This window comes from Electrophorus electricus, chromosome 3 (genome assembly GCF_041902795.1).
Source record: "Electrophorus electricus isolate QZ-2024a chromosome 3, ASM4190279v1, whole genome shotgun sequence".
Classification (NCBI taxonomy): Eukaryota; Metazoa; Chordata; class Actinopteri; order Gymnotiformes; family Gymnotidae; genus Electrophorus; species Electrophorus electricus.
The window spans coordinates 31315432-31387520 of NC_137499.1; the positions used below are offsets into that span (position 1 = coordinate 31315432).

General features: G+C 40.6%; 3 protein-coding genes across 13 annotated transcripts in view; 2 read left to right on the forward strand and 1 right to left on the reverse strand.

Annotated features, from left to right (window-relative positions):
• Positions 1-15210: 15210 nt before the first annotated feature.
• On the forward strand, positions 15211-19174 carry nfil3-6 (nuclear factor, interleukin 3 regulated, member 6). Of its 5 annotated transcripts, none has more exons than XM_027006632.3 (2): positions 15211-15230; positions 16644-19174. In XM_027006632.3, the coding sequence occupies exon 2, from the start codon at positions 16724-16726 to the stop codon at positions 17924-17926; it is 1203 nt and encodes a 400-aa protein (XP_026862433.2). In that variant the 5' UTR covers positions 15211-15230; positions 16644-16723; the 3' UTR covers positions 17927-19174. The 5 variants fall into 5 exon arrangements, with proteins under 5 accessions (XP_026862433.2, XP_026862428.2, XP_026862430.2 ...); XM_027006627.3 differs by having other exon boundaries at positions 15230-15370; XM_027006629.3 differs by lacking the exon at positions 15211-15230 and adding an exon at positions 15240-15370 and having other exon boundaries at positions 16647-19174.
• A 3496-nt stretch (positions 19175-22670) lies between these two features.
• Positions 22671-33897, forward strand: nfil3-2 (nuclear factor, interleukin 3 regulated, member 2). The gene is made up of 2 exons (XM_027006610.3): positions 22671-23009; positions 29423-33897. The coding sequence occupies exon 2, from the start codon at positions 30133-30135 to the stop codon at positions 31864-31866; it is 1734 nt and encodes a 577-aa protein (XP_026862411.2). The 5' UTR covers positions 22671-23009; positions 29423-30132; the 3' UTR covers positions 31867-33897.
• A 28160-nt stretch (positions 33898-62057) lies between these two features.
• The window catches only part of rgl3b (ral guanine nucleotide dissociation stimulator-like 3b), a 13158-nt gene continuing 3126 nt past the window's right edge, over positions 62058-72089 (reverse strand). For 2 of the 7 annotated variants that reach the window (XM_081711084.1, XM_081711085.1), the window contains exons 2-18: positions 71533-71819; positions 70551-70595; positions 69917-70086; positions 69635-69780; positions 69315-69542; positions 68964-69067; positions 68685-68769; positions 67722-67793; positions 67336-67356; positions 67092-67178; positions 66794-66826; positions 66309-66430; positions 65986-66084; positions 65734-65857; positions 64423-64683; positions 63284-63398; positions 62058-63021 (exon numbers count right to left, since the gene is read on the reverse strand). In XM_081711084.1, coding sequence (XP_081567210.1) covers positions 62864-63021; positions 63284-63398; positions 64423-64683; positions 65734-65857; positions 65986-66084; positions 66309-66430; positions 66794-66826; positions 67092-67178; positions 67336-67356; positions 67722-67793; positions 68685-68769; positions 68964-69067; positions 69315-69542; positions 69635-69780; positions 69917-70086; positions 70551-70595; positions 71533-71819 — 2157 coding nt within the window. In that variant the 3' untranslated portion in view covers positions 62058-62863. The remainder of the gene's footprint in view (positions 63022-63283; positions 63399-64422; positions 64684-65733; positions 65858-65985; positions 66085-66308; positions 66431-66793; positions 66827-67091; positions 67179-67335; positions 67357-67721; positions 67794-68684; positions 68770-68963; positions 69068-69314; positions 69543-69634; positions 69781-69916; positions 70087-70550; positions 70596-71532; positions 71820-72089) is intronic. The other 5 variants (XM_081711086.1, XM_081711087.1, XM_081711088.1 and 2 more) reach the window with 4 other exon arrangements.

Sequence of the window (72089 nt, forward strand, 5' to 3'; positions counted from 1 at the left end):
GAAAGGAAATTTCAAAAACAAGTTATTTTTATCCAGTAAACTACATTACATTTATCTGACGATGTTACCTTCTGATTACAAGTCAGCAACCTTCCAATTACAAGTCAAGTACCTTAACCACTGAGCCACCACTGCCCAGTCCATGAACAGATACAACAAATCAATAGGCAAGAATCAGAGTGTATTTACTGCCACTCAGACATGTCATAACTGGCTAGACTGAGCCAAATAAACTGATTTCTATTCAAAGTGGCACTTAATTGTGTCACTTAATTGTCTCCTGCTGTCACTGAGATTAGGAATCCAAGCTGGCCCATATCTGAGTGATGACATTCCTTGAAAATTATTTTTAAAAATCATATTAGTATTAAGGACATGTATGACTCCGATGTTGTAGAATCACATATGATGCAGAAGTTAGAGTAGTGAGCTGGAGAGAAGTGAGTTGATTAGAGCGCCTTTCCCAGATCAGCAGTAAACAGCAGACCAACCACCAAGACACACAAAGTGTAATAATTGGTGTGCCACAGCTACATCAATAAATAAATGGTTACACACTTTCTTATCAAATAACATACTACAAGTGTAATAATATTTACCCATTTAAAAATGTCAGATAACCTACTGATAAATAAAGCTATAAATATACAAAATTAACATTCTTTTCCAGTGTTAATTTTTTGCAGCTGTGTTGACTCCTACTAATAATGCAAACTAGGCAGCCAAGACAGCTACAGGTACATACCTAGACAATACATGATTCTTGCAGTAGTGTACTTATTGAATATGTGGCAGGTTCGCTGGTACCCAGTCACTATGGCCACCAAACAGAAAAACATTTGAGTAATGTACCAAGAGGTCAGGCCTATGGAGTGCTACATAACAGTTATGAGATAACGCAGCCTTATCCTCTGGATGGCTTTCAATCTTGCAGAGGTTAGGAAAAAGCCTTCCTTGGCTCAGCTCAATGTATTCATACATCTAGACCATGAGGGGACAATATGGAAGATGCTAATTTCAGAAATGGTGGAGATGGCAAGAACAGAAAAAAAATATGTGTGAGATGTTGAACTTCATGGATTGAGAAGGTCAGCATCATTCAAAGAAGATGACGGAATGAGAGCAACAGTGTATTATCAAGAAAATAAATCACTATGCTGTATTTAGATGTAGATTTCACTGCTGCCCAGAGGATTAAGAGGGGGAAAGAAGACTGTGTATGCCAAAATGGAGATAGGACTGTTATTTATATGAAGGTAGATGTTTTTGCTTGAGGAAATTAAAGTTTATATGGTATTTAAGGAACTAAAATGCAACCCCTGGAACCGTGTGTGTTAAGTCTCACTGAAAAATATAAAAGGAAATCTAAATTAAAGTTGAATGATGAAAAAGTGGAAGTCAACCACTGCAACATTCAAAGCCAGAGAGTGCATTCAGGAATGCATATTAATGTTCAGATAAAGCTCAAACTGAACATGAGTAATGTTAATGGTGCAATAACACAAAATATCCATCAGGGGGGGCTATTTCTTTACCTTTTGCACTACATCAGCAGAGAGATGCAACAGTATCAGATAGTCCATCAAGATCAGGAAATGTAACCATGGTGATGGCCAGTGACACAGAAAATGTTAATACTGGGATGCCAGCTGTAGAGGCTTGGTGGAGGCTGAACAAGGAAAAAGAAGGAAACGTGACTCTCGGAGCCACAGAAAACAAAGACTGTAAAGAGGATCTGCACTCAAAAGAAGCAGAGAGACACTCATTGAAATTGCTCACAAGCTACCAGAGCATGTAAACAGGCCAAAATAGAAAAGGAAGTAAGTGATGATGACCAAAGTGATAGTGGGATCTTAGTTGACTTTTCCCAAAGTGGAATGAGTGAGCTTCACACATCATACTCTCAGAACATCAGTGCCATGGATGACACTCCTATACAGAGAGAGATCAGGAAATGTATAGAACGTGAGAAGAGCTTACATCGATCTAGGGGGCTTGATTAACACAACAGGAGATCTCAGGAAATGGTAGCAATCCAAGTGAAGAAGTCTTTGGAGACCCACGTCAGTCATCTGGAATAAACTTGGGCTTTGATGCTGAGAAATGGCTTGCTGAGAGAAAAATGCTATGGGATATAAGCCATGAGGCAAACAGAGGACTAGCCTCTCTAAGCCTGAAGAAGGATCCAGGCCATGTACAACGGCTAAAGGAAAGAAAGGTGCTATTGGAGGTTTTCAAGGAATGCAAGGATATGGATACACACAACACATTCAGGAGCAGGAAACCTTGCAGTAACCTTTTCATGGCCAAGGACGCTGAAAGCCTGGGTGTGCCAGTGGACAGCTTACCCTTTCTGTCAGTGTATGAACGTACCCGTAACATAGAACTGTTAAAAAGCTACCAATTTAAACAGGACAGAGCTGACATCTATGGCGATAAATCTGATGAAGCTAATGACATTAGTAATCAAATTGCAAGTCCTATGGAATGTCAAAATTAGACTTTAGATGTAGACACCCATGTATTCTCCCATGGAAGCCTTTCAGAATCAAAATGTACTTAGCGTAAGTTCCTTGCTGCAGGATATAGCAACAGTGTCTTCTTCTATGGACAATGAGGAGCATGAAAAAGATTCAGTCTTTAAAAGAAGGAATCCATTTTTTTCAGCTGTGTCCTGTTCTGACATGGAGTCCCAACATGGAGAAGGAGATCAGAGAGGCTATGGACAGGGAGCAAGAATTTAAACGACTGAGGAATAGTTTCTATGGTGACCAGCGGAGAGGTCTGGGAGATCAACAGGAAGCAAATACACAGTTTAGCGGAACAGACTAGGAGACCAGCAGAAAGAAATACACATCTACAGTGTCCAGTAAAGGTGCCTAATTACTACATGGTTCTTCCTATTTAGTGCAATGAATACACTTACCACCCAAATTATGACCACATTAGCATTGTTAACTAGGCCATTGTTGAGAATGGTCTGCTCCCCAATAGCTGGTCAGTGATGGTCATGTGGTCAATATGAGCAGTTAGAATTGGCTGACTGTAATTGTACACCTATAAAAATCCTCCTAGAAGATACATGCACCCTGAAAAGTTCCTTGTGATTGTAGATGCAATGGCCCTTCTCAGCATAGCAGTGACGCAGACATGGTAGTGGATGTTGTGCTGGTATGGATGTATTCGTCACTGGTATAGGTGCATGCGTCACCCAAAAATATTTAGCCAAGAGAAACTAAATATCAGTGAAGTATTGGAGGATAGCTAACACAAATTTTGCTTGGCAATATATGGGCTATATTTTCTTAACTTTACCCCTACCTTCTGTTCCTAATAATAATGTTACTTATAAAGTGTGTGGTAAGCACTTTAGAATAAGATTTATAAGATGGTTACAAAGTCTTAAAGAGAACTATTAATTCAAATTATATTATTTCCAGATTGTATCTAATTTGCTTATTAATAGTTATACATGTCTTATAGATACATAGTACATAATGTGTTTTAATATAGACAAGAACTTGTATTAGCTTGTATGTTTTTCGTCACTAGCTGATTCTGGGAGTAAACACCACATCTTTGATATTTATTCCATCTTTGAATTATTAGTCTGGTATTTAATTGTTTTAATAATAGTGTAAGAAAGAAAAATCTACTTGAGTACAGTACTGCGATAACTAATCACTTGTGTAAAGTACCAAGAACCTTCGTTATGTCCTATAAGTATAGTTTACCACTAGTGTAGGCCTTAAATTTGTTTTACTACTAAATTTACATTTATATGAGATACAACTACTGTCTCAAAGGTTCTTTGACTTTATCCTTGAAAATGACACCCACTCATCATGAGAGAGTGCAACAAGTTGAATTAACTCAAAGTAAATCTGATGCGTGTAGCTACAGGGAGCCAATGAAGGGAGCGCAGCAGTGGAGTAACGTGTGAACTTCCGAAGTGGAGTAACGTATGAACTTCCGAAGTTCACACGTTACTCCACTGCTGCGCTCCCTTCATTGGCTCCCTGTAGCTGCACGCATCAGATTTAAAACCTTGATGCTTGCCTACAAATCCAAAAATGAACCAGCCCCTTCATACATGAGGTCAATGGTCAAAGCCCGAGCTGTACCTCGAGTACTTTGAACCTCAAGTACAGCTCGGCTTGAAATACCTTGCTTCAGGTCTCATGGACGACAAGCATCGAGACTATTTTCTGTCCTGGCTCCAAGATGGTGGAATGAACTCCCGCTTGTTGTCCGGACAGCAAAGTCCCTTGCAGTCTTCCAACGCAGACTGAAGACCCATCTGTTAATTTAGTACTTATTGTAGGGCACTATTTATGCTTTTTAACAAACTCTAGCACTTATTGTTTATAGCACATATCATTGTTTAAGATAGACCTTATGTATTTTGCACTTCTAGGTATCAGCATTCATCCTTGTATTCTACAGTATTCTAGTTCATTGGTATGTTTAATTCTAACCTACTATACTGTACTTGGATATATTCTATGAGTAAATGACAAAGCACTTTTGTAAGTTGCTCTGGATAAGAGCGTTTGCTAAATGCCGTAAATGTAAAAGTAAATGTAAATGAATGGAACAGTTGGTAGATGCGCCAAGAGGAGATCAGCAGACTGTCATCTGGGGGTAAATGCCAGAGAATAACATGACATGGCAGTAGGCAATGAGGATGTATGTGGTTGGTCTTCCACCCTGCTCTTTGATCCACTTTAGCAAAGGAGGTTGACTCTCCAGCAGGCTGTGACTTGCTGTCCTTTTCCAATAAAGGTAGTGCCACAAAGCAACAGTCAGCAACTGGAGAGCAATCTGGGTGGGTAATTGCAATGGCGCAGAGCCATGAGGTCTCGCTGGAAAAGTGGATGGAAAAGTGGCTGTACATGTATACTATGATGAGCTCGGGAAGCAAGGGTTGAGGGAGAACTGATTGACTTCCTTCATGCAGTGGTTTAGGACATCTGCAGGGCAATATGATCCATGGCAGCCATTTCAATTGTTAACAATATTTCTGGAAGGTAATCAAATACTTATGTGAGAGGAGATATTTGTTTCTTATGTGTGAAACTGCAAATACAGGTGTGCAAGTAGTTGTAGGCCAGAATCAGTATGGAGGAAATAAGGAGCATGGAGAGAAAAGAAAAGAATGGACTGCAGGAATCTGCTACAGTATTTTTTTCAGGATAATTGTCCTTTTGTTGTTGATAAAATGAACCAGCTTCTCTTAGTCCTGATAAAAAGTGACTAGATGGCTGCCCCTTTGGGCCTGCCCTGTCTGCCTTCATTTCTCTGCTTCCATCCCTACAGGAAGAAGACTGACCAAATCACATTTGAAAATGAGAAGAAGGCCATATTTCTACTGAATCTTAATGAGAAAAACAGAAAGCAATGATCTCAAGATGAGAGCATTAGAGATACCAGGAAGCCAAAATAATGGGCCACTCCCTCACCAAAATATGCCCTAATCACCTCTAATCTTCTCCAGAATCTGTTCCTGTTTGTCTGGATGAAGAGTTTGAGTCTACCCCAGCTGGCTCTCCAAGTCTTCCTCTGGCAGTCCAGCTAAGACCAATCATTTAGTGGGTAAGAGTCTGCATTGATGCCATGTCTGTGAAGGCTATCAATGATTGGTTTTCCAGGAAGCAGTGAAACCATATCAACCTCCTTCTTTTCCTGGCCCAAAACAACTGGCCCAGAATCCTTTGCACCAGAGTGATTACTTCAGCCTAGGAGAGCATGTTGCAAAGTCCTTCATCTTCACCTGGATTTGATGGAGTTGGAGTCCCTTCTTGTGGACCACCTAGGCTAGGTTGCAGCCCACAATTAGTTAGCAGAAAGGTTTGCAAAAGAAAATGGTCTCATCTGCCTCCAGGAGCCGACACTCCAAAGTTGCACTGATCACCAACACAGCACCTCCAGCCCTTGACTTACCAATAACCCATCCCAGTAAGTTGGCTCTGCCAAGAGACTCTGCCTCCAAGATCTTACCAAGAAGCCAGTCAACTGTTTCTGCTGCTCTGTCAAGATTTAACATTAGAAGCAGCAGTGGGGAAATGTTGCGAAGGTAAAATTGATACCGCCATGGTGACATTGCATAGTACTTTCCTCCTGTAGAGGCTTCTGGAAATAAGTTATCCCTCACACCACTCATGGCCTTATGATGTTTCTTTGTTCTTTGGTTGCACAGCCTGTCATGTAATGTATGGAGAGTAATGGAGGTTCTGCATAAGGTACTTGCCGGTCGCCTACACCTCGTCCTTCCTATATGTGAGCCTTTATTAAGTAAATACTCTTTGACAGAGTTGTTTGGTGGCTCTGAGGTGCACAGAGGGGAACACATGGACATCAACCTCACTCTATTATGACACCATCTTAGATCTTACATCCAGCAGAATTTCATATAATGACATTGCAGGCAAATAGAAAAGCACTTTTGAAATCATTTCTTACTTTAAAACACGTTTAAAATAAAATTAAATAATTGCCACACCCTCCACTCTGGATGCGCCTGCCAGGGAATACTTTTCCCAGAAACCTCTGGGGCACTCCCTAATTACACCTGTTTCTATTTACCCAGATTATTGTTAGTATATTAAGCCTCTTGATCTGTCTTATATTTGCAAAGTGTCATTTTGCCTAGCATACATGTCTAAGCCTGTTGTGTGTACTCTTCCCTTTGTTCATTTACTGGTTATGACCTTAAGCATGTTATTTTTGGCTCCTGTCTTTTTGTCCATCATGATTTGGATTGTTCTAATTAAGCTTGATTCCTCACCCTACTTTACTGGTTGTTAATATCTTTGGACTCTGTTCCAATAAAGCCTTCAAATTCTGTGTGTTTTACTCTCATCTTGCCCGTATCTCAATATAACAATAATAATTGACAACTACTCAGTAAATGTAGATCTTTTTAAGCCAAGTTTTAAATTAGAATTTGAATTATACTTTTTCATATAAATATGTTTAGGCTTCCTAAAATGCATGACACAATGAAATACATAATTCCCCCAAAATTTGCACATTGCTGCAACCTTTGCCACACTTATTCTTTTCAGGGTAAGAAATTGTGATTGTAATCCTGCATTTGACCAGAAAGGGGCACCAGTTTCCTAGGGCATGCTGACAAACACTGCACTTTACTGTAGCTCTTCAAAGTCAGAGCAAGGGCAATGTGGATTGTGAGCAAATAATGAAAATGGGCCGTTTACCATGAGAGTCCCATGTGTCACATCTGGAGGGAACATTTTCATGGTTGAACAGTCACTAAGTACACACGTTTAACAGTTTAAAATGAGCAGCCCTCCAGCTTCTTGTGGCTGCTCCCCCCACCAATTAAGGAATTATTGCATAGTGACCCTAATGAGGCAGCCCCCAAGGCAGTTTATTTAACAACCAGCACTATTATAAACTTCACTCTCGTTTTCTCAATGCTTATAAAGAGTCATATAGATAGACTATAAAATCATGCTTAGAGTCATGGAAGAAACTTTCTGAAATATTGAAAACAAGCATCAGTTTCAATGGCTGACAAAAATTAAAAGGAAAAAAGCTACTCACCATTAGCTCATGCATTATTTTAGTTGAGTGGACTAAGTGAAGAAAACCTCTAAGGCAATGTATTCTAGGGCTTTGGCTCAGCATGCAACATTTTAAAGACAAATATATGCAGTAAATTACAGTATTAGCTATTTTTACCATTTCTGATTTAAACAAATAATTATGTGGAAAGTTTTTTTGGGAATTAGGGAAAAAATGCATTACGTCTCCATGTATTTTATATTTCTTACATTTCTTGAAAGCCACAGGCCAGTTAAGTCATTTCTAAACCATATCTAAAGCTGGACCAATATTCTCTTTATCACACAAATAAAGCTTTTATTTGTATTTATTCCATTGTATATAACTCTGTATATTCTGACACACATACACAGGCACAGTGATCAGACCCACAGTGGTGGGGGGGGGGGGTGCAGAGATGAGTCATTTAGATGTAAAGCCCTGAAGTGGCTGAGCTTGTTCCTGCTAGAGAGCTTTTCCCTCATCCTGACTCTAATGTGTGACTGAATGACTAATAACCTCACAGGGCCTAAACAAACAAATGTTAAAATAGGACCTAACCAAACAAAGTGCATCAGAATTGCTCCCAAAACCCATAAATGCTGGCCACAGGATTACCTTATGAACTTGTTTTCCCCTGTTTTGAGCAAGCAACATAAGTACCACATTAGGTAGCTTGTAGTTCTACAGACTCTGGGGGGTTTAAAACCAGAAGAAGACTTTGAATGTCCAGAGACTGAAATAATATTTCCAGGTGAAGCTATGAAACACCTCACTCTCTGAGTTATAGCTTATGCAATATCTATAATCATGTAAGAGCATGATAAATAATGGGTAATATACAATAAAAACACAGGGTGGTGTTGTGTAAGCACTGAGAGAGGAATGAATCTGCTGTCATAAATATTTTCCCCACAGATTTACAGCATGTATTGCAGTCCAAGGTCCTTTTACGTACATAAACATACACACAGGTGGAGGTCACCTGTGACTGGTTCTGTGCAGGACTTGCTTATCTGAATCCTGTTGAGCTCATAATTTTGATTTAGTTTTTTATTGTTTGCTTGTATGCTTATTTGTTTTTCTGTACAAACCTGCATGCAAAAACTACTAGAAATTCTAAGTTCACGCATGCGTAAAAAATCTAATTGAACAGTCATATTCTGTATGTTCAGAAATTTGGCATAAACGTGAAACCAAATGCAGCCCCACTTATCCCACTAAGACACCAGTCTGCAAGAGCCTTCAGAGGGTTCTGGCTGGGCTGCTGGGTGAAAGGTAATGCAATTATGTGTTAAACAAAGGCAAAAGCTCTCAACTCTAAAAGCACAACATAATGTACAGTACTGTAATTACAGGTGCAGTGAGGACAACAGTTCGGTGAGGTTGCTCTGTGTTAAACAAAAAATTGTATGCCATGTTCAATTTGTTAGCGCATAGCAAATGACCACTATTTCTGTTATTGTCCTACACATTTTTTATAACTGTGATAGGCTATGTTAGTTAAATTCTAAATGCTTCCGATTTTACACATTTCCCTCTCTCTCTGAACAGGGTACAACACCTCTCAGACATTTCTAGGTCTAAATATAAGAATCTTTTTAATGAATTTCTGAATATGCAGCATCTGAATACACAGCATGAATCGGTGGATCAGCAGGGCTGAAGGACTATGTAAACAGCTCTCACATGACCTCTAGGTAGTGTCCTTGTTCCACCTGCCCCCCTCCCTCATCTCCCTCTCCACTTCCACTCCTCCTCCCACTCGTGCAACAAAAACAATTTGCTTCCTTGAACAACTGGTGGAAGAGTCCAGGGCAACTGCGATCAGGCTCCAAGTCCGAGTTAAGCTGTACTGCCACAAGCTCAGGAGATCACAGCCCCAAGGACCTTGCTCCAAATTAAAGCAGTTATGTAAAACCTCCTGTCTCTCGTCCAAGAGCTGTCTTCTTTCACTCGTCATTTAGTGGGATGGAGGCACAAATCCAATTGCCTTTATACAGAGCTGAATTTTCTTCCAATACAGCAGGTTTGGTTTATTTTCAATGTTACTTTTTCCTGTAGTTTTTTATTAATGTTACTATACATATTCCTGTATTCCACATTTGCTATTTAATGTAGATTTTGTTTGGCTACTGTATATTTTGTTTGGTGAGACTTATGAAAAGCTCTTATGAAAAAATATCAAAGATCAAAGAACAAGTTGGCCCTATCCAGTGTTTGAATGCCACGCTTTATTCAAGGTTGTATGAGAAAAAAAACAGAGGGCCAAGAATTTATATTTATTACATCCTAATTCTATGGCTGATCACATCGTGAGAAAAGGACACTTTGTATTAGCTATGAAAATGGGGGTAACGAGATAAAATTGATGCTAAAATTAACACATCTTATATTCTACAAATTCACATCTCAGACCAGTACTCACATGAGAGAGCAGAGGAGGCTGGGTAGATATCAGCCTCTCCAAGCAGGGAGCAGACTGAGACTACTACAGGTCTGTCAGAGCATGTGCTGCAAGTTTACTGAATGCTGAAATGTTTGGTTGACTGACTGGATCAGGCTTCGGGGTCCCTGCAGATTCCATGTTTGGGACGACAATGTGTGTGCACATGTGAGCATGCATAAATATGCACTCAGATTTCCACGTGAGCAAAAAGAGGAACGGAAATTTCACATGGCTATAATTGGAACCATACAGATGTGCACATTCAAATTTACATATATCACAGGCAAAGCTGTTTATCTATCATTCTGGTCTGCAGAATACCCACACTCACTCACGCACACCAGTGTATCCAGTGTGTCTCAGCACTCATGAATGGCTGATCCTGTTTGTGGGATGAGGTGATGCATGTCAGGCCTGCCCTTCCACTGGCCCTGAATCAGGACAATGGAAGCTAAGACAGCTTCCCCTCGGCCGAGATGGTGTGAACACACACAGAGCCAATATGCTGCCAGGACACAGGCCAGTCAGTTCAGAGGGGTGTAAGACACATTCATAACCACATGAAACAGCCCCTCTGGGGCAGCTGACATTGTGCTAAAACTGCATGAAGTAGGCAATGCTCTTCTAGTAAGATCCAGACAAACCTGCAACCCTATTTAATTTACCTTAGATTCTTCAAAATGCCTTCCAATTAGTGAACAGCTCAGAACATTTTGCATTGATTTGTTTAGATGACTTGGATGGCTGTGTTCCAATCCCCCCCCCCCCCCCTTCACAGTCCTTTTTCTGTGCCAGTATTACAGCATTTTAGAAAAATCTAAAACCTCTTTCTCTGTCTCAGTTAAACACTATCTTTTCCCCTCTCTCCCTCTCTCTCTGCCTATATCTTTCTGTCCACTGCTGAGAGAGAATGATGGACTGAGATAAAATCAGCACGATGAGGTGGTCCTGGAAAAGAACACACTGTTCCCTGTGGTTTCTGAGAGCTCAGAGGACATTGAATAGAGAGAGAGAAGAACTCACTCATTAGGGTAGATAAATATGTTTAATTCTGCTAAACAGAATTATTAACACAGCATATGTAGTAAAGTGACTGACTCTCTCTCTGTCTGTCTGTCTGTCTATCACTCAATTGTTTCCCACTTCTTATTCCCATCATCATAGAACCAATTATTTTTATATCATGCACAATGTCTTTATTCACAATAGAGTTCAAAGTAGTCTGTTGTAAGGAGTATAAAATAGTAGCCAGCGTATGGAACATATATAGATTGATGTAAGCCCCTAATCAAACTGATTTTAATCCATTTGAGTAATTCAACATGAACAGACTTGGCAGGAATTCCAGCAAATTACTTTCACCAGAAGTCTGCTGTTGGCTGGCTGATAGCTAAAAGCATATTCACAGCTTATCTGTTTGCCATGAGTTTTTGAGAAAGGGTTTCTCTGATTTCCAAAATGTTACATCCAGTACAAACGTTCATAAAAAGCTGTAAACACACATTTTTCCTGCCAGAAGCAGTAATTATAGTTTTTCCACAAAGTGTTTTTATACACACTGCCAAAATGAACTTGCTTGAGATGGTGTTCACTGGGCTGCCTGAATGATTGCATGTATATGTGTCAAATTGTTCTACATTTAAGGGTTTTCTGAACAAATACAAATCATCCACACACCATGTTGCATGCACACACGTACATGTGTAGACACACAAACAGTTCCTTTATAATATGAGTCCCCTTGTCATCCCTCAGTAATATTTTAAATCATTATCTTGACAACTTACACTGAAAATAATTGTAGCCTTGTTTTTAAAACCCATGATGGGGAATTACAATCTTCAGATGAAACCCAAATTGCTGTTCCAGTTACATCAGAAATGAGCAGAGCACAGTGAAAGCCATGCATGCTTGGACAAGAGAAGCAGGCTCTCTAGCAGTTGCACTGATTATAAAGTGATTACACAAGTTACACAGCTGGAGTTATGTAACATTAGGCGTATTACCTCTTTCTCCAATTTGTTTCTCTCTCTCATAGATGCTTTTATTCTCTTTCTCTCTCTCTCTCTCTCTCTCTCTTTCTCTCTCTCTCTCTCTCACCCCCCCAACACACACACTCACACCCACACACACACTCCTGTCTCACTAAATTACGAGTGATCTCCTTTACATGACTGAAATATTCTAATCATGCCCTGCTTTGCCATAATCAGATCAGGGTTTGTCTGTATTATCACAGACTACTGTGTGTGGACAAAAGAGCACATTGCTCAGACTCACATAATCCATATATTATTTATTTTGCATGACACAAATGCTAACTGGATTTCCACTGTAATTTCACCAGTAATACTACAAAAAGTTTGTAATATACACACAGTACAGCTCTTTGTTATACGTTTGCCTCTGCAACAGCTCTAACTGACAACACTGGTGGCCTTCATACCAGAGACTCTAGATAAATCTCACATTTATGTGGTTCAAAGAAATTCTCTTGAACACATATATGGTAATACTGATGTCTCCTTTTGAGTTGTTTATGATTATTTCATAATACTCCACCCCCCTAGCAACTGGCAGCAGTTGCCGTAGCAACGTGTTGACGTATTTTAGGATCCAGGAATAGAATGATGAGGAAGGAAGAGGTGTCCTAGGTCTTCTGTTCCCAACAGCTGCAAACATTTTTTTTAATTGCCCATGTGCATCCACACTAATCAGGACTCTTGCTACAGACCATAAAGAAGGGTTTGTACACAGTAGCGCACTTATCTGGACTGTGTGAGGGGTGGGTGGATGATAATGGGCATAATCACTGAGCCAAGAATAGGACAGTATGTTTTATAATTGTATTACATGTCCATGAAGTGTGAGACCTAACAGCCATGAAACAGATCATGAAACATTTTTGTGTGCTCTAACATAATGCAAAGCGCAGGATTTGTATAAAAGTAACAATTAAGTGCAAATATTAGAATTGATGTAAGTATTGTGTGTGTGCGTGTGTCTTTGTGAGGACAAGAACTGAGGGTGCTGTTATGCAAGCTGAACACAAGTTATCCTAAGTGAGTCATGTTCTATTTATAGTCAAAGATATATGTCTCAAAGATCATGGAGAATGCTATAAAAGCATATAGCTACAGCTCCCTATAAATACAGCCAGTCAATCTGTGACACCCCCTCAGAATGACCAGTTAAACTTGTTTAAAGGATTTTATTTTTACAAATTATAGTGGGCGAGACAAAACAGGGGGAGGTGGATTTTACTGATATTTTAAATTTTTCTTATTTTCATTCATCATAAATGCATGGTAGATGAAAACTGCCTGGCTCCCACTCAATATTTACAGTGCAAAGAAACAAAAAATAGCTTCACCTTAAAGGGATACATTGGTTATTTCTCATTCAGTGGTGTTCAAACTTTTTAAAAGAAGCTATATAGCTTTAACTGTGGTTCTTTTTTCTTTTTCCTATATACAAACTATATGTGCTGAACAATACAGTTTGTTGTGTACCCTGGTCGTATGACTGTTCTGCTGACAAAAAAAAACAAAAAACAGTGGAGAAGGGAAAACAAACTGGCAGAGAATGAACACATAATGCAACTGTACTGGGAGTGCATGTGGATTTACAGGGCCACATTTGTGTTGCTATGTGTGTGGAGGGGGAGAATCCCCCAATTAATATGTGAAAATAAAATGCTGTAAATGAAAATGATAAAGATGTGGGGAAGAGCACTGGAGAGGGTTAATAGAGGGCAAAGGGTGACAGACTATTCAGGCCTAGAAGCCACTCAAATGCGAACACATAGCAAAGTGTGCTGCCAGATGGAAACAACCAAAACAATAAATAAATAAGGAAATGTGGACAAAGTGAATTTTTGGAACCAGTCAGTATAAACATTTGTAGACATTTTTGCGAATGTCTTTTTGATCATGTCTGGTAAAGAGCTCTAAAACATAACACAAACTTTCTTAGCAGATACCTTCTTGCATGCAACTTTAAATGAGATTTCAGAGATTAAGTCAGCACATGATGCCAAGTGACAATTTATCTCCTGTTTACATTGCTTGCTATTGGGTACACCGAAGTTAACAGTAAAACACAAGGAAGGGAATTAAGGGAGCTTTTACACATGTTGATCTAAAAATGCTTTAAGTTATCTTGATAAGAGACATTGACGATGTATAAAAGGTTTTGAGGTTTTATTGTGTTTGAGACCTCTTAGACTGGAAGGCCATATTTTCAGCAGAGCATATACAGGCTCTTTGACAGACTTTATTAAAGCATTATGAAGCATGAACAAATGACTAGCTACAGCAAGACTGGTGCTTGTCTATGTCATTTAGTCATGATGTATCTTCTGTATTTTCTGTTCACAAAATAATGGACAGGTAATGGAAGTACTATGTCACAATTTTCAAAGTACAGTGCAAAAACTCCCAAACAGGGTAAGCCATGGTCAGACTGCTTACCCTGAAACAGAAAGTGATAGGACATAACAATAACTGCAACCATGTATGCCTGACCATGGGGGTCTAAAATATTATCAAACAATCATAGTCTGAGAAAGCAGGTGCATTAGCTGGCATGGAAACACAGGGTGGCCATTTAGGGTCACAAGACATTATTTAAAATAAATCTTCTGAGAAAAATGTATTTGGTGGAGCTTTGAGAGGGAGGACACAAAGCAATCAAAGCAATAACCCTAACCCACGGAGAGCTGTCACTGCCCACCGCAGAACTGGTACGTTTTCTGCAAAATTACAATACTGATAGCAGCAGCAGCAGCATCAGTGCGGACATCACTGAACAGAGCAGATGCATTGCTCCCCCATGTAGACATAAGAGTTATAAGTGAAGCTCTTTTTTTAAAAATAATTATTTAGTTATATTTATCCTTTAAATAGGTCTGGTGAGTTTAAAGTTTAGTATTCATATTTAGTACGTCTGAATAATTTTTAACTATGCAGTATCACTGGGTAACATACATTACAAATGAGAAGTAGTTCGCGTCACCGGATCTGTGAAACAGGTTTCTAAAAATAGTTCTCGAACCTATTGAGGATAGTCGTGCCTTATGAGGACGCGAACAGGAAGAAGGGAGGGCCGATTGAGCAATATTACTTAATGCTTTCGAAAAGAATGTTGTGAGCTAGAGAAAACGATCTCAGCGGTGAGCAACAAACTGACGGGGAGGGTCCTAAGTACTGAGGTAGGCGGCTCTATCAACGGCTCTCAAATGGAGCCATGTGGTTCAGACGGGGTTAGCGGGCGTCCTCGTCTGAACTCCACCGGGGACCGTACAAATAGGGGTTGCGGCATTTGAAGTGGAGCAGAGACGAACGATGAAAGGTGACGGTTCAGCAGATATTATTCATGACAGTTTAGCTCGGGAAACATATTTATCGTAAATCTGAAGATAAGCTGCACTGCTACAGCAGCCTTTACCGAGCGCAAACTGTTTTATTTGACTGAGACAGACTTTACCCCGAAGCATTTGGATAGGAATTACGCGATCATTTTAACGGTAACGGCGCATACACATTCCGAATACTCAGGATTTGATGTTGTTTTTCATATTTAGGTTTCGCAAAAAAGTTTTAGTAGATTTCTTTTGGCTCTTTGAAAACTTGTACGTATATTGCATACCCTATACGCAAAATGTCTTAAATAGATTTTTTATTTACACTTTTATCACTTGTTCGCTACTCGTAGCAGAGAGTATTGTTGTCTCGTGGATGACGGAAATAAAGTGATCCCACCAAGGAGCGCAGCGTTTTCGGTGTGTTATACCGTAAGCAGCCGTTCCAGTTAACAGGTTAAAACAGTATGCAAGTATAGGCGATTATTTTTGTAGAGCAATGCGATCGTCTGACGCCGAGATAGGATTCCGCAGTGAGTGGTCCTTGTTTAAGAATGCTAAAAGGCGTCTTAACAAGGACAATATAAAGCATTTTCTTTTTACTGAGGATTTTAGCACCCAAGGTTCAGCCCAAAGTTACAACGCTAATAATGGAAAATGAACTATTTTGGCTATAAATAAATAAGTAAACGTATGTACATTTGAATGAATAACCCATTACATCGGTTAATTTAAACTGGTTGTGCATCTTCAGTGTGTATATTTAAGAGGAGCGCCTTTATTTGTTAATATTGCGTACTAACGAACATACCTTGAATAAATCCATTCATTAGGTCAGAAAATATGAATCGATCAGATTCACATAAATGTTCGGACTTAACTAGGTCATCTGTAGAGTCCTCTGAGGAAACATTTATGATCCAGACAGGATTAACGTCATGCATTCGACCTGAGCACACGATATTTAGGTTGGATTACTGAGTCCACACTGAATCGTAAATATCTGTCAAACAAATAATTATTAAAGAAAACAATTATCCAAATAATTTAAAAGATAAGCCTGAAATACTTAAGAAATGAAACAGTGTGAAAGTGGCTAATATTTTCTTTCAACCATAATTAACCATAAATTGTCTTTTAGATAGGTCTGTTACGCTGTGTACATAAATGTTCTCTGCTTTACTGGAAAGATGTACTGGAGTTGCGTAACATTGTGTTGTGACGGATCTTACGTAACGACTCAAGTTTTTTTCTCTTTACCAGCAGGTGGGGCTGTTGTAATTCCAACAAGCTTGACGCTGACCAGTATTTTCCAACAGGACCAAACATATAGTGAGACACAGATGTTGAAAAGCAAGATGTTTGAAGAGGGATCTCATGAACAAAGTTCTGTAGTCCTGCCAGCTATGGACCCCACTATAGCCACAGGCGCACTGGGACTGGACGTTGAGTCCTCAGGCAGTGCCATGTCCTTCACGGAAGAGGCGGCCTCCATCCTGACATCGAGCAACCTGCTGGCGCGCTCGTTGCTGGGCCATCCATCAACGCTGAAGCACAAGGAGGTGGCCTTGAGTGCCAGTACGCTGCGGCGCAAGCGTGAGTTCATTCCCCAGGAGAAAAAGGACGAGGGCTACTGGGACAAGCGCAAGAAGAACAACGAGGCAGCGAAACGTTCGCGTGAGAAGCGCCGTGTTAATGACATGGTGCTGGAGAACCGCATGCTGAACCTGCTGGAGGAGAACGCCCGGCTGCGGGCTGAGCTGCTGGCGCTCAAGTTCCGCTTTGGCCTGGTCAAGGACCCATCGAACACGCCCATCCTGCCACTAGCAGCGGCCACAAGCTCGCATTACTACCTGCCGCGTGATGACGGTCTTCGCACCGTTGGCCCTATGCCACAGCACCTGAGCTCTGCCCAGGCTATGCCCCATGCAGGGCAGGGAATCAGGGATGCCGGCAGCACGTCAGAGGACTCGGGCTTCTCCACACCAGGAAGCTCCAGTGTGGGAAGCCCTGTGTTCTTTGAGGATCGGCTGAGTGAACATGGCAAGCTGTCTCCGAGTCAGGCTGACGAGCTGGTTTATGAGGGACACCCCTCTCCAGGGCCTGATGCCCTCGGGCCACTAGGATTGGTGGGGCCCATCTCTGTGGCACACAGCCGAGGGGAGTCTGTGGAAGGCGTGAGGAGCCTCCCGCACAAGCTGCGCTTCAAGTGTCCAGGCAGCAGTGATGCAGAGAACCCCAGTGGCAGGCGGAGCCCAGGGCAGCCCCTGGGAGTACGGGAGGGCCCCCGGAACCATGTATCCTTAGGCACAGGCGAAGGGGCTAGACACTGGATGCAGCAGGAAGGAGACGATGCACGAAGGATGCCTGTGCATCATCATTGCAACCTGGCTGGCAGTTATGGTGGAGGTCAGCTGCTCGTGACCCCCAGTGACGCAAGCTACCACACAGAGAACAGCATTCTCAAATCCCAGCTCAGCTCACTCAGTGAGGAGGTGGCCCAGCTCAAGAAGCTCTTCTCTGAGCAGCTCTCCAAAATAAACTGAAATGTACCTAAGAAAGTTTTGGAGAGCTCAGAACTCCAGGTCATGCTCAACAAGGGAAGCTCAGTCTGATCAGAGCCAAACCTGTCCAAGCAGTTGCAGTACTGGGAGCACAGTGACTGAAGGAACAGCCAAAATCTTTTAATTCTGCACCAAAAGGCATGTTTGAAGTTCAGTTTTGTGTAAAAGGACACCTCTGCAGCTCCAGTGGTAATCCAGCAAATACATGTGTGCTACCGCGGCTCTGTCACTCTGCTTTCATAGTCACTCTGTTTTTCTAGCTCCATACCAGGCAGAGAGGGAGTGGAGGTGGGATTAGGAGGAGGCACAGGATGGATGCCACTACCTCTGCATACTGGACTTGAAAATCAGACCAGCCCAGCAACGTAGACCAGGCTCAATGGCTCCAAAGCCTGTCAAACAGTGAGCTAAATGCTGCTGTAATAGCACATGCACTGCAGTCCTTCACCCCAGGATGGTTGTGCTTCCTTTACCACAAGCCCCAGTAAAGACAGGTAACATAAAAGGTTTATCAAAGACCATGTGGCCATACAGCCTGCCTGGCTAGGGAGGCAGACACTGTGACTGAACCCAGAAGTTGCTCTTAGTCTGTCACTGAAGCCAGAGGTTTCATTAGGACAGGAGGGCACTACTTCTGGCCATTATGCATCCAAACCAACCGAATTTTAAAATCTATTTTCAACACACTATTCCTCTGCTGCATGCCATCTCTACCAGTAAATAACAAGATTTATGGGTCAGATAGTGCTTAGGTGGTGATGATGATTGTGTTTACATGTAAATGTTCCGCTGCTGCCTGACAACGTAGCTAGACACCTGCTGTGCGGATTTGACTGAGAGAAACAGCATTGTGCTGTACGCTAAATGGCCAATTTAAAAAAATGTCTCCTTCAAGCTCACAAATAACAGGCCGAGCAAAAACCAGAGAGTTTTATTATATGTGTTTACATCATTTGATGTGTATGGCAAGACTCAACAAATTAATTGTGGTTGGAATGTATGTGTTTGCACAACTTCACAATACCATAGCTCGACACATCATCACTGAAATAATGAGCTTGTTTTTCTCCATAGCAGCCTGTTATTGCCATGTGAGATAAAGACGCAGCATACAAGAAAAACACTGTAATTTGTATTTTTGTGGTAAAACTTGTGATGCCTTGTATATGTCTCAGTTTGTATATTGTGTGTACACATTTTTATATATGTGAATAAATATTTGACAACATACTTTTGCTTTGTGTTATATTTTCCAACACATCAGATTAGGTGTAGGTCAAATTAGAATTCATTTTACTCATATTATTGCATAAAGTATATTTACACTGTAGTGTGATATCAGAATAGGGGAATGTATATACAGCATTTATCCAAAGCAACTTACAGTAATGTCTCAGTACATTGAGCAAATGAGGGTTCATGGCCTTGCTAAAGGGCCCAACATTGGCAAATTTGAAGCAGTGGGGCTTGAACTGGAAACCTGAGTACTAGTCAAGCACCTTAACCACTGAGCCACCACTGCATAGTGAAAAGTGGAGAGTAATGGGATATATGTAACTGAATATTCAATATGTACCATATTAAAAAAATGTTAAATAGATAATATGTCTTAATGCTATTTGAATTAGACTACTAGTATGAATGTAAAAACAAAAATACTCCTATTTTTCTCTCTCCCTGTGTATGTGCTCTCTCTTTCCCTTTCTCTCTCTCAATCCCTTTCTTCCTCTGTGTCTGCTCCTCAGAGCTCCAGTTCTCTAGCCTGTCTGGCATGGAGGGCTTGGCAAAGGTATGCCACTGGTGGTGAGAGCGAGCTCCACCTGTGCCTGGCCCCCACTTAACAGGAGGAGAAATGAGCAGGACTGCAGGGCTGGCTCTCCAACTGCCCGTAATCCAAATCACACAGCCTTCTGGAAACCACAGGAGAAGAACAGCAATTACAGTTATTCCTGGCAGTTTCTGGTAAATGGATGGTAAGGCCTAGACAGGTTTGAGGCTGGTCCACGAGTGATGTTATGGCAAAATTTTATGGTTTGCTGAGCCAAAGGCAATTGAATGAGACTAATAAGACTAAATAAGATGGCTTGCATTTGCTGACATTTGTATGGCTTTCTTATGTCCTACAATCACTGTGTGCAGCATAGTTTTTTTAATAGAAAGATTCTATCCTCAGGAATTCTGAGGTGGGTACTCTATATATGGCAATTTATAATCACAAGTTTCTATTTACAGTTATGGATTTGGAATAAAGAATCTGTTGAAATAAATAATTTGTTGGTCTATGGTAAAAGCTGGTTATGTTGATTATGTATGTAAAAGGAAAGCAGGACGGCACACTCTACAACAAAACCAAACCAACCATATATAATACAGAAACTGAAAAACAGTAGCCAGAGGTGATTAGCAGTATGTAACTAAATAAAAACATAAATTCCTTACATAAATGTATTACATTCTTTACATAGTCATATCTTTGTACATATGTAAACAATGAGAATCCCTATACATACATCAATAAAAGCTGATAATGTTATGAAAAGACCTTAACATACCAAATATACCCATGGAACATGTTCTGACCTTATGATTCTGCAATATTATCGCTATCCTCAAGAGGGCAGCAAATAAGCATCTATTTAACTTCTGCGTAGTTTATTGATATAATGGCAAAATGATATAATTCAGAGATTAGGTTTTATCATACATTTTAGCGCCATTTTGTGAACATACGTCATTAGTTTATGAACATACGTGTATATATAAAGACAGTTTCTGAAATTTTTCACCAGCTCAGTGAAACCTCCACTAATGCGAGGTTTTGACTCTTTTATTTATAAACAGTACTGAAAATAATTACATCTTAATATTTTTCCGGGTAAACATTCATGGATGTTCATGCAGTTTTAACTATAAATTTATATCAGGTAAATACCTGGGAACCTCTCCTTTACCTTTAGAGGAAATGAAAAATGGGAGTCATCATTTTGTTGTAAAACCGCAAAGGACATTTACGTGTTTTTGCTGACTTTTGCTCTAATGAAACACCATTAATCAAAAAAGTTTAAAATAAAGAACAAATGTGAATGTCACAGCACGCCACTATATTTCCACAACCATTCAGATCGCAGCATGCCTTACCATTTCTGTCTTCCCATCAAAAGAACAGATTTTAAGACAAAGTCCGAAACTGGGTGAATGAATACTCTTGTGTTTCTGTGGAAGAATATGAAACCCCATGGGGTCTGAAGCAGCCTCATTCCAAAATGAGTGTTCATCAAAGACATTGGATCAGTGCTCTTAAGATACTACAAATCTGTTAGCTTTTCCATTTAAGGGATACCCCGGCCTCTGTGCAAATTAGGCATTCCTGGGGTGTCAAGCAATTAATAGCTGTAGGGTTGTCTTAATAGCTGTAGGGTTGCCACCGCACAGTCCTGAGCCTCCTCACCCCTTCTGCCCCCTTACCCCGCTCCCCTGCCCCTCTGCCATTCGACAGGAGGCAGAGTCTGTTGCTAGGCAGGCAGTGCGACAGTTGCCATGGGAACCGCTCACCGATAAGAGGGTGGAGTCGGGTGGGGTACACGTGGGTGTGGGAGTGGCCGAGGAGGAAAGGGAGGAGGAGGAGAGGCGGCCCATTCAAGGCCGTCCCTACTCTGCCACGCTCGTCAACGCTACCGTTGCCGAACAAAAGGAAAGAGAGATCAGTCAAAACAAAGGAGAACTGAAAGATGCGGGGGAGATGGGGTTCACTTTCATGGCTGCTGTTCAAAAAGATTGTAGACACCATATTTCTATGTGGAAGAACAGTGATTTTTAACACCAAATAGAAAGGTTAAGAGGATTCACTTATATGAAAGCATTGAATACAGCCATATAATATAATGACCATGGACTTGACAGTGCTGCAGTACCCATAAAATACATTCAAAAATATTTGCAGTGGGGTGGCTTTATGTTATTTAACATGATCCATTACTTAGTCATTTTGATGACAAAAACTTGTTACTCACAACAATGGAAAGGTTCGTTAGGACAGATTTAATTATTTTGTGTTTGGCTTAGAGGAATAATTAAGGCCTTGTTGGTGCACGTTATACAATTTGTCATAGAAAAGCACATGTTTATTTTAGTCCATGTTTACTACATTAGCGTAATAAGACAATTAAATACATTATTTGATTCATTTTGGCTATCCGCATACATTAAGCTACGGTGTGACTGAACTTGGAACAAAATTATGCAATATTGTACCACAGCTATTAGCTACATGTTTTTGTCCACTATCATGTATCTTAACATTTGAGGAGACAATTACGCAATGCAGTCGAGTCAATGGGTAAACAGGAACTTAGCCCTTAAAGAGAACGGGTCCTGCCAGATCAAACTGTTTGAGGTTGGTTAGCGACATGAATTTTCCTTTTTGGCCAAGAGATGGTATATAACGCTTTATTCGCAAATATATATCTCAATATCATGAATGTTAGAAGATGTGTGGTTCGCTAACCATGCGCTTTCCAAACGGTTTATTTTTATATCCTATACTGAGGGGTTGTTTCTAAAAATGTCTCCGCGCTGTTTTTTCTAGGTTTCGAAATTTCGCACACCCTCTCCCGCCAGTAACCTTTTTATGTTTATGTTCGTCTTACATCTGAGCACGTCTGGCTTAATGCCTAGTCCCTCCCTTCTCTCTGGTAGCTGCAACAGGGTTCGAGGGATGAAATAAAAGAGAGAGAGAGAGAGAGAGAGAGAGAGAGAGAGAGAGAGAGAGAGAGAGTGTGTGTGTGTTATGCAACTAGTTATGCAACTGTGACCTACTAACATATATTTCGAGACAGGCAGCGAGGGAGGGACGATACTGGAGCACCTCAACAACATAGCACGAGGAACCAAAATACGAGACACTGAATCCATGCCCGCATACAAGCAGCAAGCACGGAGCTAGAACTGTGCGGGAATCACTTTGAATTTCTTATCAAATTGTGCAAGACCAATAACGGCTAGAATACAGGCGCAACCAACGGACGAGCTGTGGCGATTAATTTGGATAGCTGCAGGAGCCTCAATGGTAATTATTTTTAACATACAATGTAGATTATGTGACAAATAATTTTTTGCTTAATTATGTAAATACACACATTGTGATCGGTCAGCTGTAATCCTTGATTTCAACGCCGGTTAGTGACGGGTACAATGCTATATATCCAGATCGGGGGGGAAAATCGAAACATTAATAAAGATAGCCTACTAAATAATACTGTTTCTTGCTTTGTGGTAGACAGCGGCGTATGCCACTGTTACACGGGTAGTTATTTCTGGGCTTTTGTTTCATGCTATCTGCTTACGGCCGTTCATTAGAAATTCAGTTCTTGCGCTCCGTGCATTTTCTCAATGTCAAGGCGAGGCTATCACCCTGGCTCCATATTCCTGAGCGGGACTACTAGTAACAACACGAGCCTAGAAACTGGGTGCACGAAATAGTGATGTGTTAGTGGATCATACAGCACATGTGATTAACTATCCTATACTCCTTGAGATTTACCGTGCCTAATATATTTACAGAGTAGGCATAATTTGTGAATATACTTCCTACAAAACAGTTTCATAACTGAAACGACAATAAAATATAATAAGTAATTTTTGTTCTAATATACGAAATAAAACGAAAGGCATTTTCTGGCCAGACGGTTACACATTAATGCGCTGTTTAGAGGAAGAGAATCCAGTTTGGTGCACAGACACACTTTTTGCCTTCACATGTGGCCAGTTATGGAAAGGTTAACGCGGGTGTTGATGTGTGACGAGTCACCCGTTTAACCCTTTCTTTATGTAGCCAAGGAGAAATTCTAAACAAATGCTTCATTGGTATGGCGGGATTGTCGATTAAAGAAGTTATTTATTGAAACCTTTGAAATAAGATACGAGAATTAGCTGTCTTTCAACAGCTCTTAAGTTAAAAGTAGACTATGCTTGGTGCTTGGGACCAGTAGTTATAACCTAAATTACATAAATGTTATTTTATATTAAGATGTAAAACATTCGACTAGGAATTATGCACTGTTATACTATTACAAAGCACCTGCATGTTCTTAAGATCCTATTAGACTGTTCAGTTGCCCTGCGGTTCTTTGTGGATGCCTTATAAAGAAGACGCGATTGCCTGCAAAAGTGGTTTACTCAACCACTCAGTAAACAACCGAATGAATATTAGGGAGAAATTATGCATGCTAACTCTGAACGTCTGATATGCGTATTAGTCAATCCGGTTTTACCCGGTCTTTGAGTTCCTGCAGTCTGAGCGGCACATTTATAATCAGAGCTCTCCCACTACTTATAACACTATAACATGTTCAAAAGTATATTAGGAACAGCAGAAAATTATATATAAATGGTTTATATAGGAAGCTCTGTAATCTTTACTGCATTTTACTGCGATTAGTGGTTAGACTATTTTCAATAACGTTACCATAGATATAATCCAATCTGTAAGGTAATAGTAATGATGGTGATTTGTCTAGTTATGTACTTGCTTTTATTGCTTTGTGACCAAAATAACTAGTCTACTTCAGTCACGTCTGGTACAGCATTGTATTTTCTTGGAGAAGGACGTGGAATAAATATCACACAATCTGATCGGTTTTGTGTAGGCTATATGACTTAGTCCTGTGTAGGTGACGATAACATTGAAATGGGAAGCCTAATGCTGTTATTTCCTTTTCATTCAGTAGGCCTAATACCTTATTTAAACGCGTAAACAGAGAAACAGGAAAAGCATGGCTTTTTAAAGTTGCAGGTTGGCGTGACAGGTTACCAAAACCTAATCTAAATCGTTACGTCAGCGAAGTAAGGGTGGTTACACTATGAATAACAACCTAGTTATGCAATTTGATACTTTTGTTTTACAAAACTAAACGTGGCGTTTATTTTTTCATGTTTTGAATAAACTAAATATCATAGGTGGGGTAAAGATGATGCAATCGGCGGAAACCCCGAGTTTTCTGATATACCAGGCTGAAGAGGGTACCGTGGGGCTAGCGTTCACTCTGCTTGTGCTGATTATGAATGTAGGTCATTTTAGGAAGAGGGGGGAAACATGCTTAACTCCGAAACAGATCAAACCATAATGTAACTGCCATAAATGAATGGCCTCTGCTATAGGTTATCAAAGGAGGCTGAACAATGGCGATCCCTTTTTATTAAACGTTTTATATAAACCGATTAGACTGAATAACAGTCATATAATTATATCATAGCTATAATCGACGTGGGGCTTTTTAAAAATAATCTTAGACTTGGAACATGTTCAGTCATGATGAGAGAAGAAACAAACGTATAGTTGTGTGCCCCTACTTGACCTTGGCGGTGATGAACTTGGCTTTATTGACCTCGTGCTATCTAAGCTCGGGCCTGACTTTCTCAGGATTTCTTGGAACAAACGTGAGTACAAATGCGGACGCGCGTCCTTATTGTGCTGATGTAGTAAATGGTGAGGGCCAAAATAGCGAATTTTGTAGGGCAAAAGAGCGCATGTGACTGGAAAACACATGAATAGGGTTAGATCGCTTATTTGTGTAAAGGTGGTGTATGTGTGTTTATAGAAGGTCTGGAAGTCCGCCCGGTTGTCCGCCCATTTTCTTGGGAAGATAAGCCAAGGAGTAGAATTCAGAGAGAAAAGAAAGCCCCACGTGCCAAACATTATTCGACCCCAGGGGTCAATAGCTTGGCTGAAACACTATACCACTGCCGCCCTTCGCTATTTCCATGGCTTAAAACAACTCCAAAGTAACACGTGCTGAATTATAGTTTCCATGCCTCGCCCAACCTCGGACTTAAGCAGTTTCCCCTAGTGGCTGTATATATGACATTGTTTTCCTTCTGTTGAACACATTTACAGACGTGCTTGAGGTGGTTTGAGTTTTCATAATTAATATGACTATGAATTTTCTATGAATAACTCAAATTCTTTTTCTTCCTATTAGTATAATTCAAATTGGGCTGATTAAATTAAAATGTAAAACAAAATGTTTCTCCGGACTACTCTTTGTTAGGTTCTGTACGATTATAATGCAGTCAGAGTAATTGCTGTAGCTTGCAGTTCTGAGATGATGCAAGAGAGAGGAACATCAGCCTGATGTACATCAATGGCATTAATGTCTTCCTGGACTTCGTAACTACTGGTACATTTTTATTGGTAATTGATTTAAATAATCAGTTGATTTCAATAGTCTTACCTGTTTGATGTTTCAATTTAGGCTGCTTGATATTGTGGACTACTTGGAGAATCTCTGGTTAGCTGCTTATCTATAAGCATACATCCATAATGTTCATGTCCAGTTATATGTGCAGGAGTCTCCTACAATGTTCAGAGGGCAGGATTTTTAATGTAGTTATTATGCTATTTATTATTTATTATCTGTTACTATTGTTTAATGGTGTAACAATGCCCATTTTCAGATTTGATAGTTTTAGATTCTCAGGTCCAGATTCCATTCCATTTTTGGTTTATGTGTTTATGGTTTATGTGTTAAAAGAATTTAGAACAAAGCTCTAATTATATACTATTACATAAAGATCAATTTGGCTCAAAATGCAAATGTTATTTCTAAACAAAGTTTGAAAAATCGCATGTACAAAAAGCAATCATATAGTTGAGCACAACAAACAATACAAAAAACAAAATTGAATATGGGAGGTGTTCAGAAGAAGACAAGGGTTGTATCCACCATTCAGTTTTAAATTTGCAGTGTTTTGAAATTGTTTTAATGTTGTTTTATAAATATATTCATTTATGTTTTTGAATTTCAACACTTTGGTTATTCTTTAATGGACAAAAAGAAAAACTACTAAAATTGATATGTGTGTGTTTGTATATCTGTGTGTATTTACACTTGACTGTTCCTTGGTGTGGTTCTTTGTTAGTATCGCCCTGGAACTGAATCCTTTGGTCTCAAGCATTTATGTCCTGGTCTTCCTCCCCTCTCTGGTCTCAAGCATTTGTGTCCTCTTCTTTCTTCCCACTCTGGTCTCAAGTGTTCATGTCCTGGTTTCTCCCCTTTCTGATCTCAAGCATTCATGTCCTGATATTTCTCCCCTCTTTGCATCTAATCTTTTTCTCATCTCTTTTCATTTTTAGCTAATTCTCTGAGCCCCCCCCCCCCCCCCCCTCCCAAACACACACACACACCACAGCCCTCCTGACCTATATTTGAGTGCAGGGAAAGAAGCCAGTATTGCCTCACGCATTGCCTGGTTTCTGGGTCAGTGGGACACTGAGGAAGATATTCTGCATTTCATTTCCTCTGAGCTCTAAAAGGGCAGTTCTGTAACCCCTCTGCAATAACCTTTCAACCTTTTCTGTGGGTTTTGTGAAGATAATTGGGGACATTAACCCAAAAAGGCCTTGATTGGTCAAAAGCAAATGCAGTTTTGATCTCTTAATTCCCCATTCCTGCTTCTTAAAAGACTTTCATATCTGCAAACTTCTCACTAGATGGGATGTTATGCATACTGATTTGTTTATTTGTAATGGTGCCACAGATGCCTAAGAATCAGCTAAATAAAAAATAGCTCCCAGACCCTGAGTTTATCCAGTAATAAGTGGCTCTAGGAATATTAATATCACCCCAGTAGGACCTTCTTGGAAGCACTGCAAAATCGAATGGTAGCAGATAGATAAAAAGTCATGCTGAATTTTGCATTTCTAAGTCATGAGAGAAATGGATGAATGCTATAGGACCACTGATGCCAGTGATTTGAATAATTTCAGGTTGAAAAATTAAAAATATGACGGAAAATGAACTGCTATTGAAATGTCATAATCTGAGTAATAAAGATTCTTTTTGAATTTTTGAATGTCAATATTAATAAAAAATAGACCTTATTGACAGAGATTTAATATAGCAGTGAAGTTACATTTATTGTTAGAGCTAGTCCTGATTGTGTGGAGAAAAGGAAATTTACAAGCAAATTATTTTATTCTCTACAGAAGTGCGACATTGTGATCTCTTCCATCTGACGTGTCAAGTGTTATTCAATGAAACCATCAAGAAGCACTCCATGGCACAATATAAAACGAAGAGCCCCATATTAACTTCATCAACTAAATACCACAGAAAGTCCATGCATCACATGAGCCTATAACCTATCCAGTTAAAGAGGTTTGGCACCATGCTGACTTAACCATAACATGAAACAAAATGTTACATATATGGAGGCTTAGCTTGCTGTCATTTTACCTTTTTATGCCATATAAATTAATAAAATGGTGAAGTAACTGCTGGAGAGAGTTATTGTTTGAAATTACTGGTTGGAGGTCAGAGCTTGAACTAGCCAGGTGGGGACATGTGACAACTGCTGTGTCTTTCCTAGGTATGATGAACTCCCCAAAACCATAGACTTGACCTATATAGTAAACCCCCAACGCCCAAAAAGCCTGCAGCGTGACCTGCTTAGCCTTTTTGACTGACCTCCATTTATCTGTGTTGACCTCATTCATCAATGCAAATCTTCTTTGTTCTTCGTTGTTAAATAAATATGTCTTGGCCTTCATCAGCATCTGATAGTGCTTTAGTGGTTTATCCCAAGTAAATAATCACATTCAGCCTGTCTGGTTGAATTTTTCTGCCTGGCTGTTTTGAAGTCTAGTCCCTGACCCAGATACTTGGGGAACCCTACACACTAGCACCTGCAAGATCTATTATGAGTCTACATCGCAGATCTGTTCACCAGACCATTCAATCTGTGCAGCCAGAGTAGAGAAGCAGTAACATCTATGTTAATGTTTCAAAAGGCTATACTTCAGCCTCGCTCTGGTTCCCTCACCTTTAATGATGTAATACAGGCTAGTGTTTCACAATGTAAAAACAAATCATGTGCTCATCGCTAATGTTTGCCAGACATGTTGTTATGATTATAGCTCTCAATGCTGTAGGGGAATTCTGCACAAAGGGTGATTTATGCTGTAAGCATTAGCAGTTGATGAGTCACACAAACAGAGTTAACCTAAGCTTTCATTTTAACTGATGTAGAGTTGTAGCACATAGGAATTTAAAGAAAGTTACCAATCCATTTTTAAAATTATTTTCTGGACCTTCTGTCTATTTGGTGTATGTTGTAATAGACCACCTTTAGACAGAGAGCACAGGTCATGGGTCACAGACAGAGGAGATCAATAGCAAGGCTAGGAGGTCAGACAATGGTTACCAGGCACGAGACACTGTTCAGTCGTTGCCATGGGTGACCATCTAGCTAAAGCCAGACATAAGTATAGGGTGAGTTTGGGGGATATGAGGGACACAGTAAAACATTCCTTTCCTAAATCTTTTGATGCTGTAGATGTATAGAGGGGAGTGAATTCCTTTATTCTGGGCAAAAAAGCTAACCAAAAAAAATAAATAAATGATTTCAAGAAGTATTTGAAGATTGAGTGCTTTTTCTGCTCTCAAGGGATTAACAGATCTACTTTCTTCTTTGTGTCCACAGCCTTTTATCGCACAGCCAGCTGGAGGCTCAGAGAGAGGCTGCACCCTTCTCCCCAAGAGGCTGATGAGCTGAGGCAGACTGAGTGACCTACATCCTACAATACGCCTGGAGCATCAGGGGCACATCTTTGACAGCTCGACACAGCCCTGGTGGGAAAGAAAAATCTGAAAACAAACAAAGAGAAAGGGTCAGGGAGGCTCTGAGCTAATTGTGTCACATTCTCCAGATTTCAAGAATTTTTAGCCCCTTTCCCACCCTGCCTGACTTTGTCCTACTTGCTGTGTATTGAAATTTTTGGAGTGCTTAACCTTTGGAGTGTTGAAATTATTGGAGTGCTTAGCCCTCTCGAGTGACAGACCACTGCCCACAGTGAGGCCCTCAAACATCAGTTAAATGCAGGAAACTGTCACAGAAGCTCAGCTCTTCTTGATCTTTTTAGCCAATCTGGACACCTGAAACAACTAGAATATTATCTTATTGCATTGCAGGAATATCAACAAAATCAATGAGGTTCACCCTACCTGAAGTTAAAATACCTCATAAGACATTTGCTGATCCAGCTACCTGGAAAGACAAGACTACTCAAAGGAGAGCAATTTTACAGCCAATTTGGAACCACCTTTCCCCCAACACCCCATCCCTAATATTCCCACTAATATATGGTTTTAGTGGTAGCAACTAGATTCCAAGCTGGATTCCTCTGAAAAACGATGGAAAGCTTAAATTCACAGATCCCAGTAAATTCTAGTGCTGGTAAAACCCTAGAGGACCTGGAAACCTTCTCAGACTACAGCAACACCCTTCCCTCACCCGAGGGCAACACTCGCCCAGTTCGGCTTTTAAAATCCAAACCAAACATGACCTGCCGCCGCAAGCGTGAGTTTATCTCTGATGAGAAGAAGGATGCCTCCTACTGGGAGAAGCGACGCAAGAACAACGAGGCAGCTAAACGCTCCCGGGAAAAACGACGACTCAATGACATGGTCCTGGAGAACAGAGTTATTGCACTGAATGATGAGAATGTACGCCTAAAAACAGAACTCCTGCAGCTAAAACTCCGGTTTGGCCTCATCAGTGCAGCCTCCTACATGGAGAAGAGCCAGCAGATTGGAGGAACAGTCAGTGGCACTACTGGAGGTTCTCCTTCTTCTTCTTCTTCTTCTTCTTCTAGTCATTTCTACCCTAATGGTTACTCCACTGGTTCACATGTGGTAATGAACTCCGATTCTTCTGAGGCTGAACAGTCTGGCCTAGGGGAAGGACATACCCAGTTGGTTAAGTACTCTCCTCGGGGTTCTCTCTCAGACATGTCTGATGGCTCTTCCAGTGACAGCCCAGAACCAATGATCTATGACATCAAACAGGAAGGAGCAGGGCTGGAGACAGAAATTGCAAATGGAACCACCACACAGATCATGTTCAACATGCATCGGGAGTTGCCCACACCACATCATCAACATGCCTTTCAGTCAGGATATCACAACCACCAACAGCAGTGTCGGCACCAGGAGACCATAGTCAGTGCTGTGGCACCTCCACTGCAGACTGCTCAGAGAAGTGTCATTCTCTATCGTTCCAGGAGTATCTCATATCCTATAGAGAGTTCAAGGTCTCAGGAAACAGCTCAACAGAACCTGCCACAAAACCTGCCTCAGTCTACAGATCTGCAGTCTACTAGCACTGAAAGCCTAGCTGAAGTGACAAAACAGCTTGAGAGAAAGACCTTAGATTCTCCACCTTATGAGTATGCAGATGGAGATGTGGCAGAGAGACAAGTGTATAGGACCCATCATCAGCGGCCAACTCTTGATGCTCAAAAGGCTGATGCTATGGTACCAGATCTTCTCCACAGACAAGAGGAGGTTGATGAGGCACAGCTGTTCAGTATCTCCTTTCCCAGTGTACAGGATGATGAGCCTCCAGTGCTGACCTATGAAGGAGGACCCAGAAATGAAGGGTACTATCAGGGTCACTCAGGAAAGGACACCTCCTCAAGTGATGGTGATCCCCGCAGCTCTGACAAAGATGCCTCCACTGATGATGAGTGCCCATCTTCATCTTGTTCTGACACAGGCAGCTACCACCAGCAGTCACCTTTGGTTGGAGGGCCAAATTCCTCCCCACAAAGCCAAAGCAGGGAGAGCCAGGCAGAGGTCAAAGGCACCGCACTACCACACAAACTACGCCTTAAGCACAGGGCGCTGAGTAATGGTGGCACAGCAACTCAAGAATTACCAATGACACCACCTGCTTATGTGCAGCCATTACCTCAGCACCCATACCTGGCCTTGCCCCAGTCCAGCCAGCAGCCTCAGGCTGGTAAAGAGAGAGAGGGCCAGCAAACCACAGAGTTCTGCAAGCACCCCATCTCAACAGAGGAGAGACAGGACTGTGGGAAGAAAGATCCTGGTGCATGCAATACCAGGAATAAGAGGAATAACTAAGAATGAGGGACACTATGGGACCCATTGTGGGCAGTTCCCTCAGTGTGTGGGGCTACTCCAATGCCTTGAGACTATTTCACCTATTCACCGGCATTATCCTTTACCTCTTCCCAACTCCTGTCTTTGTGCCCTGGGACCAGAGTTGTGAACATGGCAATGTCAGCCCCAAAAGCAGGGCAGAACCTTTTAGTGCACTGTATTATATTGTTGAGACTTCTCTGCTTCTTCTCATGTAATTACAGAAGCACTTTTTTAATGGGACAAACAAAAAATTAACTCCACATTTCTCCTGTGCTCATTTTATTATAACACAATGTCAGTGTAACACCAAACATGGCAATATCAGTCATTTGTGAGGTATTATAACTCGCTCACTAATTGTAAATATACAACTTTAAATGTTCCTAATGGTTTGTGTCCATATTCACACCAAACCAGAGGGTGGCTGTTCACCACAAAACATACCAAACATCTGAAAATTCTGGGAATGTTCCCTTGACCAAAGAAAGACAATGGCTTTAAATTCTATACCTCTACCCTAGTTACTTGCCATCTTCCCTATTTCTGTTTCCCCAAACATAGTCACAACTAAACCACCACCACTTTCACTTGTCTAAGCACTTGCTTTGTATATTACTGTGATATAAATATTAAATATAAAGTATATTTTAAGAAGAAAATAAAAACATTGTTAAAAAAATAAGACTGTAAAAGGGCAGACAGGACTCATGGATGGCTCACGGATTTTTCATCGTCACATACTGTATAGTACCATGTTTACTGTTTAAGATGCAACTTAAGATAATTGATATTTTGTTCATTTTTTATTGTTACTTTGAAAGTTCTCAATATTTTCAACAACTTGCCTTTTTTAAGAAAATCAAAATGCCCCAAATCCTGTTACTTTGAATGTCACAGACACAATACAAATCTTTTCAGTGCAATTATAGACATTTTCCAGGTTCTATAACTTGTTAAAGCTAAACTTCTCCCCGAGTGTGCATGGCTTTTACTCCATTCTTACCTCCAGCTCTTTTCTTAAGGTTTGTCTTATGGCCCCAATTATAAATTATGTCTATTAACAGAAATGCATTCACATGCAAAATTATAGAAAGATATATTATAAAAATCCATTTATTATTAGGCCCAATCTTAAATCATAAAAGTGGTTATATACCAAAAATTCTAGCAATGATGGTAAAAATGAAAAGATATTAAGAACTATAGCAACAATAACCCATATTAAAAAAACAAAAAAAAAAAAAAAACAAAACAAAACATCCAGCTCTCCCAAGATTTGGTTCATGGGAGTGGTATCCTACTCACCTGATGAAGCTGGTGTTTGCGCGCCATTACCCACAGCTCTTGAACCCTTCACTTAAGCCCTTCAACTAGCTGATGCTGCATTTTCACAGAATATGCAGCCTTCTTTGGCCATAACCTTCTAACTTTCAAAATGAGCATCATAGTGAATAAACAAGATATAGTATAAGTAAGGACAATCTAAAATATTTGAAAGACAAAGACAAAAAAACCTGATACTCTTTCTGGTGTGTCTCATTTAGAGACAACTCCCCCCTTGTCTTTTGTCCGTCATCTTCATGTCATGTCTGACATATGGCACTTATGTATAAATGTAAAGTTTCTCTTACCCTGGACAACACTGTATTTTGTGCTTTTTTCAATTACGTCTGACCTTTGCGCAAAGTGTTGTCTTGTTTTCCTTTTCCCTTGTTCACTGTGGTATGTATTTGGCAGCCCCCTTTTCACCCTCTTCCCTTTTAACCGCTTCCCCCTTGTTCTTTAAAGTGTATTAAATCAGTGGTGTTTGTGTTTTTCTGATGGTTTGGTGAAAAAAAGATTGAAGCAAGACTTGTGTGTTCTTATGGATCAGTCAGTGGCACCATCGCCACTAGTTCTGTTTTGAAATGGATATGTGATGTAAAAACACTAATATTCATAAAAAGAGGATGGGTGCATTTCAAAAATGAAAAAATGGAATGTCAATAAAAAACACGTTGCTTTTCTGAACCTTTGTTGCATTTTGCCTATACTTTTGAAACAGTGTTTTATCAAAAGCAGGATGGGTATAGATTTGAGCAATAGTGGGATTACAGTTGAATTGTTCTGCCATTTCTTAGTACATCTTAAGCCTACATTTTAGGAATTTTAGGAACTAATGACAGAATTTATCACAAACACAGTTGAGTAAATGTAAAAAAGTAAATGTATTATCTAAATTTGACTTATGCATATGTAGCATGTATTAACCATCTCTGAAGTAGTTTTATTTAAATGTGGTCTATGCTCCATTTTTTTCTGTAGACAAACATGATATGATTGTGTTGCATTTATTAACTCATTACAATTTGCATTGCATCAATTGTTTTGAACAGCTTTCTGACCTGCTCATAAACAAAATGGAATGTGCCCTTGTTCCGAACAAAGATCCAAACTAATTATGGAGACTGGAATGTGAGAATGTTGCTAATCTGCTGTAAGGCAGCATTCCGGTCCAGGCAGAGCGATGTGTGGCTGATGCGTTGTGATCTGATCACTGGAGCTGTGGGCCTGAGTCGGCTTAGCAGAAAGATACGCCACTGACACACTGACACACATTGTCCCAGTCCTGCTGCACACTTACTCTATCAACATAACACTGCCCTAGTTTATTCAGCCCACTGCTACATTGAAACCAGGGTGCCACTTGAAACTCATGCACACAGATTGCACTGTTTGCACTTGCACAGGAAAAACACAAATTATCAGAGAGCTTCAAATGCATGTTCTTAGCTCTGTACCTTAACATGGCAAATGCGACTCAGTCATACCAGCTAGCCACATGCAGTACCACACATCACAACATGACAAAGAATGATTCATCACTCAAAAGCAGAACATAAGGAAACATCGTTCTAACATAATAGTTCGAATTGTCTCTGTTTTAGTCATTCTTGTTCTTCCTTAATGTCTTTACAGTAATGCGGTGCATATGCGATCACTCAGATAGCAATCAAACACATTAGGCCCAGAGACCAAATGACCATGCTACATGATTCTCTGGCTTTGTCTTCTCTGAAACAACTGGCCTGGCCTCAGCTGCAGACTGTGTTTTCATCCAAAACCCTGTCTATGAAGCAAGAACCTGGGTATTAAAACTCCTAACTAAGTTTGGAACCTCTGACAAATGAAGTTCAGAGGATGGCATGCTTTTAAAATGAAAACCACTGACGGGATTACATGTCACCACAGGGAATATTACACAATCTGGGCTAAAACACGGACAGACGGGCTTTAAAGCACAGTTGACGTGAGGCCAGAATGAAAACGAGTTTGGTTGGAAGAGAGAGAAAAAGAGAGAGCGAGAGAGAGCTCTCCCACTGGGGCAGCCTGCTTTCCTCTAATCCTTTATTCACTGCATTCAGAATGAGGTCATGCTCAAAACATCAAGGACATGTGTGTGTGCACGTGCATATATGGTTGTGAGAGGCTTTGCATGCACAGAAGAAGAAAGGCTTTGAAGTCCACACATCAATGCTTTACTTGCACACCGTAGAAATGCACAAACACGATGCACCCTCTTTGTTCACCTATGTTAACGGCACCCTGAGCTCTGCGGCACGCTTGCAGTGGTTGCCATGATGTGGCTTCGGCAAGGTGACATTCCCTAACAACCATGCTGGCAACAGCAGTGCTCCCCTGCTGGATTCTGCAGTGTTTCCCGTTTCCTCTCTCTCCCTCCCTCATTCATCTGACTGGAGCACACAGCAGCCTGAATAAACAGGTCAGTGGAAAAGTAGGTCAGTGCGGAAGAGAGGGAGCAAGGGATAGGGCAAAAAGAGGGTGAGTGTACTAAAGAAAAAGACGGGAGAGAGAGGGAGAGGTTGTGCATCATAAAAGAGGCTTCTGTGCAAGAAAGCCTGGAGCGAGGAGAGGGGAAACAGGGCTCTCTGATCCCCTGGCTCGCTGCTCTGTGCCTGGGGTAGCAGGTCAGTGGAGCAGGCGGGTTCTGCAGGGTAGAGAGGCAGACAGCAACAGAGGTAGGCAGGCTGAAGCTGCGCCAGAGAAGCATAAAGAGTGCACCGCACCAGCCTGCCCTGTCCTGCCCTGCCCCGCACCGCACCGTACACTTCCCCACCCCGCCCCAGCAGCATCACTGGCATGCTCCAACGTTTTCAAAGTGCTGTGCGCCAGGCTACAACCTTGTCACCATTTACCAAAAAAGCAGCGACTGAGAAAAGCAGGACGCGCGGAGCTTTGTCCTCCCTCCCAGACACGCGCGATGGAGCACGGACGGTTCCCCAGCGCCAGTCTCAGCACTGTGTGGTTTTGTAAGATAGGGGATAATAGGCATCCTGTGTTAAAAACAGCTGCTATTTTATGTAGCCTATTTAGGTGAGAGCCAGGTAATAATAAACATGGCCACCCCAAACAGTTCCACTTGCTGTGGTCTACTCTCCACCCACATGCAAACCCACACATGCCAACATGTATGATTGTAACACGGCCCTTCGTGTTGATGACATGACCTCATTTTTCACTCCACAGCAAGTGACACCTAAAACAGCATTTCACTTCCAGATATTAGCAAATTCATTGGTTTAATTATCCCCTCCCCACCCTGGTCAGTGGGAGGTGGTGAGGTCAAAACAACAATTTCATATCAGTATTGTATAAAGATGCCTTTCAACATTTGGAATCAACATGTCGCTGTGTGTAAGGGAACAAGGGAGGTATGTTCACCTGAATTACACACTAATGCCATGACACAGTTAGCATCCTCAAGGGAGGAATGGTAAAAAAAAAAAAGTAATGGCAAACACCTCTCCCTCTCTGATCCTCTTTGTGTGGGTGTTTGTGTGTTTTGGCAAGGCTTGCTCCCCCACTGCAGAGTTTGCAGTGTTGTGCAACCCACAATGGCTGGACAGAACAGCTGCTGCATCCCTCCCCAGACCACAGAGAGGCACCGCTGCACCCCAGGGTGGATGCTCAACCTCCCCAACACCAACTGGGAGAGACAGGCAAGCTTGTTTATTCACACAGCTTAGCAGGCTTCCATCTAAATGTTGCTCTAGGTGCAGTTAAAATAGTTTGAGTTTGTGGGAAGTTTAAAAACATTTATCCCTGAACCCAGGCCTACTATCGGCCCTCATGCTGATCTAAACATTTATTTTAAAAAAACATTTTTTTGTTTGTTTGTTTGTTTGTTTTTGTCAAATAGCTCTCAGAAAGTTAATTGGAAGAATAGTCTTGAAAGTGTTCTGTCCTGTGATCCTACACGGCATCTCTGTATACATTGATTTTCAAGGAGAGTACTTTTCAGCTATTTTCCCATTCTAAGCCAACATTAGTGGTTTTGATTATATTGTTATGAATTAATGATAGGAGGGGGAAAGCAGACAAAGCTTTTAGGCATATATATATTTAGGTTAGTGCTGAGTTGGGCCTCAGGTTTTTACCATCACCTTCAGCTACAATGAACAAAAGATGATTTTTATCCATTTTGAAATGGGTGGGTCACAGGAACATCATGTTCTGATGAAGTAGTATTCTTCCTTAAATTTGATAGCTGTATTAAATATTGTGTACAGAATGACCTGGCTGTGGTTGAAAACATCTTCCGTAAGGCTGATCCAAGGCTGTTTAAACAGGTCAGGAAAGAGCCAATGTCTCTGCCTGCGTTCATTAAGACTGAATGAGTGCTAAAAATCAATCCACAGTACCAAATTTCTAGAATTACCAATCACTTGTTTTACTTCAGCTCTGCATTGCTTTGAATTTTGTCCTGCAAACCATCTTAGACCTTGTAGCTAAAAATGTGAGGCCACAACATGACTTGAACAAATAGTTGAATATAAATATGCACAGTGAAATAAGAATCAATCCTATCTTGAAATTATTGCATAATTGAAGCAAAGCAAGTCAAATTAAACAAAATGTTTAATGTCAGTTCACTGGCTTCATCCACTATTAAGTTGTAGCTAATAGTACAATTATTAAAAGAGGGAATAGCCAGCGATTTATTTCATATGATCTATGTATCCATATCAAAAGCAGTATTTCCTTTTATTTTATGTATTTGTGCATGTAAGTTGGTATTTGATTTAAAATGGAATCAGAGAGATTCAGTTTTGGTTCAGAAAGTGGAGTGTTTGTTGCAAAGCAAATTTTACCATTATGCAACTTCAGATCATAATAGAAACTAGGTCAGAAAATAAGAGAGTGAGGGTGAAGAAAGGGTGATGGGGGACATGCAGAGAACAAGAAATGGAGGGAGGGAGACACGGAAAGCAAAAGAGGGAAAGAACGGGGGGGAACAGAACAAGGCAGACCGAGAGGAGTAGGGGAAAGAGGGGTGGTGACAGAGAGGTGTGGGTAGTGCATAACTGGCATGGAAAACAAAGAGGTGCTGCTCTGTCTCTTGCCACTGTTTCCTCTCCTGAAGTATAATATTCCCTACCCACCTCCCCAGCCAATAACCCTCACCCCTAACCAACTCCAATCTGGTCACATATCCAAAGCGGTAGGCCAGTTGCCAGGCTGATTACTCTAACATACCTGAAGTTTCTCTTGTAGGAGCTGAATTAACTCATAAGCTTTTTAAACTGTAGTAACAAAAAGTGAGTTGCAAAGAAAATGGACAGTCAAATTTTCACCCACTGATGCAACGGGCCTTATTTAAGCCTTGCACTGGCATCAAGGATGAGCTGTGTATTCACTTCAGACCTGATCCCTATAAAACAGAACCATGTACATTATCAATGACACAGGGCACTACTATGCACAGCTTGGGAAAACTGCAGTCATATCTAAACTGAGTAGCATTCTCATAGAAAAGACAAAGAACAAACCAATGAACAGAAGACAGAATTTATCAGTGATATTATGCAAGAGGATAATTTACTTTAACTGGTTGTTATGCAATGAGTCACAAAACCGGTAAGACAAATTCAGTACAGAGACAATACAAAGCACCCTTAATATATACAGACATAATCGTTTGTGATTCATGGTTTGTTTTTGCTCGGTAGGGCCACTCAGGGTGGGGGGTGGAAAATGGGTGTGTCATACTGCAGGGCCCTTGGTAAATCTGAATGTATGGGGTCGATTTCATGTGAATAAAGCTGAAAAAAAAACATAACCTGCTAAAACCAGCCCAGGACTAACCTTACCAACAACTACGCTGACTGGTGCAGATTCCTAGGAATTTGATATCGTGAGATCCTGTCAAGCTTCAGCTCATGTACCACAACTGAGGAACAATTACTGTACATTTAATTCACCCCTACTCAACTACACCCAGCACAATCTGTCACGCACAATATAAAATATCATCCCCGGAATGAATCCATATAATGGCAAAATCCATGCCCAAGCTTATTAAACTGTAATGTAACATCATGAAAACTGGTCTGTCATTGAGACATGTATCAACCTGGGAAACTTGTTTTGAAAAAATAAAAATAAAAAATTTGGGAAGTTCTACATCTTTGTGTCGGGGGTGGACCTAATCCACGTTAGCTGTCACCGTTGATTTATCTGGACACATAGCAGCGTCGGAAATAACTTGTGGCAAATTGCTAACAAAAACACCACTTCTAGCTATCTTCTAATAGGCTTGTTCGAGATAAGCTTCACCTTGCCTTGGTGTTCAGCGAGAGTAGCGAGTTTGCAGTCGGAGGAGGAGCTGAGCAGAAACCCGTCAAGATAGGCCACACTGTATATGAGCTGGTCAGGTTTACCTGCTACACCCCACATGAGCTGGCAGCTCTCGCGGATTCAAACAAATAAACAACATTACCTAAAATAATATAAAATTAAATTTCGCAAATGAGCATAACATCCACATAATAAATATTTAAATAGACTGCGTGCTGTAGCTGCAGGTGGTGGGTACGTGTTTTTGGGGCGGAGATTCCAGCCAAAGGGGACTAAACTGTTGTCATCGTACAGCTTCTCAGCGCGCGCAGTCAGGTGACGAGCAACGGCGGGCACCGGTGTTCTGACGCGTTGTGCTGCTTTGTCGAAAAATGCTACCTTGTAGGTTTCCATTTCGAGCTATACCTCAGAGTATTACTACTTAGTTTTAATAACAACAAGGAGTAAGTGTACTGTAAGAGCATGAGATACATGTTTTTATATTCTACTGTAACATCTTTATTAAAAATTTAGGGGGTAGGGTATCTCGATACACTAATATCACCTATCAAATAATCTTCCCAGTACAGAATCATATTATTTTACATCAGTGTTTACTCCATTTGATGAAGAAAAAAGCCCAAACAAACTGGGATTTAACCTCTAAGTAGCACATATCGATGGGTAGCACAACTCGACAGAACACCTGCTTTTAAACCTGCTCCTGTGATGCGCTCCTACGGCGTGTCATCGTGAGGTGCTGGTGACGCAAGTCCGTCAAGAAGGACTAACTAGCATGTAATGTATCAAGTCAGGCGGCTATCGGTGCTGCTTCCTAATTTTTATTTATTTATTTTTCTGGAGAGGTACGTCCAGAAATGTGGTTTTAGTCTAGCTAGCTAAGCTGAATACGCTACCTTGAGGAAATAACTTGGCTAGCTTACGTCTCAGTAAGCACAAAGACGTCTGAAACAAGTGAAAATTACTTTTTCAGATGTCCGCGGGACGTCTACATGACGGCAATGGGGCAAGTCTTTAAATGTTTTTTGACAACGTAGAAAAGACCGCCGTGGTCGTATGCGTGTCGTCTCCTTTAGACGTGGAAAAGCTTCATTTTGTAAAGACATCAAAAAAGACGTCAAAAAAGACGTCCAAGTACTTGTCTGGAAAACTAAGAGGCCTCTAGATTGGTCACAAATTTAAATTAACATGGTCCTTAGTAGACGTTTACAAGATCCCAATTCAGGTCTTTTGGGTTATAGCCAGATTTAGGCCACCTCATTGAAATGTATACTTTACAGTCTACCTACTCATTTTAAACCCTTGTAATATATGGTAAATAAGTCCTGACATCTTGAAGCGCTATCAATAAAGTAGGTGCTCTGCCAGAAGGAAAACAATGCGATGCAAACAAATCTCTCCATATTCCAAATAGGCCTGTCAAGAATCCTACCACTATTTCCACATGGCAAATGTAGCTTGGAAAGAGTCTGGACTGGACTCCTGTCAGTATTTTGAAAATATTTACAGCTCTTGCTAACTTCAGGAAAACAGTGCATGCAAATTAGCAAAACTGTATGGTTATTGACAAACATAACAAATTAAAAAGGTAAATGCAAATTATGTTTACATACCATTAAAAATATATATATAACTTGGAATGCACACATACAGTAAATTCCAATGGATAAATACAAAAATGCATTTAGTAGTGCATACTTGTAAAACACAAGCCTAAGATCGCTAGGCTCGACGACAAGCATCAACTGAAGTGGTGTAAAGCGTGCCACCACTGGACTCTGGAGCAGTGGAAACGTGCTGTCTGGAATGATGGCTCACGCTTCTCTATCTGGCAGTCCAATGGATGAATCTGGCTTTGGCAGATGCCTGGAAAAAGCTATTGGAAGGCATAGTACCAACAGTAAAGTTTAGTGTGGGATGGGTAATGGTCTGAGGCTGTTTTCAGGGTTTGGGCTAAGATTCATAGTGCCAGTGATGAGTAGTGTTAATGCTACAGAATACAAAGACATTTTCACTATCAATTATATGCTTCAATTATATGCTTCCAACTTTGTGGAAACTCTCTGTTCCCAGCATGACTGTGCCCGTACCCAACACACATCCATAAAGAAGTCTTTAAAGACATGGTCTGACAAGTATGGTATGTAGGAACTCCAGTGGCTCACACAGAGCCCTGACCTATATCCCATTGAACATCATTGAGATTAACTGGATAGTTGACTGCGAACTAGAGGAAAGGGAGCATTTCTTCCATCAAGTTCAAATAGGCTAGTATTCAAAGGAAACTATCCAACTGACAAGAAGAAAATAACGTTACTTAAATTGATGGTTTAAATGTACATGTATACATCGTGAAAATTAAATATAGTGCACATTCCTGCTACTAGGATAATAGTTTTACTACAAGCTGACATTTAAAATGTAGCGATGCTACTGTAAATAGGAGTTCTACTTATAGAACCGTTATTCGCACATCAACCCAATTAGGTAACAGCTAGTCTAGCTGGATTACATACAATAAACCTCTGTACATCCTTGACTTTTACACTGACAGTTTTATATATAAGACTGATGGAGAAGGCGAGAATCTGGTGTCAAGTCTTTGGCTACCCACGCTATCTCATCAGAGCTGAGTGATGGAGCTTACACATCTCAGTTGCTTTTCACTCTTGGCTCTCTCTACCTTAATGCACTAATAAATAAAATAGACTGCTTACATTACATAAGAAGCTGTTATACAACTAAAACTCTGATTTATACATGGCTTAATTTGGCTAACTAAAGACAGGCTTGCTAATCTTAGTTAAAACGTTAGGCAGCAAGGTAGGGTGTCTAACCAGGTTAATATCATTTTAACATTACTATTCTACAATGCTATTTCCTATAGGATATGTCATATAGTGAAATAAATTATATATATATATATATATATATATATATATATATATATATATATATATATATATATATATATATGAGAGAGAGAGAGAGAGTCAGACAGAGTGCTCTCTTCTCATCTCTGATCATTCTGGCATACGTTTAGGGATTTAAGAGTTCCTATAGGCACAAAATTCTTAGCAGCATAAAAGCCTTAAACAATAACTGCTGGTGGTGGTGAAACTTCCTTCAGGATTTCTATCAATAGTATAAACTCACAACCTATCTCGTACTCCAGAGTTAATGTGAGAGTTAATCACATGTCTTATATGATTTATAGGACTATAAATCTTATATGCTAGAGGACAATTTACCAAATATGGGAACTATTACTGTATTATTTACCAAATAGAACCATGTGAGAGCTACAAGAAGAACTTTCTCAGGGCAGAAAAAAAGCAAAGCCAAATTACACAATATGTTACAGTGTGTTGCAACCAAAGACTGTGTGTGTGTGTGTGGGGGGGGGGGGGGGTCTGTCCATATATGTCCACAACCACTCGCACTTGTTTTCAGGCAGCCCTGAGAAAGAGCAAAAAACCCTCAAAAGGTGTTTGTCCAAGCGCTTGTGTATGCACACGGTCATTAAAATACCACTATAGCTTTGCTTTTGTTTTCATTTCCCTGTTCATGGCTAGAAATGTGGTTAGCAGAGCCATGAGCAGTGGGAGGGGCATTGAGAGTTTAGTGAATCATGTGACTTCATGAAGTAGACTCATTAATGTATAAACCTGGACCATTCCCTTATATGACTTTGTTGACTCAACATGTGGACAAATTTGTGGCTCTAATGGACTAACCGACCACATTCTATGTGCATAAGGAAACACATACACACCCACACACCATAAATGCCAAATGGCAGCTAGCTGACTTTGAAAGCATTCCAGCTCCCCTGACCCTTTAGCATAGCAACAGGTGCTAGAGATGGAAAGAGAGAATAAATCCTGACAATGCTTTACAGTACAGATAGAGTTCTAGACAGAGCAAGCTTTTGCCTAAACATATTTAACATATTCAGGCTCATGTACTTAATAGCAATTAAGTATTATAAAATTTTAAGACCAATTAATTTATGGCACAACATTCAGTTTTGGTACATGAAATCAGTTGATAAGCTGAAGCGCCTTTTAAAAATCATAAGCAGAACAGGCTCATAGTGTGATTTAAGTAAAAGATTTACCAAATCAGACTCAAAGGAAAATGCCCCTAAAGACACCACATGCTTGTGCGTGCAACGTGTACAAGTCTCCCTTCTGGGCTGGCGAGTCAGCTCTGGGAGTAAAACAGAATGTAGGTCACCTCCACCCCACCTCCCTACTGACTGGCTCCTCCCCTGCCTCTGGCAAACAAGCTTTCACCCACCGAACCTAGAGTGAACCCGTTCACTATGGCGACGGGAGGGCAAGCCAATTGCGGCACAGCCTGAGACAGTGAGGGCAGGGCTGAATAAAAAATGTGCAATCAGGGCCATTCGGGTTTCCATGAGAGCCCTCCTACTTTGTTTTACTCCTCCCACTCACATGCAGCGTCTTCCTTTCTCACTCCGCCCTCGCTTCTTTCTACTGCTCCCTGCTTCTAAGGAACTTGGCTCCTTTTTCCTTGAATCCAGCACATGTGCAGCTTCGATCAGAGACACGTGTCTTGTTTTTTGTGGTTGGCTGAAACAAGGGTCCCTCACTCGCCTTTTATCTGCATGTCCACCATGCCCTCATCATTGTGTTCAAACTAAGATGCGGCTATTTGTCCTAGACAGCGTTTGAAAGTAAAAAAGAAAGCTCCATTTAAGGACACATACACAAAGGCTGCATGTGTGTTCAGAAAGGGGGGGGGAGAGAAAGAGAGGCTAGGCAGAGGGAGGGAGGCATGGGTGGATGTTTTCCGGTGCTCAGGATGGAATGCAAGCACTTGTGTTTTGGGGGCCCCATCAGCTGTCAGAGCCTAGGATAAAAACAGGCTTCTCTTTATGAGTCTGGTGGCCTGGTTTCACTCACACACAGACACACATACACATTCAGTAATACATCATCATCAGGATGGCAAACAGGAAGCAGTTTTGTATACTGAATACATAAATGCTCCAAAATAGACATTACACAGGATGAAAGAACATGTACAGTAGATCTGAAATGAGGTGTTAATAGTAGTAGAAGCTCACCAGAAGCTCACGTTTCTCCGACCTAGTAAAGAGAATGTATTTTGAGAAACAGGCATAGCTCATAATCAATGGACAAGTTTGATGCCTGAGAAGGACCTGTACTGCTAATGGTCACACTGCAAGTTACTGGGCAGAATGCAGTCGTTTGAACTGCTGTGATAAGAATTCTCTTAAATCAGTTCTGCAGCTCCATTGGCACAAATAACTTAAGTGTCTTTCTTAATTTTTCACTCTTTTTATCTCTTTCCTCTTTGTTTCTGTTTCATCACTGCCTAACTCCTACTCACTTCCTGTTGTAGTTTACAAAGAGGAATTAATCTTGAAGTGATGCAAAAGATGGGAAAACCAGATACAGACACACAGCCAGACGCAGCCAGCCAGAGACCCACATTATGTTTAAGGTAAGGTCAACTGTTCCATTTCCTGTCTAGGCATAACCGCAACATGTTGTACCTTTCTAAACTTTGATCCAGAAAAGAGGACAGCTGAACCTTTTGCTCTAGAAACATTTAACTGTAGCCCCTGAAACAGAAATATATCCTAAAGACTAAAGTGCTCCTGCCTTACTCCCCAGTGTGGTGTTTCTCATGCATGCCAGAACAAAGTGTTCACGGTGTTCGCTTTCAGCCTGAAACTAGAGCCCAATCACACAGAAAACTGAGCCATCATCAAGATTCCCCTTTGAGTACTGCAGGATGTCATATACACAACTCCGGTAATGCCTCTGTAATTTTCAGATGAAAGCAAAGAAGGTAAGGGGAGAGAGGAGAGAGGTTCATAGCTAGATTAGGCAGAGGATTCCAGACACATCACTGTTCATCATTGTGTTATGCAATAGTCAGGAAGCCCCTCCAGGTTTGGGGGGTTGCTTTCCTCCACTGAGACACCACTCCCTGGTGAATCTTTTCTAAAATAACTGCTAACATCTAAGGCCACAACACTTGAACTGCAGGTTTTATCCTCTCTCACCACCACCACCACTGAAACAATTATTAGAAAATAGTTTGGCTAAGGAGACTGCAGTAAAGACTTAAAATATCACTCTGGAACCGAATTAACTCAGTGTTATTAACAACCCAAGTAACTACTAAGAAGCAGTTTAAGTTAATCAGAGAGGCTCTTTTAAGAGCACTTTGGGCCAGAGCTTAAGCAGTCAGGCTGAAACCCTCTTTTCAACATCTGCTGTTAACTCTAGCAGCCAGAGGGCTCAGATGTCAAAACAAAGATGGGACATTCTTAACTTCCTCCAAAGGTCACACAAACATTTTGGTCACCCCGAGAGACTTAGTTCAACTAGAGATGTTAGAAATATGTTTGATGAACATGTTTAATTTAATTATATTAAATTAAGACAACCACATTTATACACTGCTTTATTTTTTACACTATCAGTTCATAAACTATACATGTCCTTACATTAATTACAAACATCCAGCTCGCATCATCATCTGTGCAAACTTAATGTAGTATAAGCAGCCCAAAATCTACTTAACCTACTGCAGTATATTCCCTTACTTTACATATTTAGCACAATCTGGTTTTCAAATAATAAATAGGGCTGGGCAATAAATTAAAACTCTGACCTCACTGGTCAACTAACTAACAAATAATCAAGTTCAAGATCTTAATGGCAATTTAAAACATTTCGATAAGACATTTCTCAAATTTCAAAAGCTTATTATACAACTGTAACAATGGAAACTACATGGCACATTGCCCATGACTACCACTTCATGCGTTCCAGAGGCCACTAGAAAATAAGAAGGATCACATCATGGTGGGCTTTTCTATCTTTAGTTAGCAAATCTACTTTTTATTACATATTCACTAAACCATTTGCTGGGGAAAAAAAAAAAAAAAAAAAAAGCCAACTTACTTAGCCAAAGACTGCTTTCACAAATAAAGTCTGAAGGCCCAAAGGGCCACTGTGGAATCTGCACATTAAAACAAAGTTCTACCTGGTTTGACCTTCGTCCCTGCTGAAGTCATCATGGTAGCCAGGCATTTAGTGCATGCACACCAATCTTCTAGAATCCTCTTGAGTCCCTGCCAGCAACTGTATGCCCAGGCTATAAAAAGCTACACAAAAGAATTCAACACTATGTTCCTCCATTTATCTTGCATTGTTCTCTGCTAAACCCATTTACATGAGCACGTTACTTCTCAGCCTTTGATTTTTTCCCCTCACAAATCTACAATGATCTGTGTCCTTGGGGACTGGCTGAAGCCATAACTTATGCACATATTATCCCATATGTTCTGTGCAGCTGGACAGCGCTGACCTCTTACTTTTTTCACACTCAGTTCAACAAAGTCATTTTTTGATTTGATTTATTTGATATTGGGCCACCACTAGAAGTGACAAAGGCTGTCTTGCAAGGCTGTTCTGCAAGGACTATTAAGGTGCAAGTTTTAAGTGAACCATCAGTGTTGTTTTTTGGAGTATAAGAAGTTATACTATTATAGTATAAGAAGTTATACTATAAACACAGGTTGAGTAAAGAACTGCTCACACTCACATATGAAGCCCTACACAGCAGACTTAGGAGCAAGGTAAATCCCCAAGCTCTAAAGATCGAGGGGTAGGGGCAGAAGCAGGAGCAGGGACGGGGGCACAGTGAGGAAGCATCCAAAGAGAATGAGCAAGCAAAGAGAAATAATGACGAGTAATGGTTCTGTTCATCAAAGAGGTGAACATCCTGTGTATGTGCATGCATGCACACAAGGCAAATGGGTGGGTGTGCCAGTGTGTGTTTGTCTGCCTGTCTGTCCCATCTCAGATTAGTGACCTCAGACGGAGGCCTGGATTCCAGGAGAACTGCTATATGCATCACCACTGCCATTGTGTCATTCTGGGCAACAGAGAACAAAAGCTTTCATTCACTCTGTCTCCACGTTTCTCCACTACTGACCCACCACCTCCCACTCTCTGAACTACATCCCCCACTGGGCTAGCAGTCGCACTTGCATTATTAGCTCTGCTCACTGTCTGCAATTTTTGATTATAATAGATGAAAGGATGGGGGGGTGGAATTCCCATTCAGTAAACTCCACTATGCTTATCGTGTTAATTAATTACACAATGTGCTGACATTCTCTAACCCTGCCTTTCCACAGACCGAAGAGAACAAATCAAATAACACCCACCACTCTCAATCTATAACTTAAAGAAGCAAAGAGACACTATGTTCAGACACATCTATGCAGGTTGGTACATGAGTGGTACAAGAGATACATCAAGCACACAGACACACACACACACACACATATATATATATATATATATATATATATATATATATATATATATATATATATATATATATATATATAAATGTATTTCTTGTAGCTATATGTATGCCTTAAATACGAAATGGATTACACAACTTAACATTCTTTGGACAACTGAACATTTTTATGAAATAAATAGATAGATAGATATGTATATCAGTTGTCCAAATAGTAATGTCATGTGATCCATTTCATACTTATGCCTTTCTAAAACTTTTTAAAAAGATAAAAATCAAAATACAGCATGAATATACAGAACCATTGCACTTTAAAAGCTAAATGAACTGAAACAATCGAAGAACAGTAAGGGTAGCACCCCCAGTGACACTGACACTGGCCTACATTTCACCGAAGGTGGCTTACAAGAAGTCCTTTCTCTACAAATCCCTTCCTCCATGCCATCATGTTTGTAGTCAAACAGAGATAAGAGCATACTGAATGATTAACCGATCGAAGCCAGGGAAAGTTGAAGCATGTGTGGGTGTATATGTGTGCGTGTGAGTGGGTGTTTGTGTGTCTGTGTGAAGCTGCCTGGCAGTGTTCAAGCTTTTCTGGGATGTGGCATAAATGACCCTTCACATGTAACTACTGTCCTGGTTCTGTTACCCACACTAGTTTTCCATAACACATACCCTTTGTTTCATACACACATGCACACACTCGCACAAACATGCACCCAGCCAGCTCAGCTCTCCTCCTGGTGTTGACTGGTTAATGATTCAACCACGCTCTTATCTGTGTTTGGCAACAAATGTGTTGCAGTACATGTGGGCTTTAGACAACCCTATGGTCACATAAGTGCTCTGAACAATGAGACCATTTCCAAGGTAGAGAGAGTCATGAGGAAACGGGTCAAAGGTGCTGCTTGATTCAAAAAGACACACGTGACCGGGAACAGCCGGGGAGAGAGGGGAACTCGCATAGCTAACATTATCTCATATTGTTACAGCAATGGCTGTCATTCTGGCCTGCTCGACATAATGATGCGGTGATCTGCCTGTGATCTGTCTGCTTGTGCTCGTATATACTGTATGTTACTCACATGTGCACATGGGGGGAGGAGATGATTCATGTTTTATGTAGAAAACTGGTCCTTTGATGAGGTTAGCAAGCATTCCAGAGATGGGAAGGCATACAAAAGTCAAAAGTGCAGAGTCTTCCTTTTAACTGGAAAAAAAATTCTTTAGTGCTAAACTTCAAATTCCCACTTGTAAAAACTTGATCTAAACCCAGTGATTAGAGCAATGTAGGATTCATATTTACTGTGATAACTAATGAGCCTAAAGTGAAAGTCTAATAAGCACAAGAAAACACATGGTCAGGGTCTCTCAATGCATGCTGAGTTCCAGAGCAGGACCTTTCACTACATCAGCAGATTGTTGGAATTATGTTAACCTACCATGCCAGAGTGGTAGCAACATTTGATAGTCAAATTCAATTTCACTTACTCTTCCTGTCCCTCCATTAGTCTTAGAACTTTAAATAGAAAACCCCTCTGCCAGAGCAGCAGGGTTTGTATGTTTCACTATTCAGCCCGATATTGAATAGTGTCTGGTCATGAGCTTCTTAGCAGTGTAACAGTTAGGGCATGCTGAAACTAAAGAACAAGAAAGTGAATAAGTGGACAGCACACCTTTTAACATTTGAAAATCATTGTTCATTCATTTAGCATTATACATCAGTGTCTGGTTTTCCTTTTAGGAGGCAGGATTGAGAAAGAGAAAAAATGAGACAGAGAGAGTGGGGGGGGAGTAAGAGACAGACAAACAGAGAGAATGAGTGAGTAGTGAAAGAGTAAGAGGGAAAGAAACAGACAGAGATGAGAGAGAGAATGAGAGGGAGTGAGAAAGAGTGAGAGGGAAAGTGAATGAGGTGAGAAAGAGTGAGAGAGACTCCTTGAACACTTGAACGCTGAGGCCATTCTATAAATGGTTGTCGCCCCCAGACCACAGCAGGGAAGGAGTCAGGTTACAGAAGCAACCCTCGCTCGCTTGCACTCGTTAGCCTCCACACTTCCTCATGCCTTAATCCAAACACCTGAGGGAGGGAGGACCGGAGGAGGACATCTCCATGTGACAGTGTGTTCACATGCAGGATGGGTTACTGTAACATGCATTACCGTAACACCTTGTTGGATGCCAGGAGTTTCAGAGTTTTCTGGATCATCTCTTGTTTGGCTCTGGACCTTTACAGAAGCACATCACAAGGGGTCATGAATTGAACTCAGTTTTGTGTTCCTCAATTCTGAAGCCATTTATGTACAGCTGGTTTGATTCATTCATTTTCAAGTTTGTGGTAAGGTGTCGTTTTGTTTTGTTCTGTATCCTGCAGGCTGCAAAATCTGTGTTTGACTGTTAGTGTATGACACCATACTAAGATTAACTGATTAACTTCACAACAAATGAATTTACATTTCTACACATTTTTCTCAAGATTAATAGAGTTGTCTAACATGATATTTTTTCAAAGTATCTAAACATTTGGAGTAAACCAGTCCAAGATGACCCACATATCTGCAGCATATAGTTCACAGTTTAAACTGAATATGAGAGAGGGGTTAATCTAGGATTTAGGATAGAGAGGGAGCCACCTGACCACTTTGTACTTAGCTTCCACACCACCTTCATGAGATCAGTAACTGCAGCAGGCAGCCTGTCTTCCAGTCAAAACGCACAGCATTCCAGCACAACTGTGTAGTCCTGTTAATCATGGCTGTCTTTATTTCTTAAAGTTTTCAGAGCAGATTGGATTAAGGTCCACAGGAGAGTGTGCGCCATGCAAAAGTGAGTGAGAGTAATGGGTAAATGCAGGGAAACTATGCTCATATTTCTAGGACCCTACAACACAGATTCTGAAATACCATGTCTCTGTGCAATACTACAATACTATGAATGATATGCAAAACATTAAAGCATATTATTATATTATATTTTTTGTATAATATAAATATTATACATAAAAATATATTTTAAAAAAGTCCCAGGTATAGCAGCAGCATTTGGAGGTTTTCAGACTGTGTAACACAGGGTGGAGGTGTCACACACCAGAACAGATCCCTGTGAACATTTACCCTCCTACAAGCCTAAACTCTCCCACACATTGTTAAGTTGAGTTCTGTGTGGGGGAGGACATTGCCCCCCTCAGAACTCAACTCCTGGGCTGGAGTTGGGCATGCCTGTTGTAGGGGAAACCTATTTTGTGGCAGAATGCAGAAGCAATAATAAAAAATAACAGAGAAGTTCATAGGTAGTGTCAGAATTTGGATACATACTTGTAGAACATGTACATCGCTGACATTATATTTACTTTTGTTTAATATTATTTTGCTTATTAAGAGATATGAACATGAGACCTTGAGGTATTGCACACCTGCAGCAAATCTGCACACTGCGGTTGACAGAAGTTCCAATCAGTGTTCTATTGGAATGTTTCCTTAGTTTACATCTAACCTGAGGAACCTTGGGAAGGCAGAAAATGCTTTGGTGATTGAACAGTTCCATGCAGCACACCAGAACACTTTAAGAGATATTCTGAGAGCTATGATATTTATAGATGCTTCTGTTTTATCCATCTCATCTGTGTCTGTCAATGTGCAGACCAGCCGAAAGCAAACAGAAGCAAGAAGTGCATTCCAAATTCATGTGGGAAAAACATTTAGGACAGTGAGGATGTAGTGAGGCTGGCCAAAGCCCTGCTAAACTAATTCTCCTAAGGTCTTGTTCAGAAAGTAGGTTATAGAAGCTAAAACAGGCAAAGACAAGAAAAAAGGCAGCATTGTTCTGGAAGAATAATGCCCAGAGGAAGAGGAAGGTATGTTGATGCTGAAAGTAAGCGAGCAAGCAAGGGGGAGAGAAAGAGAGAGTGAGAGAGAGAGAGAGAGAGAGAGAGAGAGAGAGAGTATAAGGGAGGGAGGCCACCACGTGAAGGCTGAATTTGTGTTGTCTTCAGGCCATGTGCTGGGAGCAAGCGTGTGAGAGAGGGGTGACCAGCGTCAGAGTATGAGTCATACTGAAGGGGCCTTGTCCATTCTCTCTCTCTCGCTGTCTCTCTCACACACACACACACTCGTGTGCACACAGCCGCACACATATTAATGGAAAACACATCAAACCAGCAACCAAATTAAAAAAGGGATGGAAAAAGCAACATTGCTTGTTGAGTAAGTATAAGCATATGGGCACACACACATACGCACGCTCACACACACAGATATACACGCAAAGCATGCAACCACTTCAGGTCACTGGGGGAAAGTTCACAGGACCTATCAAGCAACAACTCGGTGCAACTGAGGCCATGGTGCAGGACAAGATTTACAGGACAAGAAGCCGCAGGGCTAAGGACACCATTAGCAGGAATAACAGGCAGCAGGAGGAGTAAGAGACATGACACTTACAGGGGTTGGATTGGTAATCTAGTAATGGTAATCCAGTAACAGCAATCATGAATTATGAGTAAAAAGATTATACATATCCTGCATCACAACACACATGTGAAACACAATGCATTTTACAAGATATATTGGATCTGGTTAAGGTTTCAAGATATTTCCAGGCAACTGGCAACAAGCTTGCATGGAATTTTTACTTTCACAGTTCTCCCAGTTTTAGAAGCAATTATACCGCTGCACGTTTCATCACAGCAGTTACTAATCACTTATCTGTTCAATGGACATCAGCCCTTCCGGGTGTGTATAAATCTACAATCCTTGGAATGGTGTAGCTTCTGCCTGCTTTGAATCGGGGTGACACCATATCAGACTAGGTGTGAACTTTCAACAGTGATGGAGTTCACAAACGTGTTTAGGTTGTCCGAGCATGACCCTGCTGTGCTGGCTCCAGGCAAGTTCTCAGAGCTTTCCAACATTACACACACACACACAAACATAATCACATAGCCAACACATATTCTGTTTTTCCTTAAGTAAACAGTGAGCTCATTTCCATCTCTCTCCTCCAGGTTGATGCTGCAGCTCCATGAACTCGTCTCCATCTCTCTCCCCCAGGGTGATGGTGCAGCTCCGTGAGCTTGTATCCGTCTCTCTCCTCCAGCGTGATTCTGCAGCTCCATCACCTTTTGGCTGCACACTGCTCTGCCTTTGCTGCCAGGAAACCAGTACAAGGTTGTGTCTGCTGTGCTTTCTACTACAGTTACACAAACAGTCAGAAAAGAGTGAGACTGATCTGTGCTGTGCACCTTTGCCCCTGATTTGTCCAACTGTGTAGAACACCACAGAACGCCACAGAGGTCTGAAGCTTGAAGCCCTGTGCAGGCAGTAGCATTGATTGCTAACTGATCCAGGCAATGATTTAAGAACATAAGACACTGAGCGGCCACTGAGAATACGCCCTGCTCTTCCACAGTTATTCTGCCCCTCTCCAGAAATCATTCCTCAAATAAAGAGAAAAGCTAAGAGGAATACTTTGGATAACTCTGAGTAAAGCATGCATAGTTACACTCCCCATGAGATTTAAAATAGCTATGTACATGAATCAGAATTCAGCAAGAATATCTGGAAAATAGGGTTGTATGAATGTGCACCTCCTTTTAATGTGATAACCCAAGTCCCTCTTTGTGTAATTATTAAATATATATATATATATATATATATATATATATATATATATATATATATATATATATATATATATATATATATATATATATATATATATATATATATATGCCATTCCCATTCATACCACAGAGAGCAGGAAAAAAGTACTTAAATTACATTTTCACCCTACACACACATACATTTAGTCTCAGCTTTTGTAAATGCAAAGGCAGCAAGGCTTAGGGTGTGACGAGCTGTGAAAAACATAAGAGTAGGTTGTTCGGGTCATTGCAGGCATGTTCACAGAAAGGAAAGGTGACCTAATTCCAAGGAGGTGTCACATTTGGAGTGTAGGCGAGAATTCATGCGCTATTTTGTAACTGTCAGCAAACATGGACCAATGTGTGTGTACATGATGATAATGTGAACTTGGTAAACTTGATAAAGAACTGTTTTTGTGTTTGCACAAATATAAAAAGATTGGTCTATGAATATTCACACTATGATGTATATATGGATATGTTTTTATGATAGCCATTAACGCGGAAGTGTGTAAACACACACCCATTTCCATGTAATAAAATATATCAAGGGAACAACAAAACAAACTAATTACAGGAAGGGTTACATTCTAAGACCAATGCACTAATTAAATGACTTCCTACAATATCAAGGCCAATAAAACAATAAAATGAAGATCATTTTAAAAATTGCTCCGATCCCTCATAAACTCCACGAGGTCACTGTCCCTTGGTGATTGTTTAGTGAGGAACTTGCATTTATTAATTGTTGCACCAGTAAGAACATACAGCAAAGCAGCTCAGCAGACAAGTCTGACTGCTGAAGCACAAAGACAGGTGTCTACATTGCTACAGAGAATGACTGCAACATTTGCCTTCTGACCCCAGACCTCACGAATGACTCCAGGGCTGACTCCATTTAAGCCTGGCTCTATTTTAAATGTGAAGCTGCTGATTTGTAGTGAGCACTCTGACTAACAGCTCTGTGCCTAGAGCATATGGCACCCGTGAAAGCTCAGTTTACCGAAAGACCCTTGCTGCTGTGGCTTCAGCTGGCCGCTGTCATGTAGCTGCCCGCTCGGGGCCTCTCGGAACTGGGGAGGTAGCGCTGCTGCACGCCCTGCTCCTGCTTGGCTCCACGCCCAGCCTGACAGTCCCACTGACCCACTAGATGATGAGTCAGGGCTTCCCACCCAGACACACCGATCACAATGGAATGTGGGTGTTTCTTTGTGTCTCTCTCGCTTGCTCGTTCACTCGCTCCCTTTCTCTGCCTCTCTGTCTGTTTTTTAAATTGGGAAAATCTGCAGCAAACATAGAAGTGACACCATCAGTGTATGGGGTAGTTTTGAGTTTATTTTAAAAAGTAATACAGGAATGAACTTGGCAAACTGTAGAATTAATAAATCCAGCAAAATAAGAGTCGCTTAACCCTGGGCTTCCTTGAACTAAGGTGCAGATCACACTCCTGAGACTACACAAGTATGTTAAATCAGCTCCAGAGTAGTATTGAATGGCCAAACTGCCCCCTTGTGGCCACTGCTTAATGTGGAAGTCACTCCAAGGTAAAGTCAGTCTACGCAACAGTTGAGTTTGGCTCACATCTGACTGCATTATTTACCCTATACATTTTCTCACATTCTTAGTGTGCTCACTCATCTGTTTCTAATACAACACAAAGGTAAGGCCATTAAAGTAAAAGAAAGCACTGTTTCCTCTGAACACACCACATTACGACTGATTTCTTATTAATGTCAGCTCCTGTAAAAAAAAAAGAGCAAAATACTTACAGTATAGGCTAAATTCATAGAAATCACAAAGTCCTTATATAAATGAACAAGGGTTTATATTTCTCTCTCACACACACTCACATATACAAGTAGATGTGTATATATAAGATGCCTGGTCAACTTCTGCATAAATAATAGATGAGAGTATGTCAAAGGAATCCTGTTTCTCCTCCCAATCTGCTGACATGGGCTAATACACGCCCCACCGTCTGTATTCTCAGTGTCCAAACACCCACTGAAACACATGACCTGTAGTTCCAATGAATCACAGAAGGCCACTGAAATGTTACCACATTCATAAACTCTGACGCAGTCACCTATCTCAAGCAGAGTTTAGCTAAAGATGTAGTCCTCCACACCAAATTCTGACAATCAAAGATAATAAAACATTTGAAGATCAGGTCCAGATGTGTCAAAGTAGGATCGGACCTGAATTCTACATAAAGGTATACTTCCAGATTTAATGTCACTGTTCTAAACACACTGTTCTGAACATTTAACATTTGTTCACATTTGTTTGAATTCTAATCTGAAAATAAATATTTCTTGCTATTGCATATTTAATGGCATGACAATAATCCACACTGCTGCAGAACACAATACTACATCTAAATGTTTGAAAAGGGACTTTAATGTTAACTTACTGATGTATAAAACTTCCAAGCCTCAGCACAAATACTGTATGCAACATTCACTAAGCCCTTCCTAGCTGCTGCTTTTTTTTTTTTTACTGCCCCTTGTGAAAGAAAGAATTGGTTCAGGACCGGAACACTGGCAGTGTGGGGACTGACAGCACAGTTCTGAATGGGTTCCACAGAGGACAGTCTTAACAATGGTTTCTGTGTGTGGTTGTATGAATGATTTCTGACACAGGGCAGAGTATGGCAATTAATTCAAAAAGAAATAACCAAATGTCTAGCAATGTCTGGAGACAGACACTCACCTTCAACAACATGCTTTTAGTTCAGCTATGACAAAACACAGAGTGAACAATTGTTAGGACAGAAGAGGAATAGAAAGCACAGAAAGTGAAAATGTTTTGTTTTGTGTTTATTTTTTTCTAGGGAGCAGATCTGTAAACTGCAGGACAGTAGTGGCCATGGTAGTGTGGTAACTAGTGTTTTCTTCATGTTCTCGAGCTGCTCTGTGTGCACAAGTCATTGTGTTTCAAAGAAATAAAGTAAGCAAACTGATCTAAAATATTAAGTCAGATAATACATAGTCCCCACCATTTATGTGCTATTTATGTGATGTTTCAGTGAGGTTCTAGCTGAGTACTGCAAAAAAAAGCATACACCCCAAACCTGATGATCAAAGACTTGAGAGACTTGGCCATTAAGCTTAGTGTTCTTGCTTGAATGTTACAAATAGATGTAGAGAGAGACAGTGAAAAGAGGGTATGGAGGCCAAATATGGTAATCTAAAATGAGCAATTGGGACAAAGAAAAGACATGTAAAAGATCAGGAGGCCCATCGACCAAGTGCATTTCTATCTGTTACCTTTCCTGAGCCCAGCATTGGACAAAGATTGCTTGGACCCTCTGGCTCACCAGAATAGGCAGCAGCTTCTTCCGGCAGACCCAATTGGTGGTGGTTTCACACATCAGACACCCAGCCTTGAGCCTTTTAAAGCATTTGAGCTTACAAGAGGACTGATTGATTACAAAGAGATCATCCTAACCACAATTTTCTGGGAAAATATCAAGTAGTGTTATGGGTAGTCCTCTGAATGTGTTCAGTGTTAATTCTCTAACCATAGCCTATGCGTGGGCCAGGGGAGGTGAATCAGTGTCTGCCTAATTCAACACAATAGAGAAGAAAACGTTTCAGGTCAGTGGTCACATTTGTGCCCTCTGTAATAAAACAGGCAGCAAGGAGTTCAAGCTTAATACTCAAACATCCATACACATATACAATTACCAGCAGAAAATTAATACCAGAAGCCAGAGGTTTTGGAGCAAGAACAAAAAACAGACAACACTGACTAAATAAGTGTGTGAGAGACGTTATGGAGAGAAGGGACCTGAAATGTACATTGGGCATATCTTGTACTTAGCGGACCTGAAAGTAACCTCATTGGGCTGATACGATCTCTCTATGCTACGTCTTAGGTTTTTCTGCCTCTTTTTGAAGATTATGTCTACATTAGAAAGCTGCATCCACACATTTGGTGATGTACACTGTTCAGGGGGCATCACTGATCATGGCAGTCTTCTGACAGAATTAAACTGTTACCATTTTCTGTTGAAAAGAATAGTAATATAGTTCAAAACCGTTAATTAGAATATTAAACACATTTAATCATACATCTTATAAGAAATTATTGTATCATAAAATTACATATGATCGAGACATTTTGTAAGGAGGTACAGGCACACCATGTACATGGTACAAACTAACGACTATGTGACCTTTTTATAGCACCATGAACCAAGCAAGCCGGGACCACAAAAGTCGAAGGCCTGTTGTAGTGACTGTGAATCCCTGCTGCCGCTTCATTGTCTTAGATGGTGTCCCTTCCCTACATCGGACTGACCTTATATAACCAACTGAAATTAAAGTTTCGGATTCTACCATGTCTGCTTCACGTTCTGGGTTCAAATGGACACGTTTTGAATCATAGTTCCCTTTAGTGAATACCTACCTTATCCTGTTCCTCTTTTCATATCTCACTCACGTTTGTCTGTTCATCATTCCTAGTCACTGTGTTGTTTTGCTGGGAGTAACCAAATGTGGCAGTGACATCTGATCAGTGAATTTATACAGTGCCAGTTATTTAGGGTGTCAACATTTTTTACCCCACAGTGACTTAGCTCGTTAGCTACATAGTGAGACACACTCATTAGACTTCATAGCTTATTGTAATCTTTGCAGTCCATGACACAGTATGGTGTTGTATTACTCGACTGCTGGACTGTAGCAGAGCACAACACACTTTTTAAACTACTCTCATAAGTAGAGCATATGTGCCTACTTGTGACAAAAGCTGCCAGTAACCGCAATATATATATATATATATATATATATATATATATATATATATATATATATATATATATATATATATATATATATATATATATATATATATATATAAACAACATCTGGATCCCTTAGATAGATAGACGGTGTCGCGGATACCAAATTAGCTAGGTTAGTTATCTTAGTTACAAATTAGAGGGACCACGGCGGATGTAACAGACAACTAACGTTAGATATCCAGCTAATGAGAGAGATCGTTAGCGTTAGATATTAAGATGAGTTACCCGGCTAACATTACTAGGTAGCGAACCAGCACCATATATTTTATGCCTTCCACGCAAATAACTATGAAGTCAATCGGGTGGCTTGGACCATAGACACACACGCATGTATGTGTATCTAGGAGTCAGGACTCAGAATTCACTCATTTTCTGGGATGATTATAACTCTAAAGGAGCATTAAATCATTTTAGCACCAAAAAGTAGGAAATAATATTTCTGAAAGTAATTATCATTTTTACATTTTTCCTATAAAATGCAGCTCACACGAGGTAAGGAATCAAACTGATTTGTACTTCGGTTTCTATATGGGGTTGCCCGACATGGAGGTCAGGTTTAAAATAGATTTAGTACAGCATCTCTTAGGCCACTAGGTGTCAGCAAAATGGCTGTTTTGTAGCATCATTGGAAAATTGAAACGTCATTGGAAAAATGACTTATTGCTCCTTTAAACAGGAAAGCAGCATTAACTTGTCAGACAACTGCTGGAACTGTGGCCCTAGTGCTGTACTTTCCAATGAAAACTTGACTTGGCCATTTTGACTTCAGTTCTAAAGATAAATCATTAAAAAATATAAAGTTATATAAAATACAACATTTTAAATGCAATTTATATATATATATATATATATATATATATATATATATATATATATATATATATATATATATATATATATACCATTTTCTAAAGAGTTTAATTTAAAAAAAGAAAAAAAAACATCTTACAAAATGCTGTAATGGATTAATGTGGTTGTAACGTTGAGCGGTAAGGAGGCGGACGCATGTGCAGAGAAGAGCGAGATTTAATAGGGGCAAATGCAAAATCAGAGTCGTCTAGGCAGTCCAGGGTCATGGAGCCGACACGGAGAGTACGGGAATACATGACTTAACAAAAACACACACGCGAAGGCAAACGGGGAAGCAGGCTATAACTAAGGCTAGGAAACACGAAGGCTAAGATACGCACAAAGGCACGGAATACAAAGAAACACATTCACAAATTCAAACAATGAACAGCCACGACCAAGGCACACAACAGGGTTTAAATACATGAACTAGAAACGACGGACAGGTGTAAGCAATCAAACAATGTGAGGACAAAACGAAACTATGGAACGGAACTAAGCACACGACAGGGAAAACGGAAGATGGAAGGGTCTAATCGTGACAGTGGTAAGGAGTGAACTGTAAAATATGCACTCTTCCACCAAGATAAAATATGCCACTAATGTACTAGATTAATATTTAAATGCACAAGTAGTTCAAAATAGTAGTAGACATGTTGACGTGTAAACAATGGTTTATACAACAGTCTTTGTAAATTATCAGTGTATACTGTAGATTGATACAACTCAGATTGTTTTTGGTGTAAAACAGAAGAATAAATTCTCCACATAAAACCTGCTGTGTTATGTATTCTGACATCACTGAGGGACATAAATAGAACATATGCAAGTTTCAAGCTGTACTGTGCTTTTAAGCATACTTGAAAAAGTGCACATAGCTTGGCTGATCAGAAGCCTGCCATTAGTACCTTGAATGTCTTTCTATGAGAAATCATTACTGTCATGGGGACCATGAGAAGAACAGTGTATAAATAAACAAAGGTTAATTATAATTTTCCAGAATGATTGTGGTTATATGTAATAAAGTTCTTTATATTGAATAATGTAATGACTCCCAAAACTATATAAAGTTCTGTAAGGCTTAGAAAATCATCTGAGCTTAGAATTCTGTTAGTAACTAATGAACTAGGTTGTTGTTATTCTTAATAATAATAATAGTAATAACAATACTACTACTAATAATAATCCTATTATTTTATTATTATTATTATTATTATTATTATTATTATGTACAATCTTAAAGCACACTTAGAAAATGAGTGTTCCCACACTCAAGCCCTGAGGCCTAAATTTATTTGGTCTACAGATCAATATGCAATTTTTCAGGGTAGAATTACTGAGAAGGTACAACTGAGCTGGTCATAAGGCCTCGGGTCCTTTTTACTCTTTAGAGACCAGCACTGCATGAATATATCCAAGCATAATCAGCATGTACAGAATGTTGTTGAAAAATTTTGGATTACAGAATACAAATGAAATAAGAGAAAAATATAACACTGTGTGAGTTACAAAAACACAAACCTCAGAATCAAAGCTCAGATTTACAAGCTGCTTCTTCAAAGTTGTTGTTATGTGAAAAGTCTCTTAACCTATGTTAAAAAAAAAACATGAATCAGTAGTGCAAGCTTATCTCTTTTGTGATTAAAAAACTACTTTAAAGATCATAATCAACTAATATATCTGTTGTCAGGTTCATAAATGTACCTCACATAGCAATACCATTTTCATGCAACATGTTTTTAAGCCTTAAAGAATAGATCTTAAAGAGTATCAGAGACTAGAGCCCCAGTGTGGAACTGGTAAACTGCAAAGCATTTTAGAGAGCATGGCCGTCAGGCACACTGGACAATGTTGTCGAGTTGCAGAGTAGCTCCAAAACTGCAGGGCTCCAGGTTGGGCCTTTTGAAGCTCTGTAGAGTTCCTGTCACTCTAGACATGCTGGCTGTGGAATGCCACTGCACCTGTCTGTGTGCAGTCAACATTACCCCCCCCCCCCACACACACACACACATACACATACACAAACACACCCCCAATCGATGTCACCATGCTACTATATGAACAGAACATTATGATCTGAATGTGTGTCTCTGCCAACCACAACACCCACTGAACCCCAGAGCAACATTTGCAGCACATGCTGTGCTGCTTAAGATCAGACTTTTTATTAACCTGATTATATTTCTCTCTTTAGGCAACCTATGAGATGGGTTGTAAGATTTGCTGCCTTGGCCTTCTATTCTACACTACATGAGGAGGAGGCTACAGCTATAGAAAAATAAATTATACTTAAGATATGTGGTTTAAGAAACTGTATAGTTTTGTTTTTGTTTTTTTTTTACATTAAATAATAATGTAATAGACAAGATTTTGATTGTCTGCATAAACATGCCCATTAAATGTTTATGTTATATATATATATATATATATATATATATATATATATATATATATATATATATATATATATATATATATATATATATATATATAGAGAGAGAGAGAGAGAGAGAGAGAGAGAGAGAGAGAGAGAGAGAGAGAGAGAGAGAGAGAGAGAGAGAGAGAGAGAGAGAGAGCAAACAATCCACTACATGAGTTCTGTAGGGCATATGCTAGACTTTACCTGAGCCTCTCAGCTGTCATTCAGATGCTTATGTAAACAAAACCAGCTTGAAAGGACAGAAAGTACCATTCTAATGTAGGATATAGACTAGGGAAGTGACCACATCTACCACAGTGTAAAACTCACTACTACTACTACTACTACTACTACGACTGATAAGATTCTTCTTCTTCTTCTTCTTCTTCATAATAATAATAATAATAACAACAACATTTAGATAACCATGCATGATTACTATCCTTTTAAAAAAGTCACAGAAGAATACATTTTAAATAAAAAAATATATAGTTTAATATATTGTAGTGTTTTCAATATGTATTAGTTTTTATCATAAGAATAATTCTATTGAATTTTTACATAGTGCAAGAAACATCTTGAAGGTACTTTGGAGGTAGGCAAAATCTAAATTGTCCAAGCTCTAAGAAAATGCAGTTATCTTTATTGCAAAACTGCTGATTTTGTGTATTTTGTCTTGCATTTTTTCTCCAGTCCAGTTCTCAGATGTCATAACTACGAGGTGTATACTGATTATAAAAATAACAGTATTCCAATGAAACCGACAATCTCAACTCTCAAGCCACATTGCTTGCAATGAGTGGGTGCTTGTGTGTGGCTTGTGTGTGGCTTGTGTGTGCATGTATATTTTTTCATATGTATGCAAACTGTACAGCATGTCTGTGTCATGGGACATGTAGCTGTGGGTCTGGCATCTGCTGAGAGAGAGGGGCTCAAGGGGATGCCCCGCTGCTACTTTCCATTACAAACAATGTGCCTCTGTTGTGAGATCATGCACATAATGCCTGTACACTTCTTGGAGTTTAGAGATGCATGTCCTGACTCACCAAAAGCAGTTTTTCATCAAGTTCAAGGTAGGTTGCACATTGAGTTAAAAAAAAAAAAAAATTATTTAAAATAAGCAAATATTTAACATTAAATAAGATTAAATATTTTTACAAATACTATATACAGTTTTTACATATAAACTTAAAAGCTATAATGACTTGAGAGGCATTTCATAGTCCTGTGCAGTTTTCATTTTTGTCAAGAGCTCTCCAGGGCACTAGGGGTGCTATTATGGGTGGTGTAATTTCATGGACCGGTTTGATGACAGTGATACCGAACGAGAAAGTTGCTTCTTCTGGCTTTTTGAACACTGGCGCAAGACAAAGTCATAGTTGGCTGAAGTAGACATGGCATAGTAGACATTGGCTTTGTCTGGAATGATAAGCTCTGAAAATGAAAAGAAGACAACAGTATCCATCTGCATCCAGCAAGCCCATTCCACAAGAAGGTACGCCTACTTCAGAAATGGCATAACAACTGGGCCATGGTCCGGTTACAGATATAGGCTTTCCAACAAGGGATGTCTTATAGATAGACAGACAGACCCCTCCCAAAGAACAGAGTTATTGTATATTTTTATAATACATATATTTTAATCCTTAAAATATAGTTTCTGCAGAGTTGTTCAGCCCAGTTGCTTTCCACACACCTTTGCCATGAGGCAGTATCTGGATGAGGGTGAAGTCCTGCGCACTGCTGTTCTCCAGGTTGTGCTTCTGCAGAGCCTTCTCAATCACCTGGCCTGTCTTATCCTGATTGGTCAGCTGTTAAGGACACACAATGTTCAGTCAATCTATTTAAATGGGGTTAATTAGGGTTAAATGGGGTTTTATCTATTTTAGTGTTTGATATAGAGTAATTAATTTTTAGGAATGCCAGTTATGTTAATCATAAACACAGCAACCCAGCAGTACTGGCCTGGTTTATTGTTTAGAAAACCTTTTGGCACTTGGAATGATCTGAGTTAAGGCATTATGTGGTACTGGCTACCAAAGCCACATGCCCTGACAAATTCTCTTCCAATGAAGCCTTTTTGGACTAGCACGAATGCAGAATTTGTTGCAAATTATCTTCTCATAATTTCTTAAAAGAAACACACTGATTTGATCATTCCTAGTTGTAAAAACCTAATCTAATCTCAGATACATGTTGAACATTTATACAAATCCAGTCTCCCTACCCTTTCAGGTGGAATCTAACCAAGACTAAGCAACCCTCCCCTGTCGCTGGACCATTCTCTTCTACCATGAAGTTGTCTGCCTTCCTGCCCACCTGTCACTGCACCATCACCACAAGTTCGTTTGCGTGGTGACGAATGAAATCCCGAGCTGGCCTTCCACCACAGTTTTCCCTGCACATTGATACACTATTGCCTTGTCACGCTTCAGAATTCAAGATTGATATCAATATAAACCCCCCACTTATTGTAAAATTATTCCTAGTTCACATTTGTTATTTTTCTTCATTTTCATCCATGTCATCATGTTGTTTGATGTCAACCAGAGGAGGATGGGTACCCCTTTTTGAATTTTGGTTTCTTCTTCTCAACCTTAGGGGGTTTTTCCTCACCACTGTCGCCTTTGGCCTTCTCTATTGGGGCTTGGACCCAGACACATGTAAAGCTGCTTTGTGACAACAGCTGTTGTAAAAAGTGCTATATAAACTGCTTGCTTACTTGCGTGCATATCAAACCTACCAGTACCAGATACAGCACAAGCTCTCCCCTCCTATGTCCCTTCATCAAAAGCTAGAGAAAGGCAGGACCTTGGCTAGCCAGTTGGCACTCACCAGGATACTCTTGTACATGTTGCCGTTGCTTCTGGGCTCCACACTGACCCGGATGATGCAGGAGTCAGCCACCTGCCTGTTGTACATGGGCAGGGAGGTCATGGAGATGGAGTGCTTGTGGTTCAACTTGGACGGAGTTGAGGAAGAGGATGGCGAAGGAGCCACAGGGTCGGCCTGGAAGTGCAAGGAGGGTGTGGAGGAGTCCGGAGAAGGAGTGGAGGGAGGTGCCTCCACCATGTTTTGGCAAGAGCCAGAGAGGGACTAAAGGTAGGAGAAGAGATGTGGGTCATGACATCACTGAAGTGCAACTAAATATGGCACTCTGGTGTCCTCCTCAGGTCCACAGGACAGTTGTAACTTTATAGTTTGTTTTGTGGCACTTTGAGGCCTGGGCATGCACCAACACTGTTGAAAGAACGTGAGCAATGGAAGCCCTTTCCACAAATAGGAGGAAGTTTGCTGCTATGTTAGCAGCTCCTACAAAGGGAATTCTACTGCATCTTGTTGGACAGGATCTTATGAGCCAGCTACAAACTGGGCTGGGTTTTCTACACTAACCTGCACTGCAGAATGGACACTAGTGGGACGAATCACAACCACCAAGCACCTGGTATAGCACAACCCAAACTTCTTTTCATTTCACTCATGCCTTTCTTCAGATGACATTTAATACCAATTTTGCCATGATCCACTGCAGAGTAAAAAGAATGTCACAGCATGGATCTTAAGAATCTAAGAAATGTGCACTTCTCTGAAAGCATCTCAGGTATTGCAGCTGTGTGCTTCAGGAAGTGATAACTATTACATTAGGATGACAGCTGATAGACTGAGCCAGCACAGGTTTCACTCAAGAGCTGTGAACAGTGCAAACAGATCTACAATCATGTTGCAAAATCCAGGTCAATAGAAAATGAAGTACATTCCATTTTGGATGACACAGGAATCCCAAGGACTGGCTAGTCATTATGTGAAACTACAATGGAGAACAAACCATTGAAACAATGGAGAGCAATCCACTGTTGGTCACATTATAATGAATGAATGTGTTGAGTAAATACATCCATGTGCACAAAATAGTCTGCTGAACCTTTAGATAATATGAATTTGATAGACTATTGTGGATAATGTTAATGTTATTGTTTAGTACTATTGTTTAGTTAAAGGGGAGAGGTGACAGTGGCACCTGAGTGCACAGAAGGATGTCTGCTTTGGGAGTATATGTGTGTGTGTGTGTGTGTGTGTGTGTGTGTGTGTGTGTGTGTGTGTGTGTGTGTGTGTGTGTGTGTGTGCGCGCGTGCGCACTTGTAGCACCTGTGGTCCAGGAGGAGAGGACTGACGGGTAGAGATTTCCTCCATTTCAGAGCTGCTGGATCCAGATGATGATACGCTGATCTGGTCAGCATTCTTTCTGGAGCCCTCAGTTGTACTCAAGAGGCTGAGCACACATACACACAGTTTCATAGTCTGATATGCACTGTGCACTACATATCATATTTGTGTTAGGTTGCGCAAATTAGGGGATGCTATGTTGACCTAGCAGTGCTTCTGAAGGCTAATACTTACGCAGTGAGCTTCTTAGAGAGTGCGTGGTGAGTCCAGGCCCCACTTCTGGATGGTGGACTGGTGTCGAGGGGAGGCTCCAGCTGCCTTGAAAAGTCATAGCTAAAAGGGGGAAATACAGAGATCCTGAGCTCTACACTTGAAGAATAAAATCAAAGTGCAGCTCAGTGTTAGAATAAATCATGGTGCAGTAAACATGAGTAATTTTACACACAGTCCTCATTATATTCAGCAAAACATAACCATGTCAGTGTATTTCGGTCCATTGTTATTTAGTTGTACATTTTCATTGAACAGAGTCCTCCCAGCAGGTGATGGACCCTCACCTCTCCTGCTCCGTCAACCTCCTTGGGCTCTGAAGCCATGTCTCAATCAGAGGGTGATGAGGCAGGACGTACTGGGAGCAGGACGCCTGCAGCTGGCGGATCTGCCATAAGATCTCATACTCCTGTACAGAAGATGGGCAGGGAGAGATGGAGAAGGCTAGTGAAGGCATAATGCGGGGAATCATTGCCAGCATGGCTGTGTAAACATTCACACAGCCCAGGTGAGCATTAGATTTCATTACCCTCCATGAGCTACAATGGGAACATTACTCAGTAAACGAACTGGGTTTAAGTTAGCCAACATGAACTCCCCACTGTACCAATACTCTGTAATAAAGGACATCAGAAGATTTCCCCTGGGTTCAGAGCTCATACCCCTGGGGTATCACCAGTGTGTATTAATAAAACATGCAATGTGATACGCACACTTGGAGAGCTGGTCATGTGTATACCGATTCAACTGCTGCAGAAAGCCAGAAACTCACCCTCCTCCGTTTTTCAAAATTTATGAGTCCACACTGATGGCAAAGAAAAAAGAGAAAAAGTTTGGTAACCACATCTTTAACTGTAAGACCTGCACTCCCCACAGCACAAAAATCCCATTTGGTGGCCCACAGCACATTCTGTTTGTATGCCCTTCTAGTGGGGCTAATTTTTCACAGGCTGCTTTAACACTGCAGAGTTTAACATTTTAGTCAAGATATGCAATCATTCATCCAAAGACACATGACTGCTTTCAGAATCTCATTCAAGCATGAATTATTGTCATATTTCAAATCTCACCTCCACAGTATCAGGGAGTGCCGTATCCAGCATAGTAAGAACAGTCAAATACGTTCCCAGGTAAGGCACTGCTCTGTTGGTGGTGCTCTGGAAAAAAAGGTTGGCATTAGCCAAATGCTCATTAACTCTAATCAGTTAGTATGCCCCACAGGCAATGAGATTATAGGAAGAGCCTAAAACATAACTATTCATAAACACTGCAGTAATGTCATGTTTAATGTCAAAACACATTAAATCCACTTGCTCTCTCACGAATGCTCATTGTCTTCCAAGGCAGTGAATCACCACAGTGGTTTCATATTTGACATCAAATGGAGAGAGAGAGGCAGAGAGAGACACAGACACACAAAGAGAGAAGTTCCTTTCATGTAATTTCTTATAACACATTGTTTCAATTTCTAAATTAAACAATGCATGGACATTATTTAGCCGGTTTCATTCCTACTGCCTTTTTCTGACAAAGGGCCAAACTGATGACACATCTGCTTGACGTTTCCTTTTCTTTTTTTACAATTAGAGGAAAGTGCCCAATTTGCTTATTCATAAACAGTGATTGGTAGTGTTGTTGTAATCGAGTCAGGACTCTGAACCATAAATGAGTCTCCCTGCACATTAGGAGGAGGGATTTACCATTTGTCCGGACATGGAGCACTGCTGGGATGTCTTGGGTGAAATGTTATCCACAGCTGCCTGGCTCCCATCCTAAAACATGTAAAAAGCAGTCATCAGTTCATCCACACACTCACTCTGCCCTGCACCCATCCTGCAAGTATAAGTGAACAGATTAGCATCATATCAATCATTTTCTTTTGTGCGATACTGTTCATGCTTCCGATTTATTGCTTTTGATTATTATGTGTCTTGCTAAAATGTTCACAAAATCTACCTTCTATTCAGGACAGAACTGGCAGACTATGGAAAACAAAGATTAATTGCTTAGTCAATGGTAGACAAATAGCTACCATAAAGTGCCACATGTAGGAGTTACTTATTTCTTCAAAGGTACAAACAAGCATGCAAAATAAACATTTTCCAGAAATACTAAACACACATGATTGATTCTAGAATAAATAATTAGGAAGAGTGTGTACACAGAATTATGTCAGCAGCTAATATGTACAAAATTATACATTTAACTAACTTCAAAGTAACCCAAAATAATAGAATAAACAAAATCATCATCTATAGTGGTGAACACTCCCTACTGCCATAAAGGAGAATCTGAACCTAGTGATGCAAGCACTGAGAATTTGTACACTACAGAAACGTCTGTGTGTACAAGAACAATACTGAGCAAACAAGTAGCACAAAGAGCATACCACATTTCAACATGGATCCCTGGCCCCCACAGTGAGGGCTCTTAGCTCTTTGAGCACAAGTATAACAAGATTATTGAAGTGTTACTTGGTAACAGTTAACCATCTTGCTATTCATTAACAAATTGTGAATGGTGTTTTAAAGAGAAAATGTCAGCAATGTGTAATGACAAGGGTTTTTTTCTTTTAAAAAATCAAGACAATATTCTGGGATAATAACACTGTGTGCGTGTGTGTGTGTGTGTGTACACATATGAAAGAGCATATGAGATCTTACCTCCACAAGGATTTCTCTGCTGCTCATTACACAGTTCTCATCAGGAAAAGTTTCACACAGGTTCTCAAAAATGCTCACACTATCTCTATAAAGTACAAACCACTCAGGTAAAAACAAAGTGTAACACATTGTAATTTTCCAAAATTGTAAAAGATCTACATTACACCTTTGATAATGTGTGATCCGACTCTAAGAAAATGGTTATATGAACGTTAACTAAAAAGTATTTCCTAACTGACCTCTTGTCTAAGTCAACCCTCTGTGAGGGTTGTTTAATACCTGCTCACAGCTGTCCAGGTCTTTCTTAGCCTATAAACAGGGTTGGACTGCAAGGCAGACAAAATGGCCCTCAGGGAGGAGAAGTTCTTCAGCTGTCTGCACTCCTATGGTAACAGGTAAAAGCAGGCTACTTGCATACATAATAACTATTTGCATATGTGACACTCTTGAATTGCTGTAACCCAGCATGGGACCCAAAACAATAGTAAAATAATCAGTAACATAAACCTATGTTTATGTTTAAAGGATTTTATGTTTAAAGGTTTTGACAATGGTGCAGAAACACGTTGACAATATGCTTGCCAGGAATATACTCTTTTTGGTAAGCAAGCACCAATTAAAGAATCTAACCTGTGCCACTTGTATCCATTTCTCAATGACTCTAGCTCTTTGGCTAGGAGTGGACAATGGACTGGAAGGAGATGTGGAATGACACAGCAGCGATGTGATGACTCTATTGGTGATGGCATTGAACTGGGCAATGGTGGCACGGATGGTGGGCGAGAGGTTCTCCTTCTTGTCTCTCTGAGACCATACACAGCCCAGACACTGGAAGGGCACAACCTTCATAAACAATTCCTACAACACCATACAGAAGAGAATTCATATTTCTGGGTTATTGGACTTAGATTTATAGATCCAATCAGGAGCAGGACTTATAGCACACTCACAGCATCCAGTCTGGTGAGCTGTTCTGCGAGTTCTGTGACAGAGAAGTCCATGAAGTCTGTCTGATTGGTAAGCTCATCCCTCTCTACGTCCTTCTCTTCCTGATGCACCCCTGACTCCTCTTCCAGATCATCATTACCCCCAACATCTGAGAGGACAAAGAACCATTGCAGCACATTGTTAGTGAGTATTGCCACATGACAGACAAGACGCTGACACCATGATGCAGGGCTGCACTACATGTGGTAATTTTTTGTATGATGTCTTGGTTGCATATGTCTGACCTTCTGCTTGGAATCTCTTCAGTAGACCCTCATAGCACTTGGCCAAGGGAGAGAGAGATGGGTGCTGTCTCAGCTGCAAGCACATCAAGCGAAGAGAGGAGTGCATTGGGGGGTCCAGGAAATCCTCAGCAAACTCATCTAACCAGGTCTGGAGCAGAGTCCACAGAGCGCTGCAAAACAATATACTTACTTAATCTTCTCTTGAAGCATGCTGATGTACTCTGGTCCTGAAGCATTTGCTCATTAAGAGAGTTACATTTAGAGCATTCAGCTGACACTTTTATCCAAAGCAACTTATAATTATGACTGAATACAACTTGAGCAATTGATGTTTAAAGGCTTTGCTCAGGGGCCCAACAGCGGCAACGTGCCAGTGGTGGGGATTGAACTGGCAACCTACCAATTATTAGTCAAGTACCTTAACCAATGAGCTACCACTGTCAATGGGGTTAGTTGCTCCAATTCTACATTTCATTCAAGGTGCCCATAAAACAAACTTTAGACATTGTTTTCCTAACGATATTTTCATAGTCAATGAAAAAGAAAGTCCAAAGACAGGAATTTCTTTTACAGATTTACCAAAGAAACAATGCTGAAACTGGCTTGGGGTAAATAGTTTTATTAAGCCTCTTACCTCTTATGACACTCACTATTGTCCAGCTCAGATGCAAAAACATCCCTGTTTAAGAGGATTAAAAAACATATTTATATGGGGCAGAGTACTACTTTTATTAAACAGATAGCTTTGTCTAGATTTTAAAACTTGCCCTGCAACCTAAACATTAGTTACAAAAAGTACTGTGCTATTCTTCTAGCAAATCAGAATATGCAGAAAAAACAGTCCCTAGCAGCAAATTAAACAGCACCTATTGCTATCTGTAATAAGCATTTGTTTGAAAATGACAATTGTCTTTAATGCCAACGTGGTCAAACAGATATTTGGTCTATGAGGGGTGACGCAATACGTCTGATTAGTTAAGCCTGCCTTTGTTTAGGGTCTTTTTTCAGGTGGTGTTTATGAAGAACATGTCCTTCAAATGACACGTTCAACATTCTTTCATGGCAGCCTTGCAAGCCAATTTTACTGGTGCTATGCAGTGATTCTCTGGAATGTGTCTGCTTTGGGTAAAGAACAAATAAAAAAGAGGCTTGTGGCACCAATTAATATGAGTTTTTAAAAAGCCTATGGTCACACTCCATGGTGTCAATATTTCCAGAGAAAAGCTCATGACTCCTCCTGGAAAAGTTCCTTTGATAACAGAATGAAAATACTTCCAGAATTCCATGTAGCACAGTGGATCTGAGTTCATGGCAACAGTGTGATAGGGACATATCAAAGAATCTGGAAAATGCTGGAACTCCAGGTAGGATGATATGGTGCTAAACAAATTCATGTGTTTGTGCACACCCAGACACACATGTACATGTCATTCGGTCCACAGACACACACTATCATGCAATCAAACATGCATGGTTTGAATGGCATAGGCATATAACTCTACCAACACATACCTTGAAATCCACAGGTTCCCAGAGGCATACAGTCATTCAGTAACACACAGAAACTCACGGACACATACACATATGTGTGCTTGTACACACACACACCCACCGACCTCTGGAAGAGCATCTCGATGAGCTCGTTGGAACTGGTAAAAGTGCGGTATGTGGACAGGAGGATCCTCCCGTAGTGGTTCTCCTGGCAGCAGGGCTCAAGCAGGTGGGCCACCAGTCGCTTCAGGGTGGCTGCCTTCAGCCTCCGCACCTTATATGTGCGGTACTGCACAAAGGCCGAGCATGCACATGCCTCCGCCTCACTCAACTGCGGGACAGGCTCCCTGCGTAGGGTCACCCCGAACACGGCGCCATCCTCATACTCCTCACCCCACTCCTGAACTGGCTCCTGGGAACACCAACGCAAACAGAGCAAGCCTCCGCTTTTAGAGTAGGGCTGAATGAAACAGGCCTTTTTGTACTGTAAGACTGGATATTTTCAAAGAGAGGCCTGCTGCCTACTCCAAAGTCATATTTAATTGCATTACAGCAAGAAGGTGCAAATCTAGACCATGCTCAAGCTTCTTTCACTTTGCTGTTCCATGACTGTACAGCCTAGATTCTGCAGTCAAGCAGGAATGCTTAGCATTACAAGGCACGACAGTAAAAAAAAACAAGC

Bases quoted from the DNA above. Each gene is read 5' to 3' on its own strand.
- nfil3-2 (XM_027006610.3), top strand. From the start codon at position 30,133: ATGGAAAGCTTAAATTCACAGATCCCAGTAAATTCTAGTGCTGGTAAA.